General features: G+C 45.9%; 1 protein-coding gene, 2 long non-coding RNA genes and 4 pseudogenes across 3 annotated transcripts; 3 read left to right on the top strand and 4 right to left on the bottom strand.

Moving 5' to 3' along the window:
* The first annotated feature begins 23,108 nt into the window (after window positions 1-23,108).
* On the top strand, window positions 23,109-26,490 carry LOC147359911 (uncharacterized). The gene is made up of 3 exons (XR_015141338.1): window positions 23,109-24,656; window positions 25,127-25,291; window positions 26,393-26,490. It is a non-coding gene; the product is annotated as an uncharacterized LOC147359911 (long non-coding RNA).
* A 227-nt stretch (window positions 26,491-26,717) lies between these two features.
* On the top strand, window positions 26,718-42,171 carry LOC147359909 (liprin-alpha-1-like). Its single transcript, XM_086338125.1, has 6 exons — window positions 26,718-26,935; window positions 30,235-30,366; window positions 34,166-34,245; window positions 36,848-37,061; window positions 39,677-39,900; window positions 41,690-42,171. Exons 1-6 carry the CDS (start codon window positions 26,810-26,812, stop codon window positions 42,042-42,044), a joined length of 1,131 nt encoding a protein of 376 aa, XP_086194251.1. The 5' UTR covers window positions 26,718-26,809; the 3' UTR covers window positions 42,045-42,171.
* Window positions 30,627-32,365, bottom strand: LOC147359910 (uncharacterized; annotated as a pseudogene).
* Window positions 42,172-48,241: 6,070 nt separating the features above from the next.
* On the top strand, window positions 48,242-51,590 carry LOC147359908 (uncharacterized). Its single transcript, XR_015141337.1, has 2 exons — window positions 48,242-48,659; window positions 49,967-51,590. It is a non-coding gene; the product is annotated as an uncharacterized LOC147359908 (long non-coding RNA).
* Window positions 51,591-53,889: 2,299 nt separating this feature from the next.
* LOC147359907 (uncharacterized) lies at window positions 53,890-54,592 on the bottom strand (annotated as a pseudogene).
* Window positions 54,593-58,233: 3,641 nt separating this feature from the next.
* Window positions 58,234-58,352, bottom strand: LOC147359906 (5S ribosomal RNA; annotated as a pseudogene).
* A 10,384-nt stretch (window positions 58,353-68,736) lies between these two features.
* On the bottom strand, window positions 68,737-69,354 carry LOC147359905 (olfactory receptor 4P4-like; annotated as a pseudogene).
* Window positions 69,355-70,845: the final 1,491 nt, after the last annotated feature.

The following is a 70,845-nucleotide window of genomic DNA, read 5'->3' as shown; positions in this document are numbered from 1 at the left end:
AATGTGGGAGACCTGGGTTCAATCCCTGGGTTGGGAAGATCCCCTGGAGAAAGAAATGGCAACCCACTCCAGTACTATTGCCTGGAAAATCCCATGGATAGAGAGGCCTGGTAGGCTACAGTCCATGGGGTCACAAAGAGTCGGAAACGACTGAGAGACTCCACTTCACTTCTGGCCATCTTTTAACTTTCCGGTTTTAGTTTTAAAAGATCTTCTGCTTCTGCTGTCTCTAGAATTAAAAGTATATATAAGTTGTAAGATGGACTGGATTTTGACGCCTACTATTCATTTTAGTTTTGAACTTTATTTGTTTTTCCTGTATTTTTTTAAGCCCCATCACTCAGCACACTGGAAGATTAGATTATCTTTTGTAATCAGTAGATGACTAGATGGACTTTAAAAATGAGATAATGTAGCAAAGTGATACCTAGAGATTTGTAAGAATCTAGGCCCTATGAATTAAATATGCTGCTGCTAAATCGCTTCAGTCATTTCCAACACTGTGCGACCCCATAGACGGCAGCCTACCAGGCTCCTCCGCCCATGGGATTTTCCAGGCAAGAGTACTGGAGTGGGTTGCCATTGCCTTCTCCGATGAATTAAATATGGAGCAGAGATCAGCCCTGGGATTTCTTTGGAAGGAATGATGCTAAAGCTGAAATTCCAGTACTTTGGCCACCTCATGTGAAGAATTAAATCATTGGAAAAGACTCTGATGCTGTGAGGGATTGGGGGCAGGAGGAGAAGGGGATGACAGAGGATGAGATGGCTGGATGGCATCACTGACTAGATGGACGTGAGTCTGGGTGAACTCCGGGAGTTGGTGATGGACAGGGAGGCCTGGCGTGCTGCGATTCATGGGGTCGCAAAGAGTCAGACACGACTTAGCGACTGAACTGAACTGATGCTTTAGCAACCAGAAAACAGTATCCTGAGAATGAATTTATTTTTTAAACAAGATATGGAAAACAAAAGGCCAAAACCCACATGAGTTTTAGGAAAAGGAATCTAGCACTTCGAGCAGTGATATGCTCTCAGTGTGTACTTTGCTCTCTTACAAGATGATGATTTCCTGAGAGAAGAAGCTTCAGAGGTAGTGAGTGCTAATCCTTATAATGCAGTCTTGGAAAACTCTGAAAGAAGACAGAAGAATATCCTCCAGTTCCCATTGTAGCCAGTGTGTTTGAGGCAACCTTTAATTTGTGAATTGGAAACGCGAAATGCTATGTATATGTATAGTGTGTCCAGATAAGTAAATCTAAGCTGAGAAAGATGAAAGGAATCACTTTCTGTACAGAAAGTGTGAATTGGAATAGAATTGCTAGTATCTTTTGTTGCAGGGCCTTGCTGACAAGCCCCCAGGGCCCACTTTTGTCATTGTCTCTTCTGGGATTCTGCCGGCTTTCTTTCCTCTTCACAGTTGCCGTCTCTTGCTTTTTCCACCTGAGTTCTTTGGGTCTGGCTTTGTAGCCAGCCTCTGAAGACAGTCTTCCAAGATTGCATGCCCTTTATTGCTGCTCTTCAGGACAAATACCCAACTTATTTTCGGGGCTTTTACTTTTTAACATCAAAAGGGAACTGGTAAATTGGGGAATATCAGATTCCTGATGTTACACATTGATAAACAGAACTGGACATGGAACAACAGACTGGTTCCAAATAGGAAAAGGAATACGTCAAAGCTGTATATTGTCACCCTGCTTATTTAATTTGTATGCAGAGTACATCATGAGAAACGCTGGGCTGGAGGAAGCACAAGCTGAAATTAAGATTGCCAGGAGAAATATCAATAACCTCAGATATGCAGATGACACCACCTTTATGGCAGAAAGTGCAGAAGATTTAAAGAGCCTCTTGATGAACGTGCAAGAGGAGAGTGAAAAAGTTGGCTTAAAGCTCAACATGCAGAAAACGAAGATCATGGCATCTGGTCCCATCACTTCATGGGAAATAGATGGGGAAACAGTATCAGACTTTATTTTTGGGGGCTCCAGAATCACTGCAGATGGTGATTTTAGCCATGAAATGAAAAGACGCTTACTCCTTGGAAGAAAATTTATGACCAACCTAGATACTATATTAAAAACCAGAGATATTACTTTGCCAACGAAGGTCCGTCTATTCAAGGCTATGGTTTTTCCTGTGGTCATGTATGGATGTGAGAGTTGGGCTGTGAAGAAAGCTGAGCGCTGAAGAACTGATGCTTTTGAACTGTGGTGTTGGAGAAGATTCTTCGGAGTCCCTTGGACTACAAGGAGATCCAACCAGTCCATTCTAAAGGAGATCGGTCCTAGGTGTTCATTGGACGGACTGATGTTGAAGTTCAAACTCCAATACTTTGGCCACCTGATGCGAAGAGCTGACTCATTGGAAAAGACCCTGGTGCTGGCACAGTTTGAGGGCAGGAGGAGAAGGGGACGGCAAAGGATGAGATGGTTGGATGACATTATTGACTCGATCGATATGGATTTGGGTAGACTCTGGGAGTTGGTGATGGGCAGCGAGGCCTGGCGTGCTGCAGTTCATGGGATCACAAAGAGTTGGACATGACTGAGCTACTGAACTGAACTGATATGCTTCTTAATTTATAGTTTCTCCTTCCCTTTCCCATCTTCCTTTTTTCTCATAACACACTTGCCCTGCAGATTGTCTCAGACTTTATTTTGCTGTTTGCATCCCTGTGATGCTTTTGACCATGTTCTTCTGTCTGTTTTTGTTTTGAAAGAATAGTTCCAAGGCCCTGTAACATCTGCTTGTTACTCTGTATAATTTTAGCAGCCGTCGATCTTTCCCTAGGTCAAGAATTTTATTAGGGGTTTGTAAAATGGTGATATTCTGTCATTCTTCGTTTCTCAGCTAGAATACTTTATAAATAGAAACTTCCTCATTTTGATTATTGGACTGTTGAGTTACTCTTGTGTTCAGTTTATATAAAAAAGACAGTAAATATGCAACTGTTCTCCTTTGTTAGTTTTTAGGATAATAAATTGATTCGTAAGAATCTTTCAAAAGTGACTAATGAGATCTTTCTCCTTTCAAATATCATCATTCTCCTTTCAAGTATCATTATGAAGTCATGGATTTTTATCATATTTTATGTGTTTCAGTCCATTTGCAGTTATTATTTTGTTGTGGCTCAGTCTGTTCTGCTTTTGGCAGTGAGCACCTCTTCAAGATAGCTCCTAAGTGTTTTTGATACTATCCTAGTGGTTTCTGACTGCTTCCTTGCTTTCTGGTATGATCCAATCTCATTTCGTAAAATTCTGCCTCAGAAGTTGAATTATCAGTTTCTTTTGTGAGCGCTGGTTCCTTTTAGTTGGAAGGAATTTTCACGGATTTTTACAGACTGCTCTCTGGGTGCTATGCTTATTGATACTAGGTTAGTAATTGATAGGTCTCTTCAAAGATGGAGCTAGGAAATACTTTTTTAAAAAAAGAAAGTTCAGCATGAGTTTATACTGATAACTTGTAATGAAATATTATTGGAGAGTTTTTATTTAAAATTTTAGAATTTTTGTTTCCTCTCATACCGAAACCTTATGATACACAGACATCACATAATTTCAGAATAATATCAGTATCATTACTGAAAGCACTGTAAGGTTTCTTTGTATTTCTTATGTCCTTAGGATGCATTTCACCAAGGATGTGCAGTCAGATTGCTGTGTTTTAGAGTTAAGCACTCCTCTGTTTGGTTTAACTCAATACACAGTGTAGGTTTGTTTTTCATTTTGATTTTGAGGAACGACTTAAAAATATTTTTTGTTTAAATTTATTTTATAATCATGTTTAAAAACTTGATATATATGACAAGGCACATTGAGAGGAATCTAGTTTCTGGACTGTGTTTGTGCTTAGTCCCTCATTTGTGTCTGACTCTTTGAGACCCAATGGACTGTAGCCTGTTAGGCTCCTGTGTCCGTGGGGATTCTGCAGGCAAGAATACTGGAGAGGGTAGTCATGCCCTCCTTCAGGGGATCTTCCCAACCCAGGGATTGAACTCAGGTCTCCCGAATTTCAGGCAAATTATTTACCATCTGAGCCACCAGGGAAGGCCATGAATACTGGAGTGGATAGCCTATCCTTTCTCCAAGGGATCTTCCCGACCCAGGAATTGAATTGGAGTCTGCAGCTGGATTCTTTACCAGCTGAATCCTAACCTTATTCTTTCCTTCCCTTGGGGGTAGTTGTTTTTTTAAAGCTTTTTGTTTATCCTTCCATTAAAAGTTATAGTAATTGTAGAAAATGTCTATATAATATCTGTGTATAGCTATATATTCTTCCACGCTCTTTTGGTATAGTGTCATACTGTTTGTTTTCTCTACCTTGTCTTTTTTTTTTTATTTAACAATATATCCTGGCTATTTCATAGTAGCACTTACAGATAATATTCCTCAGAATTTTTTTTTAAATTGTGGCAAAATATACATGTTGCACTAGTGGTGAAGAAACTGCCTGCCAATGCAGGAGATGTGGGTTCGAGCCTAGGGTTGGGGAGATCCCCTCGAGGGAGGGCATGGCTTCCCAATCCAGTATTCTTGCCTGGAGAATCCAATGGACAGTGGAGTGTGACAGGCTACAATCCATAGTGTTGCAAAGAGTTCGACATGACTGAAGTGACTTAGCATGCATGTACACAAAATATATATAACATAAAACTTACCATTTGAATCTTGTTTGTTTTTTGGCATGCCATGCAGTTTGTGGGATCTTAATTCCTCAACCAGGGATTCAACCCAGTCCCCAGCAGTGACAGTTCAGAGTCCTAACCATGAAACCACCAAGGAATTCCCCCATTCCAGTCATTTTTAAGTGTGCAGTTCAGTGGCATTAAGTACAGTCACCTTGGTATGTCATTACCACTATCCTTTACTTTTTCAGCTTCTGAAACTGAAACACTACCTATTAAACACTAATTCCCTGTTCTCCCCTCCCCTCAACCTTTGGCAACCACCATTCTACTTTTTTTCTTTCTCTCTGAATTTGACTACTCCAGTACCTCATTTAAGTGAATTCATAAAATATTTGTCCTTTTGTGATTGGCTTATTTCACTTTGTACAATGTCTTCAAGGTTCATGCATGTCGTAACAAGTGTCAGAATTTCCTTCCTTTTTAAGACTGAATAATATTTTGTTGCATATTTATGCCCAACATTTAGTTTAATCATTCATGCATCAGACACTTGAGTTCCTTCCACTTTTTGGCTATTATGAATATAGCTGCTATGAATACAGATGTATAAATATTTGTTCCAGACATTGCTTTAATTTTTTTTTTGGTTATTCTCAGAAGTGAAATTTTAGGATAGCATGATAATTCTGTTTAATTTTTTGAGGACCCTCCGAACTGTTTTGTATAGCAGCTGCTCCATTCTACATTTTTGCTAGCGATGCACAAGGGTTCCAGTATCTCTGTATCCTCACCAACACTAGTTATTTTCTGGGTTTTTGTTTTGGAATAATAGCCATTGTACTGGGTACGAACTTGTCCTCATTTTTTAGTTCAGGTCCTACTGCAGGACACTTGCTTTTGAAAGCAGAACTTGCTATTGAGGTCCTTATTCATCTTTGTAGGGCCAGCAGGTAACATAGTACCTAACACATCAGATCAGATGAGGTCAGATCAGTCGCTCAGTCGTGTGCAACTCTTTGCGACCCCATGAATCACAGCACACCAGGCCTCCCTGTCCATCACCAACTCCCGGAGTTCACTCAGACTCATGTCCATCGAATCAGTGATGCCATCCAGCCATCTCATACTCTGTCATCCCCTTCTCCTCCTGCCCCCAATCCCTCCCAGCATCAGTCTTTTCCAATGAGTCAACTCTTCGCATGAGGTGGCCAAAGTACTGGAGTTTCAGCTTTAGCATCATTCCTTCCAAAGAAATCCCAGGGCTGATCTTTAGGCAGGCAGGGTAGGGAGTTCTGAGATATCATGGAAACAAGCCACAAATATGTTCCCTCAGATATCCACACATTCTTTCCTCTTAAATGGCAAAATGTGCATTGACTCCTATACTTGCAACAAAGTAAATGATTTTTGGAATAAAAAACAAACAAACAAACAAACAAACAAAAAACTCTTTCTGTGCTTAAAAAAAAAAAAAAAATGAAATCCCAGGGCTGATCTCCTTTAGAATGGACTGGTTGGATCTCCTTGTAGTCCAAGGGACTCTGAAGAATCTTCTCCAACACCACAGTTCAAAAGCATCAATTCTTCAGTGGTCAGCTTTCTTCACAGTCCAACTCTCACATCCATACATGACCACAGGAAAAACCATAGCCTTGACTGGATGAACCTTTGTTGGTAAAGTAATGTCTCTGCTTTTGAATATGCTAACTAGGTTGGTCGTAACTTTCCTTCCAAGGAGTAAGTGTCTTTTAATTTCATGGCTGCAGTCATCGTCTGCAGTGATTTTGGAGCCCAGAAAAATAAAGTCTGATACTGTTTCCCCATCTATTTCCCATGAAGTGTTGGGACCGGATGCCATGATCTTCGTTTTCTGAATGTTGAGCTTTAAGCCAACTTTTTCACTCTCCTCTTTCACTCTCATCAAGAGGCTTTTTAGTTCCTCTTCACTTTCTGCCATAAGGGTGGTGTCATCTGCATATCTGAGGTTATTGATATTTCTCCCCGCAATCTTGATTCCAGCTTGTGTGTCTTCCAGGCCAGCGTTTCTCATGATGTACTCTGCATAGAAGTTAAATAAACCGGATGACAATAAACACCCTTGACGAACTCCTTTCCTATTTGGAACCAGTCATAGATAACTGCTAAATAAATGTTTGAGTGAGTTAATGAACTTCATAAACTGTGAATTCCAGAAGAGGTGGTGGTAGCCGTGTAGAGGTTGTAGAGCTGTACCCAAGCACATGATCTCCTGGAATTGTAAGTAGCTGTGAGTTTGTTGGGGTTAGTAATGGTAGTCCTGACAGGAGTACCAGAGATACCACTTTTCTGTGAACACCAGTGTTTTACTTGGCCCTTTTTTTTGTTTGGAGCAGGGAAAGGTCAAAGTGACTTGAAGCTTTCGACAGTATGTGTTTACACTTGTAAGTAGTATAGTAAAGTAAAGGACTAAAACAAACCCGCTTTCTTATCTCTAGACCTCTCATTCTCTTTCTGCCTAAAGAATCATCTCATCTCCATCTTTGCCTGTCAAATTCTAATGGTTATACTTGATGGATCCCTCCAGGCTTCTCTGTCAGTGGGATTTCCCAGGCAAGAATACTGGAGTGGCTTTGCCATTTCCTCCTCCAGGGAATCTCCCTGAGCCAGGGATTGAACCAGAGTCTCCTGCTTGGCAGGTGGATTCTTTACTACTGAGCCACCAGGGAAGCCAAATCTAATACATTAATTAATAGGAAAAAAATAGGAAGAGATAATAAAATACTATATATGGTATCATCCTGTTTTTGTTGAAGAAAAGAAGTGTATTCATGTTCATGTAGTGTAAGTGATCTGGAAAGATTTTTGTCAAGACCAACAGTGATTGTTCTTGAATTAGCACAGTTTATTGTGTGTTCTGTGTTTTTCATTTAATGTTTGTGTTTTCTGGTTTTTTTTTTTTTTTTGTAAGAAACACATTGTATTTTTAAAATAGTAAAATTAGTACAGAAACTTTATTTTTAAAAATCCCAGCTGTCCTTTTTTATCTAGCTCCCAGTTGCAGTGTCTAAGACTTAGTAACTTTTATTAAATATGGTTTTATCTGAATGACTGAAACGTAAGGAAGAACTTGGTAAATGCCATAAATAGGCATATAGTGCTGAGAGGATTCAAAGAGAAAGAAAAGGATCATGTGTGGAAAGGATCAGTTGCAGATGATATTTGAATTGACCTTGAAAGACAGAGTTTTCTGTTGTTTTGTTTTTAAGAGGATACTATAATTTAATACCTCTTTGTACCCGTGATTAACATTTTGTGGATAGGCATTTGAGGAAATGAAATTTCTTTGATTGTATTTATTCTTTAAACTCATGGCTTATATTTTTAGGATACGTGCATTATCCAGCAGACTGACTTATTATCTTCTATTTGGGTTAGTATTATTATGGTGGTTTTCCCTAAGCAAACAACAGCCTGGTGAAGTGGATTGAAGAGCCTATTGTGTGATAGGGAAAGCAGCCAGGAATTAGGAAACTTCTGAATCGAAAAGTGTGGAAAATACACAAGTAGTGGAGAATTAATTGCATTTAGTGATTTCTGACTTGAAGAAAAAATAAGCTTTTAAAATTTTAATTGATTATCTTGCATTTTAGATCACTTTAAAAGAATGCCTTAAAATGCTTATTGTAAAGTATTAATTGTGATGAATTTGGTTTGTAAAGTTTTATCTTTTGAGTCAGACTATAATTCACAACCATTCATGATACTTGAAATGTTAAAAGTACTTCCTGAAGAAAAGTCAGATTTTATGGGCTGCTCCAGGAGCTCCCCTTTGACTTAAGATAAATATACCCCTGTGATAAAGTCATATTTCTGCAAACTAGCTCACTGAACTCATATTGGAAAGTATTTAATATGCTGTCATAAGACATTAACAAAATAAATTTGTAAAAGAAAAGTAAATCTATGGGACTAAAGGTATTTTACAAACATAGAATTTTGTATATATTCTATATAAAGTAATTCTTAAAGTTTTAGACCTTTTCTCTTTAGAATTTTATTCTTACAAAAACGTTTTCAAAGGTCTTATTTTACGTCACTTAAAATTATTCTAAAAAATTGTTTAAAATAATTTCTTACTCTAATTTGGATCTAAAATAGAATGAATACCATTTTTGAATTTTCAAGGCCGTTCCACATTTGGTTTCACATTTAGTAAATTTAGTCATAATATTCCCAAACCCAGTAGGATACAGTTTCTGTGGTTCTCAGACCCTTTGTAGAGTGACAGAGATTGGAATTCTGAATCTCACGAGTCAAATTTTGGCCTTTGACTCTGTTCCCCTTTCACACTCCTTGCTAAGCTTGGGCTGTTGCTATGCTTGAAGGCTTGTCAGCTAGCAGGTTCCTATGGTAACAGGAATGGAAATTTCAAAGAAGAAAGAGAATAGGAGCACAAAGGCTTGGTTGATTTGACTTTGAACAAAAAATACAAGGTTCCCTGTCTTGCACCTTTGTTGAAGAAACCAGAAATTTAATATTAGAAAGTTATTTTTGAGTTTGTAAACTTCATATACCCTGGTCTTAATTTAGTGAATAAAAGTGCTGCTGCTTAGGGGAGTACTCAGTAAGAATCTTCTAAAAACTTTATCAGCTGAAGATTCTTTTCTCCTCCTTTATAGAGCTTTGATAGTCTGTGTTCCTTATATATATTCTCAACTTGGCAGTATGCTGGCTAACATTTAATTTTTACTTTGATGAAGTTAAAAATTGTGAAGAGTTCTAATCAGGGCAGTTTGCTTATTTGAAAAATATTAATGTTTTTTGTTTTGACATAATTGTATTGAGGTATGATTTGTATACAGTTAACTGTACCCATTGAACAGTGTTCAGCTTGAGTTTTGACAGAAGTATATATCTGTGAAACCATCATCACTATCAAGATATCATACATTTCCATCACCTCAAAAGCTTCCTAGGGATCTTCCCTGTGGCTCAGACACTAAAGAATCTGCCTGCAATGCAGGAGACCCAGGTTCGATTCCTGGATTGGGAAGATCCTCTGGAGAAGGGAATGGCAATCCACTCCAGTATTGTTGCGTGGAGAATCCCATGGACAGAGGAGCCTGGTGGGCCACAGTCCATGGGGTCGCACAGAGTCCAACACTACTGAGTGACTAACACTGCTGCTGCTGCTAGGTCGCTTGAGTCATGTCCGACTCTGTGCGACCCCATCGACGGCAGCCCACCAGGCTTCCCCGTCCCTGGGATTCTCCAGGCAACTGACACTACTACGCTGCAAAAGCTTCCCTGTGCCCATTGTAGTCCACCCCTCTGAGTTGACTCCCTGCAGAAACAGCCACTGATCTGCTTTCTGTCACTGTGGATTAGTGTGTTCATTTTCTAGAGTTTTATATGAATGTACTTTTTTATGTCTGGTTTCTTTCACCCAGAATTGGGATTTAGATTTTAATGCATGTTTTATTTTGCTTCTTAAAAACACCATTCCAGTTGACAATTGACTTTTTCACTTGGTAGTTGATTGCGCACAGGGAATTGAGCAGGGTTCCTGGTGCCCATCAAATAGGCCTTCTGCAGCTTTATTAATTTGCAACTCTTTCCTAATCTGTTTTTAAGCTGTCATTTACTAGGAGCTGTATCCTATTTTATATATTCTTATTTGTATATGTTGTTGTTGTTCGGTCGCTAAGTTGTGTCCGACTCTTTGCAACCCCATGGACTGCAGCATGCCAGGCTTCCCTGTCCTTCACCATCTCCCGGAATTTGCTCAAACTCATCTCCATTGAGTCTGTGATGCCATCCAGTCATCTCATCCTCTGTCATCTCCTTGTCCTCCTGCCTTCAGTCTTTCCCAGCATCAGGGTCTTTTCTAGTGAGTCAGCTCTTCACATCAGGTGGCCAAAGTATTGGAGCTTCAGCATCAGTCCTTGCAGTGAATATTCAGGGTTGATTCCCTTTAGGATTGACTGGACTGGTTTGATCTCCTTAATACATCTATATATATTAACACCACTTTATAGAGGAAAAGCTGAAATTTAGAGAGGTTACAGAGAACAAACTGGTTAATAAGCTCAAGGGCTCTGGACAAGAATGCCAAGGTTGAACTCTTAGGACTGTCTTTGTAGCTCTGTGATCTTCGGCGAGCTACTTAGCTTTCTGTGTCTTCTTTTCTTCACATTTATTATCAAATGGTATGACTAATGATAGTACCTGCCTTATGGGATTGTTGAGAAGATTAAGTTAGGTGTGTGAAGCACTTACAGCACTGCCCAGCCTGTAGTGAGTGTCCATCAATGCTAGCTGAGCCACAGCACAAGATACTTAGAGCTAGTGAGTGACAGAAGCATACACTTAAAGCCTTATACTCAGTGCAAACAGCACAAAATGGTGATTCAAGTCAGTTTTATAATTCATGATGGGGCTCACAAATGCAGGTTTTACTAACATGGTAACATATCAATATCAGATTAGTTGGTATTGTATAGTTGAGGACTAAGCAAGTTTGAGACTTACTTAAGGCATACATATGCTTGTATGTATGATGTCTGTACATACATCAGCATGTGAATATAATGCATTTTTAAGCTTTGAATTTTTTTTTTTTTTTTGGTGGCACTGGGTCTTTGTTGCTGTGCACAGTCTTTCTCTAGTTGTGGTTTAAGAGGTTCTCCGTTGCAGGGGCTTCTCTTGTTTCAGGGCACAGGCTCGAAAGTGCATAGGCTTCAGTAGTCATGGAGCGTGGGCTTAATAGTTGCAACTTGCAGGCTCCAGAGCTCGGGCTCACTAGTTGTGGCCCACTGGCTCAGTTGCCCTGTGGCATGTGGGATCTTCCCAGACCAGGGATTGAACTGGTGTCCCTTGCATTACAAGGTGGATTCTTAACCACTGGACCACCAGGGAATCCCTAAACTTGAAAATAGTTATAGACTCACAGGGAGAAGGCAGTGGCAACCCACTCCAGTACTCTTGCCTGGAAAATCCCATGGATGGAGGAGCCTGGTAGGCTGCAGGCCATGGGCTGGCTAAGAGTCAGACACGACTGAGCGACTTCACTTTCACTTTTCCCTTTCATGCATTGGAGAAGGAAATGGCAACCCACTCCAGTGTTCTTGCCTGGAGAATCCCAGGGACAGGGGCGTCTGGTGAGCTGCCATCTCTGGGGTCGCACAGGGTCGGACATGACTGAAGCAACTTAGCAACAGCAGCAGCTCAGGAAATTAAAGGAGTGTAGAAATTCTATATACTGTAGCTAGTTTCACTGGGGGCGGGGGGCTGGGAAACTGTGCCTTGCTATCTTATGTAGCCATTAGTATCAAAACTGGGACCTTGGACTTCCCTAGTGGTCAAGTGGTTAAGAATCCTCCTGCCAGTTTGATACTGGGGGCACCAGTTTGATCCCTGATCCAGGAAGATCCCACATGCTTCGGGACAGCTGAGCCCAGGTACCACAACTACTGAAGCCTCTATTCCCTAGAGTCTGTGTTCTGCAACAAGAGAAGCCGCTGCAATGAGAAGCCCGCACACTGCAACTAGAGAGTAGCCCCCACTCACTGCAGCTAGAGAAAGCCTGCACTCAGCAGTGAAGACCCAGCACAGCCAAATAAATAAATAAGAAGTTTAAAAGGCACAGGTGATCTAAAAAAAAAAAAAAGGAAAGTTATCATAGGTATACTCTTTAGCCCGTTATCATATTTCACCCGTTTTTACATGTACTCATTTTTGTGTCTGTATATGCACATGTCCATGTATTTTTATTGTCTTTGCATTTGTATCACATGTATAAGTTCATGGAGCCATCACTTTGGTTAAGATACCGTGGAAATTCCCTGGCAATCCAGTGGTTAGGATTCTGTGCTTCCACTGCAGGGGGCACGAGTTCAGATCCCTGGTTGGGGAACTGAGATCCCACAAGACCCCCAGCGTGGCAAAAAGAAAACAAAACCCCAAAATGATACAGAACTGTTTTTATCACCACATCTTTCTTGTGCTTCCTTTCTCCCTACCACTCTTTCCTGTTCCCAGGCAACCACTAATTTGTTCTCTGTCCCTATAATTTTGTCAAGAATGTTATATAAATAGATTCATACAGTGTATAATCTTTTGAGATTGACTTTTTTCGTTTAGCATAATACCTTGAGACCCATCCAAGTTGCTTCATGAACCAGTAGTGACTGTTTTTAATTGCTGAGAAGTATTCTGTTACAGAGATGTTCTGCAGTTTGTTTAATCATCCACTGAAGGATACTGAGTTGTTTCCAGCTTTTTGCTATTGCACATAAAGCTGCTCTGAACATTCATGTACAGGTTTCTGTGCAGACGTAAATTTTCCTTTCATGTAAATAAATGCCCAGGAGTGTGATTGCTGGGTTGCAGGATAAGCATATATTTGAATTTTTAAGAAACTACTCAGCTATTTTCCATAGAGGTTCTACCATTTTACATTCTACCAGCAGTGTATGAGAGACGTATGTTCTCAGCATTCTTACCACCGTTTGGTATTTTCACTGTTTTTTATTCAGCTTTTCTCAGATGATGTGATATCTTACATGATTTCAATTTGCATTTCCCTTATGACTAATAATATTGAACATCTTCATGTGCCATTCATGTATCTTCTTTGATAAAATGTCTGTTCATGTCTATTGTTCATTTTCAGTTGAATTGCTTTTTACTTTTGAGCTTTGAGAGTTCTTTATAGATTCTAGATACAAATCCTTTGTTGGAAATATAGTTTGTAAATAGTTTATTCTAGTCTGTAGCTTGCTTTTTCAGCCTTTTAACAAAGTCTAGGAGACTAGAAGTCTTAAATTTTAACAAAGTCCAGTTTACCAAGTTTTTTTCCTTTTAGGGACTGCATTTTTGGTGTCGTTTCTAAGAATTCTTCAGTGGGTCTGCAAATTCTCTGAAGTTTTATAGCTTTATGTCTCACATTTAAATCTATGATCAATTTTGAGTTAATTTGTATCAAGTGAGTTTCATTTTTTTGCCTGTGAATATCCAATAGCTTAAGCACCATTTGTTGGGAAGGCTATCTATCCTTCCACCATTGAGCTGCTTTTGCTTCTTCCTCAAAAATCAGTTATCTGTCCTTGTATAGATTTATATTTGGGTTCTCTATTCTGTCTTGTTGATCTTTGTGCCTGTTTCACCACCAATACCACAGTGTCTTGATTTTTGGAGCACCAAAGAATTGATGCTTTTGAACTGTGCTGTTGGAGAAGACTCTTGAGAGTCCCTTGGACTGCAAGGAGATGCAACCAGTCCATTCTAAAGGAGATCAGTCCTGGGTGTTCTTTGGAAGGAATGATGCTAAAGATGTAACTCCAATACTTTGGCCACCTCATGGGAAGAGTTGACTCATTTTAAAAGACTCTGATGCTGGGAGGGATTGGGGGGCAGGAGGAGATGGGGGACCACAGAGGATGAGACGGTTGGATGGCATCAGCAACTCAATGGACATGAGTTTGAGTAAACCCTGGGAGTTGCTGATGGACAGGGATACCTGGCTTGCTGCAATCCACGGGGTCTCAAAGAGTTGGACGCGACTGAGCAACTAAACTGAACTGAATATTAAGTAATCCGGACTTCATAGAATTGGTTTGGATTAGTTCTCTGCTGTTTTCTGGAAGAGATTGTGTAGAATTGGTATCCCTTTAAAATTGTTAGATTTTACCAATGAAAGCATCAGGCCTGAACATCTTTGTTCAGGAGATTTTAAACTACAAATTCAATTTGTTGAATCGTTATAGGACTGTTCATATTATCAGTTTCATCTTGGATGAGTTTTGGCAGTCTGAGGAATTGGTCTACTTCATCTAAATTGTCTGGTTTATATGCATAGAGTTGTTTGTAATATTACTTAGGTATTTTTAACGTTTTTTATTGGAAAGTGAAAGTTAGTTTTGGTTGTGCTGGGTTTTCATTGCTGTGTGCAGTCTTTCCCTAGTTGCAGAGTGTGGGGGCTACTCTTTGTTTTAGGCTTTTCATTGTGGTGGCTTCTCTTGTTGCAGAGCCTGGGCTGCAGAGTGTGTGGGCTTCAGTAGTTGTGGCACATGGGCATGTCACTCTGAAGCATGAGGGAATTTCCTGGACCAGGGATTGAACCCATGTCCCCTGCATTGGCAGGCAGATTCTTAACCACTGGGCCACTAGGGAAGTCCTTCCTTATTATATTTTTAATGTCAGTACGGTCTCTAGTGATACCCTCTTTTTCATTCTTGATATTGGTTAAGTTGTGTTTCTCTGTCGTTTTAAATCATTTGTACTAGAACCTTATCAATTGTACTAAAGTTTTCAAAGAACCAGCTCTTGGGTTGTGTGATTTTTTTTTTAATTGATTTTATGATTTCAGTGTCATTGACTTCTCTTCTTTGTTATTTCGTTTCCTTTGCTTGCTTTTGCTTTATTTTGCTCTTTATGGTTATTATGAATAACACTGCTCTGTTATGAACATTCATATGCACATTTTTGCTTCAGTTCAGGTCAGTCACTCAGCCGTGTCCAACTCTCTGTGACCCCATGGACTGTAGCATGCCAGGCCTCCCTGTCCATCACCAACTGCCAGAGCTTGCTCAAACTTCTGTCCATTTAGTCGGTGATGCCATCCAACCATCTCATCCTCTGTCATCCCCTTCTCGTCCCGTCTTCAATCTTTCCCAGCATCAAGGTCTTTCCCAGTGAATCAGTTCTTCCCATCAGGTGGCCACAGTATTGGAGTTTCAGCTTCAGCATCAGTCCTTCCAATGAATATTCAGGACTGATTTCCTTTATGATAGAGTGGTTTGATCTCCTTGCCGTCCAAGGGACTCTCAAGAGTCTTCTTCAACACCACAGTTCAAAAGCCTCAATTCTTTGGTACTCAGCTTTCTTTATAGTTCAATTCTCACATCCATACATGACTACTGGAAAAACTACAGCTTTGATGAGACGGACCTTTGTTGGTAAGTAATGTCTCTGCTTTTTAATATGCCGTCTAAGATGATCATAACTTTTCTTCCAAGGAGCAAGTGTCTTTTAATATCATGGATGCAGTCAGCATCTGCAGTGATTTTGGAGGCCCCCAAAATAGTCTGTCACTGTTTCCATTGTTTTCCTGTCTATTTGCCATGAAGTGATGGGACTGGATGCCGTGATCTTAGTTTTCTGAATGTTGAGTTGTAAGCCAACTTTTTCACTCTCCTCTTTCACTTTTCATGCAGAGGCTCTTTGGTCCTTCTTTGCTTTCTGCCGTAAGGGTCGTGTCATCTGCACGTCTGAGGTTATTGATATTTCTGCCAGCAATCTTGATTCCGGCTTGTGTTTTGTCCAGTCTGGCATTTCACATGATGTACTCTGCATAGAAGTTAAATAAGCAGGATTATTTTTGCTTAGACATGATTTAAAATTATTTGGGGTATATTCCTAGGAGTGGAATTCTGGATCACGTGGCAGTTTTATGTTTAACTGCTTGAATAGTCACCAGACTGTTCTCCATAGTGGTTGCCTCATTTTACATTCCTATCAGCAAATTTTTTTTGTACCTAGTCCAGCAATCTTACTCTCTTATGTAGTCGATAGTTCATTTATATATAATGCAATTGGTGATGTACTTGGGTTAATATCTGCCATCTTATCATTCGATTTCAGTTTTCCCAAACTGTTTTTCTTTTTCTCTCTCCTGTCTTGACTTCTTTTGTATTATTGTATTTCTCTCTCTGATTACCTAGTTAGTTGTGCATTCTTTTATTGCTTACCCCAGAAATTATGATATGTACTCTTGACTTACAGTATTCTAATACAAATAATAACTTGGATCACTCTCCCATTAGTGTTCCTCTGACTCCTGCTTTATCATTTTATTATTACACATAATTATTTTGTATTTTATATGTCTCTTCAGGCATTATTTTTTGTTTTTACAGAGAATATTCATTTCTGTTTTCCCACATCTTCCTATTTATTTAGGGGCTTCTAAGAGGCTCAAAGCATTTTATGAAAGAGTTACACATTTCAAAGTTTGTTGATATTTCTAGAAAGCCATTCACATGTAACATATTTATTAAAAACATGGGGTTTACAGTCCCATCTGTAACACTTTGAGTCTCAGTTTCCTCATGGAAATATAGGGAATAATATGTTAAATACAGTAATATCTACCTCATAGGTGGCTGTGAAGATTAAATGAGAAAATAAAGTTAAGCCTCTTACTAGAATGCCATACACAAAGAAAAATTTCATTATTCTGTTGTGCCAAGTACATAATTCCTGAGGTTTAAAAAAGAATTGTTCTTATATTCTGTATTAGAATCATCATTTTGTCTTTTAAACACTGATTTTCAAAAGAACATGTTTCCTTTCCTAAAGTTTCCCCCTTCATTTTTTTCTCTTTCATCCATCTAATCCAATGATCTATGTCCCAAGGAATTTTGATACTAGAACCTGTGTTTCAATAATAGAAATGTGTTACCGTAATAGAAGCAGCTTAGCCAAGACTGTCAAGTTCACCTTAGAGCCATTTGTAGAATTAAAAAAAAATTATTTGTGTAGAAAACAAACAACCCATTATTTCTATTTTCAGCCACAGAAGGCAGCCCATCTGTTGTTTATCTAATCTTGATTCAGAAACATACAAAAATAGAACAATAACATCATATCTAACTTATATTAGTTTCATTTTCTGATAACACTGTTTCCCCTTCACCAGACAATAACAGAAGGACCTGACAGAGGAGCACAGAACTAGAGAAACACTGTTTATGTGTTTAAAAGACAAACTAAGAAGCATTGTTTATGAAAGGACCATAAGGAAATGGGTATGTTTTGCTCTTCCAGCATTAATGACAGCAAGTAATTCTCTATGAATATATAGTATATACTACTAATCTTTTTTTTTTTTCTGATACTAATCTTTAAAGTTGGTAAGTATCCTGCCTGTGACTTCCTAGCACCAAACTGATTTTTCCTCAACATTGTTCAGTGCCTGTCATAGAGGGAAAGAGGGAGAGTTACTGAAAAAAATATTCAAAGTCTCTTATAGGAAAATATTTTGAAATATTATATTTTAGAAGTATAGACTAGTAAATTTATTTTAAAAGTATTCATCCTATTATGTACAAGCTGTAAAATGCTATCAAGGGGCACTTTTGGATAAATACTTTAAAATATACGAGTCATTTTGGCCTGTGTGAAACAGACTAAATAGCCTAAGCCATGAGTTCCGTTTTAGTCTTAACTCAGATCAACTGGTGGTGATGGTGGTCATTCGTTAAGTCGTGTCCGACTCTTTGTGACCCATGAACTGCAGCACGCCAGGCTTCCCTGTCCTTCACTATCAAAGAGCCCTGTCTTTTTCACTATCAAAGAGCCCTGTCCTTTTGGGCTACTGTTGTAAATCCCGTAGACTAGCTGATAAACAACAGAAAGTTGTTTCTTGTAGTCCTGGAGGCTGGGGAGTCCCAAGATCATCAGCAGGTGCCACGTCTGGTGAGGCCTGTTTCCCGGTTCCTAGACTGCCTGCTGCTTCTCCCTGTCCTCGCAGCACGGGAGCCCATTCCTTCCTGGCCTGACCCCTCCCAGAAAGCCTGCCTCCTAGGATCATCACCATGTGCGGGGTGAAGTTGGAGGGCCCATAAACTGTCAGCCCATTGCAGTCCCTAAGTATACTCTGCATTATTTCAGTCTTTTGAAATAATTCGAGCTTTCCTAATAGCCCAATACATGTTCTTTTTGTTATATATTCGTTGGGCTCTTGAAAATAATATGTATCAGTGGGAATGCAGTGTTCCGTGTGTATCAGTTACATCAGGTTTGTCACAAATGTAATTCAGATTCCAGTAGCCACGTTGAGTAAAAGCAGAAGTAGGTGAAATTACCTGTAATATATTTTATTTTAACACACCCCAAATATTATCATTTCAGTGTGTAATCAGCATGATAAAACCTAATGCAATAGTTCACGTTCTTTTTTCATGCTAACACTTTAAAATCCAGCATGTGTTTCAGGCTTGCAGCGCATCTCATTGTAGAGCCAGCCACATTTCAGGTACTTCATGGTTGCAGGTGACTACGTACCAGGGAGCCCAGTTCCACGAGAGATGTGTCTTTAACGTCTCCCACTGGGATTACGAACTCGGCTGTTACTCCTTTTCTATTTCTGTCAGTTTTTATGTATTGATATTTTGAGGTTATGTTATTAGGTACATTCAAGTTTAGAATCCTCATCTTCTTGCTAGACTGAACTTGTATCAGTATGAGATGTTCTTTTTTATTGCTAGTAATGCTTCTTTCTTTAGACACTATTTGACAGTGATGTTGCCACGTCAGTTTTCTGTCCGTGTTAGCTTGGGTATCTTTTCCTTTCACCTGTCTGAAAGACCTTCCATCTTAACATGTACCTCTGAATAGTGTATAGTTTTCACTGGAATCAGTTTGAGTATTGGCTCTGTTTATAATGTTGATATTTCAGTGTGTAGACACCATGTTGCTGTGTGATTTCTGTTTGTCCCACCTAGTCTGTGTTCTTTGCTCTTGCCTTCTTTTAGAAGTATGAAGTGTTTCTCTAGTTCTGTGCTCCTCTGTCAGGTTGTTGGGTGTACATTTGCAGACACAGTGTGTGTTTTACATTCAAGTCTAACTTAGTACTCTTACTGCCTCCCTGACACGACTGTTTCCTCCTTGTCACTGTCACACTTTAAACGGTTAGATATATTTTTGGCATTAACATCATTGTTTTGTGGAGTTAGTATTTACCCTCACAGTTACCTCATTGTTGGTCTTTACTTGTTTTTTATACTTCCATCAGAGACTACTTTTCTTTTTCCCAAAGCACTGCCTTAATATTTTTTTTTTTAGTTCATGTGTGTAGGTGATGAGTTGTCTCATTTCCATTTGCCCTCAAAGTCTCTGTTTTGCTTTCACTTTCGAAGAGAGTTTTTGTTGGATGTAGAATTCCAGGTTGGTGGTTATTTGTTTTTCAGCATTTTACAGATGCCAGTCCATTATCTTCTGACTTCCTCGTTCTTGGAAAGTCAGCTCTCAGTGTTGTTGTGCCGTTAAAAGCCACACCCTTTTTCCTCTGAGTGCTTGAACATTTGCTTCTTGCCTTAGGCACCCGCAGAGCTGCTGAAACCAATGTGTGGTTTTCATTTTTGACTCAATGGTCTGATTCTTGAACCAACTCTTACCACTATCCCTGTCAGTCAGTTCAGTCGCTCCATGTCTGACCCGTTGCAACCCCATGGGCTGCAGCACGCCAGGCTTCCCTGTCCATCATCAACTCCTGGAGCTTGCTCAAGCTCATGTCCATCGAGTCGGTGATGCCATCCAACCAGCTCATCCTCTGTCGTCCCCTTCTCCTCCTGCCTTCCGTCTTCCCCATCATCAGGTTCTTTTCCAATGAGTCAGCTCTTTGCATCAGGTGGCCAAAGTATTGGAGCTTCAGCATCAGTCTTTCCAATGAATATTCAGGACTGATTTGCATTAGGATTGACTGACTGATTGGATCTCCTAGTAGTCCATGGGGCTCTCAAGAGTCTTCTCCAACTCCCCAGTTCAGAAGCATTGATTCTTTGGCATTCAGCCTTCTTCATGGGCCAACTCTCACATCCATACATGACTACTAGAAAAACCATAGCTTTGACTAAATGAACCTTTGTTGGCAGAGTAACGTCTCTGCTTTTTAATATGCTGTCTAGATTTGTCATAGGTTTCCTTCCGAGGAGCAAGCAACTTTTAATTTCACCATCTGCAGTAATTTCGGAGCCCAAGAAAATAAAGTGTGTCACTGTTTCCACTGTTTCCCCATTTATTTGCCATGAAGTGATGGGGCTGGATGCTATGATCTTCATTTTTTGAATGTTGAGTTTTATGCCAGCTTTTTCACTCTCCCCTTTCACTTTCACTAAGAGGCTCTTTAGTTTCAACCCCTGGAGGCATTTCTTATTCCCCTTTCTGTCTTTTCTCCACCATGAGGGTCCCCATTTATAGTTTTTAACAACATAGTTTAACAACAGATTCCTTCAGTACATTCTATCCCTTTTCCCTCTTATATATATATATATACATTGTAACCGATCCGTCCTTCAGTTCACTGATCGTCTCTTCAGCTACATCCAATCTGATGTTAAGGCCAGAGACTGAGTTCTTAAATTCAGTCACTGTTATTGTAAAGTTCTAGATTGGTTTTGATTCTCAGAAATTTTTCCTTTTGTCAAGTATATTTTTGAACAGGTGACATTTGCATCTGATACCTCTAGCATACCTCTGATACGCTGATATATATCTCATACCTCTGGATCTGGTTCAGTTCTTTTTCTCTTGGTCCTGTTTGTTGTTACACCCTCTTTTGCTTCTTTGGTTGCATGTTGGACATTATGTTTGGAAAACCCTAGAGGTTCTGAGTGATGCTGCCTTCTCCAGAGTTTCCTCTGACGCAGACCTCCAGTGGGGACAGAGCTGTCTGTTCACTCAGGGCCTGAGGGACTTGAGGCTTGGGGGTCCTTTTAAGCTCAGTCTCAGCAGCCTTCACCCACCTTCCCCCCCAACCCCAGGGAGGAGCTTTCCAGCGTCTCTAGTGTCTGGAAGCCTGGGGTGCCTCCCAGGGCCCCGCGTTCTCGGCAGGTCTTGAAGCCCACCGTCTCTCCTGAGCACCACGAGGTGACTGATAGTCAGCGCTCAGCCGGTTTGGGCAGAGTGTTGGGTACGTTTTCTGACATCCGGACTGACTCGTCAGGCCTGCGCTTGACTTTTTGTCTCCACAGCCCAAGGAACCCTCCAGAGCTGTGTTAGCCAGCCCCCTCTGCTTGACTTTTCCCCTTCCTTTTCTTCACAGAGTCAGCTTTGCTCAGATGCCCCGAGGGAACGAGCGGCCCTCTCAGTCTCCAGCTCCCTCACTGAGCTTCACTTTTGTTTGAAATCTTGGATTGTGGCTGCCTAAGGACCTCTTTTAAACCTTATTTAGCTTTTCTAGCTCTTGGTAGGCTGACCTACAAGATGCTTGCGTCTGTCACTGGAAGTGGAGACACCCTGGGGGCGGTCTTCTGTCATCTGAAGCCACATGTAACAGTCACAGTAATTGTCTTGATCAAGTTAATTTGATACCAGGGAAAACAAGAACCAGGGGTCCTTGCTTGGTACCCATGGCTGTGTTTCTGGTCAGAGTCCCCAGCTTGCCTGGGCTGTTTCAGTGCCACGTGAACTTGGGAAGGAGGTGGAGCAGGCGGCCCACGCGGCCTGGAGACAGAGGAGCCGGTCTCCCCTCTGCCCTTGCCCCTGGCGGCCCAGGGCAGGCCTTGCAATGCCGGGCTGCTGGTGGTGGAGGCCAAGGCTGAGGAGGGAGGGGTTACGTGACCTGTATTCTGTGACATGGTCACATGTGGGTTTTCTTTTTCAGTTTGAAAAAATGACTGCTTTTAGTCTTCCTTCCAGTTTCACTTTAAGGTGGAAAATGAAGATTTTATTCGTAAAGTTGAGCACAGTGACCTTACAGTCTTTTTGAAAACAACAGTTGATGTTTTAAGAACACATCTCAGAGAACTCCAGTAGATAAAGCTAAAAAAAGAGAACGTGTTCAGGGTGAACTGCGGGCGGGACCCCAAACTGTACCCTGTCTCTCCCAGAGTGTGTAATTGGTGAGATGGGTGGATATAGCACCCCAAGCACCCTGGGGACCGAGGTCCTCAAATGACAGCAGAGGTCTGGGCTGAGCCAGGAGCAAGTGGCCTGTGCCCTGGCGAGTGGAGAACCGCGAGGGTGGGAGTGGAGCCAGGAGAGGGGTGGGAGACTCAGGCGGGGTCTGGGAGGCGCTGGCCGTCGCGGCTCGAGGCAGGGACACCCCTGAACCTCCACCATGCAGTCCCCACGGGGCAGAGTCGTCTGGCAGCCGAGGGTCGAAGTAAAGGGGGCGAGTTCACAGCAGGTTGAATGAACCCCTGTACCCACTGTGGGTTCATTTTAAGTGCCTGGAGTGAGGTTGGTCAAGCCCTTGCTGAGCTCGAGTGAGGGAGTCTGACAGGGAGGACCGAGCTCAGGGTGAGAGTGAGGGGCAGCTAGCGTGGTGAGTCCTCCTCAGCTGAGTGGGTTCTGGGGACGCCCTTGAGTTCAGGGTTGCCCTTTCAGTAGCCTCACTGGAGGCTTGTTTGGGGGGTAGAGGGGGCAGAAGCCCACTTAGAAGACGTGCTCATTCCCAGGGGTGGTGGTTTCTGAAGGAGTTTATACTGGTTGGTTCGACTGTGACCCAGTACCTTGCAGGGTCGTGTTTGACAGGGGGCCTGAGCTGTGGGCACAACCTGCCTTCTCCTGCACTCCACACTCAATTGTTGTCTTTTTGGCAGCCCCTCCCCCCTCTCTGCACCCTTGACAGTGGACCTGAGCCCAGCCCCCCTGTTGCCACGGAGCCCCTTGTGACCGAGTGGGTTCCAGTTCTGGGCTCCTGGGAGATGTGCTGGAGGCGGAGCCTTCATGCCATTTGGTGGTCATAGTGTGAGAGCAGTGGTCGTAGTGTGAGAACAGTGTGTGTGAGAGTGGTGTGTGAGAGCAGTGTGTGTGAGAGTGGTGGTCGTAGTGTGAGATTGGTGGCGATAGCTCGGTAGCCGAGGTATCCTACCGTGAAACAGCGGTTGCCCCCGAGTGGGGGGCTGCCCCTATCTGCGAGGATGGGTCGCAGAAGGGCCCGCCTTTGGGCGTTATTCCAGCGCTGCAACCCCAAGGCAAAGGCGAAGACTAGGAAGGACTTGGCCTCGGCCCACGTCCTGGAAGCAGAGCGGCCTGAGGTGAGAGCAGCCGGGGGCTGGGCCCGTCAGATTGGCCCTCACCCGGCGAAGCACTGGGGTTGTGTTTCATTTTGTTAGCATGGTTGTGGGCCCTGCCGGCCAGGGCATTCTGGCCTTAGTGGGCAGGATCGACCCCAGCAGGTTTACCTTGTAAGAGGTTGTGCAGTTGCTGCATGGAGGATGGGCGGGGGCCCCACAAGAAGGGAAACACTGGCTGGAGAAGTCACTGGGGCACATGGACTGAGCTATAGAGTCAGTCCTTGAAGCAGAAAGGGTAAGGCCCTTAATGTCTCCCTTCTTGCAAAGAAAGGATATACGGGCTGGAGGAAACTCTGGGGCATGAGGATCGAGCTAGAGAGTCAGTCCTTGAAGCAGAACGGCTAAGCCCGTTAATGTCTCCCATGTTACAAAGCACAGACCAGTGTGTCCAGTATTTTAATGACAGGTACCTACTGCTTACGTGTATGACATACACCCTCATAGCTACACATGTCTACTGCATGCCTCTTACAAGTGCTGGGCACTGTTCTGGGTGCTGAACACTCAGTATGTAGTAGGGGATACGTAGCCCAGGATTTTTTTAATTTCTGCAAAGAAAAATAGAAGAACGAAAGACTCCGTGCGGTTCAGTTTGAGCAAGTTCACCACATGGACGGCCCCGCATGCACGCAAATTGTGGTAAAGTACATATAACATAAATTTAACATTTTAACAAGTTGATTGAATGACTGGGTGGCTTCTGTGGAGTCAGGCTAACAGATGGCTTTGAGGTGCCATCCGCCTTTTTCCCAGAGGAACACTCCAAAACCTCGTGGCGTTGTAGACCTTCCTTTTTTTCTTCACTCTCCCCAGTGGCTCCAGGTCTGTGTGTCGTTTAAGAATCTCTTTATCCACTTTGTTGTTAGGTTTATGTTTTGGAAAGTTTCTCAAATGTCCCTGGGTCTTGAGAAGGCAGGCTTGGATTCCAGGTTCTCTCCTGCCGCGTGCCTGCCAGGTCGAGGTGGAGGCTGAAGGCCGGTCTGAGTTGTGGTGGTCTGTGTGGTCTTGGGGTCAGTGGACCCCTCTTCTCTGGAGGGGCATGGAGATCCTTTGTGTGGAGCCTGGAGAGACTTGACAGGGTCAGTCTTCACAGTCTCACTCTCTTTTTATGTTTGCATTTAGTTTCTCATTTAACTGTTTTCTAGGAATTTCCAACTCCCGAAGGATACACCTACAGGGAGCAGCTTTGTAAAGCCAAAGAGGAAATCGCTCAGCTGAAAGCTGAAAGAAACAACATCAGGGTCAGTAGGGGGATTCTCACGTGTTGACATTTGCCCCGCGGGGGTCAACGCTGGCCTCCGTGTGCTGTCTTTAAACTTTGTCTGATTTTCAAGTCATTTTCCACATCTTCCCACTGAACAGACCAGGGTGGATCAGTTCTGGGTTCTCATACCTTGCTTCAAATTTCTGATGAGAGCTAATGTAATTTTAGTACATATGAGGGGGGAGTTCTCTTAACTTACATTTTTGTCCATGCTACACTTTGTGTGGGATCTTAGTTCCCTGACCAGGGGTTAAAACCCATGATCCTTGAAGAAGTGTGGAGTCTTAACTACTGGGCCCCTGGGGAAGTCCACTCTAACTTTCGACTGAACTGGCAGGATTCCGACGTGCCTTAGCATGTTTCCGGCTATAGCGTGAGGCTGAGAGGAGTTATCGGCCCGGAATTCGAGCATGAGGTTGAAGGTGTTCCTTTGGCCCTGCCCTGCAGCTGCTGCTGGAGCACCTGGAGTGCCTGGTTTCGCGACATATTCCACCCGTCGGGATGACAGCAGGCAAGCGGCAGGCGCAGTCCCCAGCCGGCATGAGGAGTGAGGTGGAGGTGCTCAGGGCGCTGAAATGGCTCTTTGAACACCACAAGGACCTGGACGAGAAGGTACCAGCCATCCGGCCGTCCTGGATTTGTACACTTGCTGCCTTGTTAGGCGGATGATGCACATATTTATGTAACTAGTTGACTTTTGAGTGTCTTGAATTCTTGTATATACATTTTTTTTCTGTAAGAATTCAGAGTTTTATATGGTTAAAAAGCGTTGCCTGCATACATGCTCAGTCATGTCTGAATCTTTGCAACCCTGTGGACTGTAGCCCACCATGCTCCTCTCTTCATGGGGCTTCCCAGTCATGAATACTGGAGTGGGTGGCCATCTTCTACTCCAGGGAATCTTCCTGACCCAGGGATCGAACCTGCCCTCTTGCATTGGCAGGCGGATTCTTTACCACTGAGCCACCTGGGAAGCCCCCAGTTAAAAAGTATTAGTTGGCATGAATGTCTCAAGATTTATTATATTCTGTATATCAATTTGCAGTTAAAAACTGGGTAACAGTTAATTTAGGAGAACATTTTGTTCTCTCAAACTTAGAATTTAAAGCTGTTAACAAGCAGATTCTCTTGACGTTAAGATCAATGAGAGACATTCAAGGTATTCTGTGACAGTATCCATGTATTAGGGTGAGTATACACTAAGAAGTGTACTAACGTGTATACACACATCAACACACAGTGACTCGGCCCCTTTTATTGGAGTTGAGAGCGTGATTACGAGTAGCACTCGAAAGGTGTAGTTTGTTAGAAGAAGAATTAGGTGCCACACATAAAGAGGTAAGTTTGATCAGTCTTTGTGTAATTTCCATGAAGGGTTTGTCATTTGAATCTTTCATTTTAAAAAAGAATGAAGGCTGTAGTGGTGGGCATCAGATGTTATTTATCTTTCTGATTGAGGACCCGCCCACCAGGGTTATTTTAATGACTAGTAAACTAGACTTGTGGCTCAGAGTTGCAGGATCTCTTAAGTACCCCTTTGTCCAGTAGAAGACAAATTCTGACTCTAATCACCTGGTGGTATTCGGGATGGATAGCATCACCATGTATTTTCTTTTTATGTTGTGTTTTCAGTTTAGAGTTGAGTTTTCCAGGTGGAGTTTTGCTGTCTTTACTTATTTCTTTACTCTGATTCAATTTTTTCGGTTTTAGCAGATGATTCTTTCAGAGGAGAATAACCAGGAAAAGATACTAACGGGCAGGGTGCTTGATGTACATCATGAGCAAGAAAACATGCCAAGCGCCAATGGAAAGGCAAGTCCTTGGTCTCGCTCTCTGTCTGGTTCTCGTCTTACCATCCAGTCTGTGCGGGGCTTTTGGGACCTCTCACCGATGCACCATGTAGGTCTGAGTGGCCACGAGGGTCCTGTGAGCTCCCAGAGCGCAGAAGGCAGTTTTGACCTCACAGATTGCCCGGAAGTACTGTGTTCCCTCCCTCCCAAAACCAGGCTGTGTAAGGCTTCCTTTCCCCCTTAGAGACCCTCCGACGGCTCTCTAAGCCACAAGGAAGACGTGGTTAAGAAGTTGGAGCTCCAGGAAATCATAGAGAGGCAGTTGCGGGAGCAGAGCCAGATGGAGGAGCGCCTGGCAGCCCTCTCTGCCCACGTGAAACATCTGGAGGAGGACCTGGACACGGCCAGGAAGGACCTCCTCAAGTCCAAGGACATGAACAGAAAACTTGAGCGGGACGTCCACGAAGTGAGTGACTGCAGCTGTGTCTGTTGTCCTGAGGTGGAATGTGGGTTTCTTGTTCTCCCGGGGATCTCAGTCTTGGGATGGCTGCGTGAGTAAGAGCAGAGCACTGGAGAGACCACAACTGGCTGCCTCCCTGCCTCTGCGTCGAGGTCTCTGGGGTAGAAGAGGCCTGGTCCAGGCGGTCCGTTGGCAGTGGACCAACATGAGGGCAGCCCTGACGCTGTGCCGCACCCTGGGTGTGGACTCCTCATTTCCACAAGTTCTAGAGGGCCCACTGTGTTCCTTTTTTAAAAATTCATTCATCCGTTCATTCATTTATTGGCGTATAGTTGCTTTACACTGCTGTGTCAATTTCTGCTGTACAGCAAAGTGAATCAGTCATCTATCTATCTATCTATCTATTTACGTATCTGTCTCTCTTTTAGATTTCCTGCCCATTTGCTTCACCACAGAGCACTGAGCAGACTTCCCTGTGCTGTACACTAGGTCCTCACTCGTTGACTTTATGTGTAGTATCAGTGCTGTATATATGTCAACCCGAGTCTCCCAGTTCATCCCCGCCCCCCGCTACTGCCTGTCGAATGTGTTCCTGATGCTGCTGAAATTTGCTTCTGATTCACTCAGGCGAGTCTGGTGACACCTGTGGAGCCTGTTCTCTCGGAGAGATGGGAGCATGCTGTGTGGGCTCTGCTGAGGCAGCTTGCCTGGCCATCTTCTCGAGTTTTCTGAGGTTCCGCTCCTTGAAGGGATTGTGACAGTGATACCGGCGGTCAGACAAGTCGAGTGGTGTTTGCTCACCCTCAGATCCTCAGGCCCGAGCTGTGTAACCATGTGGAATCGTGATGTCTCTGGCGGTCATGTCTGTGGGTGTCCTGATTTATGAGAAACTCCCTAGCGGTCACTGTGAAAACAGAGAGTGCTGGGGACTCAGGCCTCTTCCTGTGAGCCTCGCCTCTCCTCTGTGCACAGACAGACAGCACCCACCCGGCCCACCCCTCCCCCGTGAGACCGTCTCAGAGAGAACCCCTCCAACATGTGGTACAGCACGTGTACTTGTTTAGTAGCTTGGTGTGAGTAATTCTGTGTGAGAACTCAAAACAGAAATATTTGCACAGGTTTGCATAAGCTATTCACACTACTCTTTGGCAACAGGAGATTAGGTGGCAGAGTTTAATACGTATAGAATTCTAGAAAACGCATTTTCAAGACCTTTCACTTTTAAAGTTAGGACTTTGCCCACATTGGTTACTTAGTGACCAGGGAGGGACCTGAAGTGGATTTTGAAGTGGCGGACAGGAGTTGCACCAGCAGCAAGTTCTGGTCCTGGTTTGAGCGTTTCATCCATGTGGTGTAACTCTGCTTTTGAAGAACTAGGCTTGAGAAGGCTGCTCCCAGTTGTGTACAATTTGACTTCTGTTTCCACTCGTTAATATTCTACTTGAATTCTGAGGAAATTGCATGAGATTTTTCCAACTTTCACTCGAGGAAACAAGCCTCAGAGCTCCCCGTTGGATCTGTTGAAGGTCCCTCCTTGTTCTGGGTCAAGCCCGCCTGTATGGTGTAGCAGACAGAGGTCCTGACTTCATGCCAGATACCTTCCCTCCTGGAATTCTTGCAATAACAGGGTAGTTTAGTATACTTTTCGTTTGCTGTTTGGGTTTATTATGTAGAAAAGAAGCTTGGTAAACCAAGTGGCTGGACAGAACGTTAAGACAGATGGGTGCCAATCGTGGCAAACGTGACCTTTGGGATAGGCGCATTTTTGCTCACGTCCGAGAAAACTGCCATGTCTACGACTTTTATTCTGAGGACGTTAACTTTATGTTTGATTTGAAACTTAGGACGACATCAGTAATAAACTTGAAAATGAAATTGCAAATAAGGATTCTAGGCATCGACAGGTAATGGCTTTTATGAACTGTGTCTGACATTATAGTAGTGAATTACTGAGGAAGGAAGGTAAAGATCTTTTCATGTGACTCCCACATTGGAAATCAAGTCCCAGTGTAAAGTTCTTATGACCCTAAAATACTGTGTTCAAAAGTGTGGATGTACATCATGGTAAATTAGCTGTACTGGAAGGAAATACATTTTTAAAAAATTGCAGGTGACTGCAACTTGCAGGTTTGAATTATTTGGGACTTGGTTTAACCATTTTGTGGAATTCCATTCCTGACTCTTTTGTTTTACTTGAAGGTGAATCTGCTGGCTTGTTAGAGTTGTTACCGAAAGAGTAGAGAGCAGCAGGGAACTTCACGGCAGCTGGCTGCCTGTTGGGAACTGGGGTCACTGTGACAAAAGGCAGGGTTAGAGCTCCGGTCTGATTAGGGTTTGTACTTCCTGTGGTGTGGTGAGCCTTACTCGCTCCTGTTCCCGAGTGGTCTCAGATAATCAGGACTTAACCAGGAAAACCAAATCTGGCTTCTCCAAAACAAAGTGAGTCAGTCTGGTGTGTGCCAAAGTGTATCATTGTCCCACCACAAAAATAAAATACTAGAAAGCCATTGAAAAGTATGATGGGGAATGCTAATTAAAAGCATCACGATATACAAAATAATGGCTGTAAAAGACAGATCAGAAAATACTGTGTACCATATGCTATTGTTTTCTGCGGGTTTTAAAGCATAGCATATTGTTTGTGTACGTACATAGAGGAATATGCACACAGAAAAAGTAAGAAAGCTGCTTAGAAACAAATGCTAACCTCTCAGGAACCTGAGCTTATAGATAGTTTAATTTTTTTTGTTTTTTAAAAAAGAATCTGTCTAAATGTTCTACATTGAAAGTTTTTCAGAGTAATAAGATCTGTTAAAAGAATAATCGTGCATTTACAAATACTAGTTGACTGGCATTTCACCAGGCATGCTCATATCAGGTCTGTATTTCAGAGGAGATGAAAGCCATATTTTGGCTTACACGCCCATAGCCATCTGCGGTCGGTAGGGTTCCCTCTAAATGATGATTCTGGTGATATTTTAAGAAGGGTCTGTAGTGAACCCTTCTTCCCATAACTTGTCAATAAGAATGAATAAGATTCTACAGATCTTCTTTAATACAGAAGAACTTTTTTTTTTTTTTTAAGATGTCCTTGGGGAATGTTTAGGAAAAGCAAATACTCTGGCAGGAGGCGTTCTGCTCACTGAGACCAAGCCCAGGAACACTGAGAGAAAATTTACCCTGAGGGAGCTTCCGAAACAGAATGAATCCACTAGACACGTGCATTTAGGTTTTGTCTCAGCTTACTTAAAGCGACAGTGGCTACACCTCTCGGCCTGTGTTGATCCTCTGCTCTCCCTTTGTAGACAGAGGATAAGAACCGCCAGTTGCAGGAGCGCCTGGAGCTGGTAGAGAAGCTGCAGCAGAGACTGCGGAGGGCAGAGACGCTGCCCGAGGTGGAGGCGGAGCAGGCGCAGAGGGTGGCCTCGCTCTCCAAGGTGCTGCTCTGGGTCCCTGGGGGGCGGGCACAGGGAGGGCCTGTTCCCCTGCTCTCCCACCGCGCCCCTGCCCGTGCTGCTCAGTCCACACAGGAGCGCAGACGTGGGGGTCGTGCTGCCCGTCTGAGATGGGAGTGCTCCCTGAGTGTCAGGCACGCCCCACATCTGCGTCATCCCTACGTTAATTTCCCTCCAGTTTTGTCCCGAGTTGTGTGTGTGCCTAGGACGCTTCAGCTCCGAGTCACTGCTACTCAGAGTTCAGTCAGCCACTCAAAGCCTAGCAGGATAGAGACCTAGAAAAATCCCATTCTCGTTTAAGAGATGGCCAAAATAGCTCTGTAATGAACACAGTTTTAAGTTGTTATCCATACACTTGTTAAAGAAGTCCCAGCAGGGCACGTGCAGACCCGAGGCCCCACTCCCCACTCGCCGTCCCCAGGAGCCCGCGGGCCAGAGGCCATGTCCTTGGGATGTGGCGCTGCTGGGGGCACCGACCCCATTGCCAGTCAGCCAGCCACCCTGTCCTTCTGACGGGAAAGGTGTTGCCCTGCGCTGCCGGTGTGCACTGGCTGAACATAGAGAGTCGGGCCGGGTCTGTGCTGACGCGGCTGTCGGAAGCCTTGCCAGGAGCTCAGTGAGCGCCCGAGGGGCCATCAGGTCGCGGGAGGCCGCCGGTGTCCGAGCTCACAGACCCTCCCAGAGCAGGGTCACTAACAGCCGCCAGGGGGCACCCTTCTGCCTGTGATCTTCCTCTCCAGGCTTGGTTTCTCCTCTCCCCTGGCATCTCTGCTGTCCATCCCCAGTCGGCCTTGTAGTCCGACCTTTTGTCTTCCGGAAGCTCTACCACTCAGGAGGCTAAACGGTTCGAACTTCCTTCCCAGCTTAGGAAGGTAGAACGTGTGCCTCGGGTTTGCCGCTGTCTGCTGCCCACGCGGGCTCGCCACAGGCAGTCCGAGGAGGGAGTGCAGTGGCCGTGGGTGTGGGGCCTGGGGCACGGGGAGCACGTCTCCTCTCACGAGCTGGTCACCAGCATCCTCCGTGAGCCATGTGTCACACACGAAGCCGCTCAGGCTGTGTGAGCAGGCATGCGGGCGTGCCCCCGGCGAACCCAGGGCCCGTGGTTCGCACAGAGCATGGCCCGCTTGCCGCCCCTGCGATCACAGCCTGCGTGCTGTCAGGACAGGGTTGTTGTGAGCGGAGCTGACGCTGTTCTTGGCCGACAGGCAGGAGAGAGAGACACAGCAGCATCGAGGATAGGCTGCGCCAGATGGAGGCCCAACTGGAGGCAAAGAACAAGGAGCTGCAGCGGGTGCCTGTGCTGACAGGGAGGCGGCGTCTGGGCAGGAGACGTGGCTTGGGCGGGGGCCAGCACTGCCTTTCTCCACCACTCCCGTCTCTGGCATCGAGTGTGTGCCTGTGTGGCCCCATCTGCTGATCCGGGCACCCACCTCCTTGGGAGCAGGGCCAGAGGTGGTCGCCCATAGGCAGTGGGTAGGAGCCAGGGCTTCCCCACATTCAAAGAGGCTGCTTGTTGCTCTGACCAGCCAGTCCGGGGAGCTGCTTGGGATACAGGTGGACCTCCCAACTGCCCCTCACACAAACCTAGGGGTGCCAGCCTGGGGCCCATGAAACTGAAGGCATGGCACCCAGGTGTGGAGCCTGCTTGCCTCGGACGTGGCGCTGGAGTCCCACATGCCAAACCGCTGGTCCAGACACGGTGTGTGTGTAGGATGGCTGCCTCTAGACAGGAGAACCGCAGTTGCCCTGCAACAGAAGGCGCGTCAGGAAAGGGTGATGGTGGAGGCTCGCATCACCGAGTCCTGAGAGAGGTTTCCTGGAAAGGTTGGCCACACGGCAATACAGACCATCCGGGAAATGGAGTGGGGATCCCGGGTCCAGCCTAACGTGTCAGTACTGTCCCCACCATGCCTGTGTTCTTGGGCCTGGACTGCAGAGCCTCACAGGCGGACTTCCAGGGGGCAGTGGTTCTGACTCCCATCGTGAGACCTGCGGTGAGGCGCCCTCCCCGCTTAGGCAGAGAGCTCAATATCTGCCGATCAGGGGTGCACTTCTTACTTTCATAACTGCTGCTCAGAGGCTGTTGAGATCAGGATGCTGTTTATGACTAGACTAAGACAATTCAAAGTCAACTTTTGTTTTGCTTTAAAAATCTTTGAATGCCGATGCCTTATTGTGGAAGCTGTGACAGGTTTTGTTTCCTTGGGCTCAAAAATCACTGCAGACGGTGACTGCAGCCATGAGATTAAAAAATGCTTGCTCCTTGGAAAGCTATGACAAACATAGACAGCATATTGAAAAGTAAGAGACATCACTTTGCTGACAAACCATATACTCAAACCATATATGACAAACCATATACTCAAAACTATGGTTTTTCCGGTAGTACCGTATGGGTGTGAGAGTTGGACCATAAAGAAGGCTGAGCACTGAAGAATTGATGCTTTCGAATTGTGTTGCTGGAGAAGACTCTGCTTTAACAGAAAATAAACTTTTTAAATGTATTACGATGGAGAATTGCAAACATGCACAAAAGTGGATGGAGTAGTATAATAAATACCCATGACCCGTCCCGTCAATTAGTCTCAGCAATTTCTCATACAGAGCCAATCTCAAATAGATCATTCTTTTGTCTTCTCTCCATTTTTTTTTAATACATTAGGTCCTAAAACAGCTTTTTAAACCTTGAAATTTATGTTCATCTTATAAAACACAGACTTGGCAACTTTGTTATTGCATTTAAAAATTGCTTGAGGTAATTATTTCCAGTTTTTTAATATGAATTTTCATATTGGAAAAGACCCTGATGCTGGGAAAGATTGAAGTCAGGAAGAGAGTGGATGACAGAGGATGAGATGGTTGGACGGCATCACCAACTCAGTGGACATGAGTTTGAGCAGATGCTTAGCAGAAGTCGAGTTCCATTTTCCTTATGGCTAATCCACTGCTATAACACGTATAGCACTTCTGGTTTTGAACACTGAATGTGTTTGCATTATAGATGGATTTAGAGTGTGTGGCTGTTGTGTGTGGTTCAGAATTCTGAGTAGTCCTTTCAGGGATCACCCAAAAGCTCAGACAAAGCGTGAGCCATTCACGTGGACTGTGCTGTGCGTCAGAAAGATAATACGAGCCACCTACACAATCTAAAATTTCCTAAAAACCAACGGGCTACTCGACGTCCTTCTGTCACCACGAGTCTTGAAATCCTCTGTGTGATTTCCACATCGGGCTTTGCACCAGTCTGTCTCACGTGCTCAGGGGCTGCAGGAGGCGAGTGACTGCCGTGGCCGACAGCACAGAGCTTCCAGGTTGAGTTGAGTGACTCACAGACTTGGCCCGTTTGACTTGTTTTACCCCATGAGCAAGTGAAGTGGGCTGTAGAGGAATGAATGTGAGGAATGCAGGTGAGCTCCATGGAGACAGTTTAAAGCAGTGAGAGGAGGGAGGGCAATAGAGTGAGTCGTGTCCCCCTGACCCGAAACCCCCGCCTGAAGTCTAGCTTCTCTCTACAGACTTCATCGTTGTTAATGGCTTGCCATGTTTCCTCCAGAGAAACCTTTTCTACACCTGAGATGGAACTTCCTCTTCATTATGGTTTATAAGGGTTAATATTGTTCTGAGTGTTTCTATTTGCTAGGGACTCTTAGAGAACATTTTCTCAGAATTACAATGTTGGGAGTTGATACCTACTGATGTAACCTGTTCTGCACATTTTGGTGCAAGTCACTTTACATCCAGAAAGCAAGCGGTGCAGGCTGTGTCATTTGCTGTTTCGTAGGACCAGCTGATTCTAAACCTGGAAACCCTGAGAGCCGAAGTGGACCAGACGAGACTGCGAGGGGCTCGCTTCCACCACAGGTAGGCTGCTCCCCCGGGCAGCTCCCCTCAGCGCTGTCGAGTGTGACAAGGGCCTGTCTGGTGTGTGGACAGTATGACTGGGTGTTGCTCATGGTCGCACCTCAAGGAGCCTGTAGCTTCGTGGCCAGCGAGAGGGAAGAGACAAGCATCGTTCCTTAGGGTCAAACGTGGTACCACGGAGTGGTCGTCACAGGATTGACAACACTCAAAACCACAGGCAGAGGTTTGGAAGTAGGGGGCCGACCAGTTGATATTTGGGCGTATTCATCTGAGGGGACTGACAGACTGTGACACTGATGTTTCTGAAGAGTCGCAGAAGGTTAATGACCTGTAGTCTTCTGACTGCGGTGGGAGGAATCACCTGGCTTGTGAATGAGGAAAGCAGATTACTGAGCATCCTGATTTTTTCTTCCTCGTTGTTATAGGGGAGGTAATTCTTATTAAGTATTTAAATGTTTCTTTGTCTTCTTCACGGAAAATGGTCACAAGTGAGAGATAAACTTTAGCAAAGGTTATTAAGTGCTTACTGGTGACATTCATTCATCTGTAGGAAATGGACTACTGCTTGAATCCTGACTTAGGAGACAGTTTGGAGCCCATACGCATATTTCTGTGTTTGTGTGCTTAGGGGATCCTCGCAGTCCACAGCCCCCACCCAGCCTTCTTCTAGAGAAAAGGAGATGTCATTTGAGACAAAGGCAGAGCCAGAAACTGGTCCTGTGTCTGAAACCATGGCGGGTGGAGTTCCAGGAGAGCACGTGCCCTGTAGAACAGGAGGGGACGTGGCCGGACTTGGTGGCAGAGCTCCTCCAGGGTGAGGGGCTGGGGCTGTCAGAGGTGGGGAGCCCCTGCTCCCGGGGTGGACGAGGTGAGTGTGAGGAGGACTGCATAGACAGTGGAGGAAGAGGAGGTGGACACAGCCTCCTCCTCTTGGGGGTTTTTGGGTAACGAGGAGGGACCTGGTGCCAGAAACGGAGGCCTGACACAATTGGGGGCTTCAGACGGAGAAGCCTGGGGCCTGGTCACCAGTCCCGTGTGTGTCAGTGAGAGTGAGAGACAAGAAGAGGAAGCAGCCGTGGGGCAGGAGGAGCCACTGTGCTCTGAAGACAGTGGGCCACAGTGGCTGGTGCGAGGGAGGGGTGTCTCCAGGAGGCAGCTCTGGAGGGGTGTCTCCAGGAGGCAGCTCTGGAGGGGTCACAGCAGTGACTTAGCAGCACAGGTGGGGCCTCAGAGTGGGGCTTTTGGGCAATGTGGGCCAGGTGGGGGGCACTGTGCTGCCTCAGGAGGGAGGGAGTGGGGACTGAAAACTGGCTCACAGGCAGGGCAGGCACGGCGTATTTGGTGGGACCTCCCAGAGGAATTGGTCACCTTGTCTCTGAGACCTTCTCCCAGAGGAAAGAGCTTCGGGTGAGGAGGGGGAGAGAGATGGAGGCTGCACGCCCCGAGGGGACTGGGAGGTGATGGTTGGGGGTCGACCCAACCCGGATGCCTCCGTGGCCCTCAGAGGACCCTTGAGGGTCCTCAGTCCACAGCGGGACTGTGTCGTACCCCCTACTCAGTCCCAAGTGTGCTCAAGCCCCAGGCCCTTGGGTGGAAGTGGAGCAGAGAAAGGAACAGTTCTGTCAGGAGGGAGGGGAGATGGGAGGGAAGACAGGTGTGGCTCCGGGAGATTCCAGACTTCCATCTTCTGTGCAGCACAGTGTTCGCAAAACCATCGAGCAGAGCAGCGTGTGACCCCGAGCAGGCTGAGCTGGTGGTCGGCCCTGTCCACTCTGCAGACGTATGGGGTGTCCTGTCCTCGGAGGAAGGCCCTGATTCCTGGGTTTAGGGACTCCTGCACATGGAGGCACCACCCTCGTCCCAGAGACAAGACTGAGCAGAGCCCGGGCGGTCCTGCAGTGCAGGCTGCTCACAGTCAAGGCGGGGCTGCCCTGCCTCCCAGCAGGCCCCTGCTGAGTGAGCTCCTGGCACCTGCAGGCCCAGGCCTTAGTGCTCAGGGCCTGAGCATCTGTGCTGGGCCTTGTTCAGCCCAGACTCTGGTGACATGCTCACCTCTGCTTTAATGGGAGACACCAATGGTGCTCAGCTCCAAGCTGTGGGTCTGAGGCTTTTCTGCTGCGGGTTGTCTGAGGCGCCTTTAAAAACAATGAGAGCGGTGCAGACAGTGTTCCAGGCAGACCGGTCATTGTGATCCACGGACTTCCCGTGGGAGAGGGAGGTCAGAGCAGGCGTGGGCCGAAGGGGAGGTGGGGTGCCAAGGGGAAAGCAGAGCAGGTGCAGGCCCCGTCCTGGGACCTGAGAGTGGGCTCCAGGGGGACCCTGGACGCCCCAACCCCAGACAGCCTATTCTGTCCTAGTCAGCTCCAACCCTCGCGTCAGCACTGCCTTCCCCACATACGGGAGTTTTCCAGCTGCTGGGGATGAGCCCTGAGTGTCTGCAGAGCAGCGGGTGGCCTGTTGCTATTGGAGCCAGGAGGGCAGTGCCCTCCCGGGGGCCCTTTTGCTGTGAAATTGCCGATCTTCCAAATGGACAGGCTCTGGCTCGTCTGACAGAGTGAGTCTCTTTTCTTCTAACAGCACTCTTCTTCCCCGTGTGTTTCAGCCGACCCCACTTGGGCAGCGCCCCGGACCTCAGGCTCCCTGTGGCGGACCGGCCGGCAGACTCCTTGGGCAACGGGGCGGTGCTGCGGTGCCCCCAGAAAGGCCGCCTGGCAGCGCTGCACGATGAGCCATCCAAGGCAAGGACCCCACCGCCCCCTTCCCGTCCCTGGTGGGCACCTTGTGAGGCACCTGCCCCCTCACACCGTGGTCCTGAGGTGGGTTTGGAACAAAGCGCTGATAGATTGCTTTACGTCTCCCCATTTTCCTTTTTCTGGCTAAGAGTTTACTTTGAAGGCAAGCTTTTTTTCCTTAACCAATTTTGATAATTTGTGGCCTACTGTGAGGCCCAGTATGGTACTAATTAGCAGTTTTGAAATCGTCCTACGAGTAAATGGATACACATATCCATCAGCTTATAGTGAGAAGAATTCTCATTGGGAGTTTAAGTGCCTTTATCTTTTCACCTCATTCATGCCATGTATTTGTTCATACATGTCTGTGTTTTGAGCTTCCACATTCAGTGAGCAGTTAGTTTGGGCCAGACATGGTCAGAAGTAGGACTCCAGCAGTGAATTAGAAACCATGTGTGTCCTTTATCCACTGCTACGTAACGAATCATTGCAAAGCTTAGTGACTTCCCAGGGAGCAGCTCACAGTCCCCAGTGCCTGTGCATTGTAGCAGGCAGGCCTGATTCAGGGCCTCCTGAGGGCACAGACACGGGAAGGCCCCCCAAGGCTGGATGGCAGGCTTTCAAACTCACCTGGCTGCTGGGGACAGGCCGAGGTCCCTGCCGTGTGGCTTTCCCATGGCCTGGCTTTCCTCAGAACACCCTCTGAGAGCGAGAGTGGGGGGTTTAGCCCAGGGCCTTTCACACCCTGGTCTCGAGGCCGCACACCTTCACTTCTGTTTGTGAGAGTGAGCTGCCAAGTCCTGCCTCGCTCAGGGGCTGAGCAGGAGTTGCCTCTTCTGCCTCTTGAAGGGAGGAGGATGGAAGAATTTGTGGACCCCTTTTTAAACCCGCGCAGCCTGTTGAACAATAATGAGCAGGGAAAGGAGACCAGAGTGCCTGAGTTGTCCAAGGAGGAGGGGACGATCGTGTGTAAACAGGGTGGCCAGTGAGGTGACACCAGGAGGGTGACCTTGAACCAGAGACCCGGAGGCAGGAAGAGAAGTAGCCACTTGGAGATAGAAAAAGGGTCATGTCAACCAGCGGGGACAAGGGAGAGAGCGGGCCACATCAGGGAGGAGCCTGGGCTCAGGCCTGAGCAGTTCGAGGCCAGAGCCTATATCCTGAGGTGAGGAGGGCTGCCGGGGCGGGGAGCTAAGAGCCGGGCCTCAGCCCTGTTGAGGTGGATGAGCCCATTGGGTGTTCCAGGGACGTGTCAGGAGAACAGCCGAGTGTTCCGGCCTGAATCCGGGAGAGAACTCATTCAGCTCAGGGTGGACTTGGGGTTGTGGGCGTACAGATGGCATTTAAAGGCATGAGCATGGTAAAGTCACCAGGCGGGTGCCGGTGGACAGAGATGGGGTGCAAGGGTAGGGCTGTGGGGCATCCTGCATTCCAAGGTTGAGAAGGGGCACAAGGGACTGAGGAATAACCGCAAGGGAAGGCAGGGCCTGGAGCCCAGGGAGAGACATGCTGGGGGCGGGGGCGGGGGGGTGGCGTGGGGGAGGGCAAGGAAGGGAGGAGGCTTGGTAACACGGGTTCCTCGAGCCCCCGGGGATTGCCCTGCAGGGCGGGGCTCACCGCCTGCTGGCAGAGAAGTGGAGACCTGGCAGGGAGGGCGACCATAGAGGCCACTCCCAAGAAGCTTTCAGAGACCCGCAGTGGGCGCTGCAGGGAGCCCTGGAGGAGGAATCTGCTGGTTCCCCTTGTGCGATTGGAAGGCGAGAGAAGGGAGAGGACATGCCGACCGGGCTGATGGCGGTGAACCCATAGGCAGCTGGTTCACTGGAGCAGAGGAGGAATGATGGCAGGCGGTCCTGGAGCCAGCGAATGGGGTAGCCCAGCCCTGGGGCGGGGTCGTGATGAAGACAGGAGGCTAGGGCACTGGACACAGGGGCAGGGAGCCAGCAAGCCAGCACCTCGAGGCTGCCCCTCAGTTCCTTTGAGGTCCTGTCTGGGAAAGAAGGCAGGACCTGGGTGACAGTGTGGCAGGGGAGACGTTTTCCGAGAGAAGGGTGTGAGGTGTGAGAGCGGGAGGGCGGCACGGGGCCCCGCTGGCAGTATCCCATGTGTCTCTGATGACAGAGCCACCCTTGCAGTGCGAGGAGCCATCCCCCAGAACAGCCCAAGGGCCTGTGTCCCGAGAGGAGAGCCACGGAGGGGCTGGCCCTCCCGTCTCCTGGCTGCCCCTGCTTGCACCTCTCTGTGGGTGTTCAGACCAGCCTGGGAAACGGAGGTCTGGGAGCCTGGGAGGACGGCACACTCTGGTGAACTGGTACCAGTGATGACCACTGATTAGGGACCCAGGGGCTGCCGAGCTGAAAGGTTCTTTTTTCTTATTTTGCTCCAGCCTGGCTGATGGAGGCATGGATGTATTTTTGTAATTTTCAGTTTCTGTCTCTGACTCCATCAGCCCACCCTTGTGAATAACCTCATAGGATTGCCTGCCGTCCACGCTGAGACCTGAGTGTCACCAGGCCATCAAGGAACTGCATTCTCCCCCTGCCTGTTTCTTGAGTCCTGTTCGCTTAAGAGATGGCAGTGTCTCATGAGCATGGCGCATTTATCCAGAGTCAGGGCTTCCATGTAAAATTGGGTTCAGTTCCTGATAGACTTGAGCTGCCCTGAATGTTGCTGACGAGACATGGTCCTCTCGTGCCCAGGTGCAGACCCGAAAGGAGCAGGACTGCGAGCGCACGCAGCAAGCCAGCATGCTGGCCGACGTGGCCCAGGCGTTTGAGAGTGACGAGGGCGTGTCTGACGACGAGGGCGACAGGGTCACCCTCTTCAGCTCAGCCACTCAGCTGTCGCCCAGCAGGCAGGCCAATGCCAAGACTCTGACCGTGATGATGCAGGAGCAGCTGGACATCATCAATGAAGAGATCCGGTGGGTGATCCTGAACTCAGCACCAGAAACTCGGTTTCTCTGAGGAGCTGTCTTCTCCTAGGGACGTCTGAGTGTTCCATAGTAAGAAACCTGACCTCAGGTCTGCTTCAGGAATTTTCAGTTTTGAGATGGCCCTTGATTACAGAGCTCGGTCAGCTGGGGCGTTCTGTCTATGGTGTGGTTTCCGCACTCTGTGGGGGCGGCAGGAGGCGTTGTGGTGTATCCCCACTCAGCTCTGAGCACCAAGGTGGGTGAGGTGCCGAGATGGTGTCCCCTGCGGCCCGTGGACCCTCCTGTGTCCCTCAGAGCCCCCCATGTTCTGGTGAAAAGCCACCTGGTGAAAGCTGGGGTTTTGGGGTTGGCAAATTCCCACTCAGATCTGCATTTTCCTTTTTAACTTAATGCAGTGTGAAGATTAGCTTGTTGTAAGACAGTGGTCCAAGGACATGTGTTTGAGTTTTTCTCATCTCATCAGTATATTTAAGATGTTTTCTTTAGACACCGTCTTGGCAGTTATAACAATTTTCAAAACAGGATAGAATCCAAAGGCCTGCCTCGTGGTGAGCAGGGGGCCTTGGGTCTGGGTGCAGCCAGGTGGCTGGGAGCCCCGAGGCCTGCCTGGTGCCACACCCACACAGCTATGCCTGTGTCCCGAGTCCACATTCAGAGTGGCTGCAGGCCGGTGACCCTGCACAGGACAAGGCAGAGCTGCTGCTCAGACTGTTCTTGCCACGTCAGCCCAGGCCGAGGTGCCCGTTCCTGTCGGCCAAGCGGGATGCTCCGGGGGAAAGGCAGGGGGTATACAGGACAACCAGCAAACGCAGGTGGTGTCACCTGCCCATTTGACGCCAAGACAGACAGCTTTGTGGGCCGTCTTTGAGCACAGATGAGCTCAGAAAGATGGTCTTTCCGCGTCCCTGCAGGAAGTATGGAACGGTTATAGGTTAATATTTTTATTTTTACAGCAAGTTGTCAGGTAAAAGTGATTTTTCCTTATTCGACAAGTTGACTTGATGTAAATGGTCAATTCTGTCCATCAACTTGTTATCAACAGTGAAAAACTTTCCAGATGTATGAGTAGAAGTGAAGCTGGAGAGTTTACTTTCTGTAAGAATCTTGTATTTTAATCTGAAAATCATTTTATTTGCATAATCGTGTATTTAAACTGCTATATAAAAACATCCACCACACATTAGGGGAGAAGAGCAGAAACTGTGAATTCTAGGTTAATGCAGCACATTGACATGAATCCAGAAACTCACACAAAGCTGGTGGAGAACTTCATAAAGTGATGCATTTGTATATATACAACCTTAAAAAAAAAAAAAAAAGATCAACTCAGCACTTCATCTGGTCTGGAGACTTGTGTTTAGAAACTGCAGCTTGTTTGTGAATTGCTGTTTTGATTATACAGAGTTCCTGATTCCCAGTGGAAAAGACTTGAGGCACTGACGTGCATCTCTGCCCTGAGAGCAGGGGAGGTAAGGGTTGTCAACTTGAGGTATCTCTTCACAGGAAAGAGAGTGGCCACCAGGGCCCCTTCAGAATGTTAGAGTAAATAAGTGAAATCAAGCATGAATGATCAGGGCCAGTTTGTAAGACTCAATGCTAAGTTATTCTAAGTTTGAGAATATTCAAAAGAGGAAACGTAGAACCTTTTGGCTGAGATGTTCATTGAGCAACTGTTTCTGGAATTTGCTAATCATGACACAGAATGCCAGCCCAAATTTATTGTCCAGACAGGTCCCTCTGCTGACAAAGGCAGGTGATGTATTTTATTCCATTTTAGGTTGATCGAAGAAGAGAAGGAGAACACGGAGCAGCGGGCCGAGGAGACTGAGAGCAGGGAGGGCAGGGGGAGCTTAGGCAGCCTCCGTCGTTTTAAATCAGTGAGCTCCCTCAACCTGCTTCCCACCTCCTCGCATGCTGGCTCCTGCCCACCCCTGCCGAAGCCCAGAAGGAGGCGGCACAGCCCGGCGCAGGAGGGAGACGAGCTGGGCATCATGACTCTGGTATGTGTCTGCCTCCTCCCTGCCGCATCCCTCCCCCAGCACGCTGTTTTTTGTTTGTTTTTTGTTTTTTCTCTTTATACCCAGAAGAAAATCAGGTACATTTGCTACGCTCAGAGGTCTAAAAGTTTTTAAACTGCCTAGTCTTTAATCATTCCACAATGGCACAGTGACAAATTAGTCTTGATATTTGGACCACTACTTAGCACGTCATCATGAACTCAGCCAGAGCCTGCCTCTGTAACGTTGCACCTGGCCTGTGCTGGGCACAGCAGCTGCAGGGAAGTTTCTGTTCTCAGGGAGCAGACAGCTTCATGAAAGTAACCATAGGGAGCTCTCATGGCATGGGAAAGCCGTACAGCATATTCTCCATTGGGGATGTCTGGCTGCAGGGTGCAGGGCATGCGGTGGGAACAAAACCAAGAATCTACACTGGTCTGCTTGTTGATGGACCTGGCCATGCGCTCAGTCCAGCTCTGTGTATGAAACCAGGTTAAAAGCCCAGGGCCCCAGGGCCCCAGGGCCCCAGGGAAGACGTCGGGCTGCCTCACTTTTCCGAGTCTAAAACTGGGATGACGACCTAGGGCTTTTGGTGACAGAGTGTGCGGCTCTAAAGCACATGTTCCAGCTTTCTTGCGTGTTTAGCTTAGGTGTTGTGAGTGTATTGCTGTTTACCCCGTGAAATCATGTGTACAAGATTCTGCTTTGTAACTGGACTTGTATTGTCTCTTTTTTCTGTTACCACCCATTTCATGTTAGCTGCATTGTTAGTCAGCTTGTAATTAAATTAACCGTGAATCATTTTAGCGGCCTGTGAAGTGGTAACTAGTCCACTTTGTGGTCTTTTGACACTGTTTTTATAATTTGCATCATTGGCTAATTAGTTGATATTTAAAATTCTTTGATGATTTCTCTGCGGATTCATGCTTGATTTCTTTCCAAATATTTGGAAAAGAACAGTTCTGTATGTTTTCCTTGCTGTTGGAGTTCTCTGACAGTGTGTCTGCTTTCATCACTGGTTTTGATTCCCTCCCTCATCCTGTTGTCTGCTTATTCGTCATGAATCCAGATCCCCCACCAGCCCCCGAGGCTGTAGTTTACCCATCCATCTCCCCTCCCCCGTCCCCTCACTTGCTCTGGTCATAGTCGTGCTGTGGTCCACAGCGTGTGTCCCCTTAGTCGGGTTTGTGCTTTGTCTTCATGTCTCATTAAATGGTGTTTTTCCCCCATAGCAGTAAGTTGAATTGGTGTATCACTATGCAGTTACAGGAGAAGGCAATGGCAACCCCCTCCAGTACTCTTGCCTGGAAAATCCCATGGACGGAGGAACCTGGTATGCTGAAGTCCATGGTGTCCCACAGAGTCGGACACGACTGAAGCAACTTAGCAGCAGCACACAGTTATAAGCATAATATATGTAGATGGATCCTAAACTACATATCGTGTAATTCATAAATGAGATTGTGCTTACATAAAGAAATGATCCTCTTAAGTGTAGAATTAATGGACTTTTAGATATGCAGATGACATCACCCTTAAGGCAGAAAGTGAGAGGAACTAGAAAGCCTCTTGATGAAAGTGAAAGAGGAGAGTGAAAAAGTTGGCTTAAAGCTCACCATTCAGAAAACTAAGATCATGGTATCTGGTCCCATCACTTCATAGGAAATAGATGGGGAAACAGTGTCAGACTTTATTTTTTGGGGCTCCAAAATCACTGCAGATGGTGACTGCAGCCATGAAATTAAAAGACGCTTACTCCTTGGAAGAAAAGTTACGACCAACATAGATAGTGTATTCAAAAGCAGAGACATTACTTTGCCACCAAAGGTCCATCTAGTCAAGGCTATGGTTTTTCCAGTTGTCATGTATGGATATGAAAGTTGGACTGTGAAGAAAGCTGAGCATCAAAGAATTGATGCTTTTGAGCTGTGCTGTTGGAAAAGACTCTTGAGAGTGAGTCCCTTGGACTGCAAGGAGATGCAGCCAGTCCATTCTAAAGGAGAGCAGTCCTGGGTGTTCATTGGAAGGACTGATGCTAAAGCTGAAACTCCAGCACTTTGGCCACCTCAAGTGAAGAGTTGACGCATTGGAAAAGACTCTCAGGCTGGGAGGAATTGGGGGAAGGAGGAGAAGGGGACGACAGAGGATGAATGGCTGGATGGCATCACCAACTCAGTGGACATGAGTTTGGGTGAACTCCAAGAGTTGGTGATGGACAGGGGGTCCTGGCATGCTGCGATTCATGGGGTCACAAAGAGTCGGACACAACTGAGCAACTGAACTGAACTGAACTGAACTGACACAATATCCTTTCTGTGTTGGTGCTTGTATTTAAGACTGTAAATCTCATCAGCTTTTGCACAGTTAATGTCTCTATTAGACTCGTTAAAAAAGTATCTTCTATTGTTAATAAAATGTAAAAACTGCACCTGCTATTATGCTAGCTTTCATTCTTACATATTTTCACAGGGAACTTGCTTTAATGAATTTTTTGTGAGAAGTTTTAAATCAAATTCTGTGTCAGGATTTTACATTAATGTCCAATAGGTGGTTAGATTTGTTCAGTGTTAAAATAGATATTATGGTAACTTCCTCATCAGTTAAATTGCTAATTTAAAGTATAACATGTTTTTGATTAAGAGAAACTAACTTTTAGAGAGATTTGGCTGAGAATAGACACCTGTTAAGGCCCTTTGTTGTACAGAATGCTATGCTTTAATAAATCATGATGTTGTAATAGAATGGTATCTTCCTGAGTAATAATTTATAGTGTTTCTCTAGTAAATCTTGAATAGCTTATTTAACTTCTGTGGTCAAAAAAATGTTCTGTTTCCAGTCACATGTTCTCTAAATCTTCATGTCACTTACATGTTTGCCATCATTTTTGCTTTACTGTATTTGCCTCTACGGATTCTTGAAGTTTTAGCTTCAAAGTCGCAATGAATCTGGTTTCTCTTCATTTCTTTGCATGCATCTATCAGCCTAGTGATTTAAGGAAGCAGCATCGAAAGGTAAACTATTTAGTAATTTAGCAGGCCTTTGTTTCTCTGTGAAGTATTGAAGAGTCCTTATCGTTTAACGTGAATGAACACTGTGTAGTTATGTCCTGGTGAATAATTGACGTTTTAATGGAAGTGATGAAACTCACCCACCACTTAAAATGTGCTGATGGTTCTGTTGGAAATAGGTCATTCGTTGGGACAATTGTAACAATTTGCCTTTCTCCCACTTGTTTGCCTTCTGATCATCTCATGCTTGTTTATAATAGACATAGTATTATTTATTATTTCTAAAAATTTCTGTACTTATGTTTTTGGCCATGCTGCACAGCTTATGGGATCTTAGTTCCCCAAGCAGGGATCTCTCCAGTGTCCCGGCAGTGAAAGTGCCAAGTCTTAACCTTTGGACCACCATGGAATTTCCGCTTAGTGTTTTCATGTAAGAAATGACTGAATCAGAGCCATAGATGTTAGATTTGTGGGAAGCCAATTTAATGATGGTGGGTAGCAGTGTGCAGGAGACTCTGTGTGCCGGGCACGTGCTTTCCAAGTCTGTCATCTCATCCCCAGGTGAAGTCCAGGCTGCTGCTATCCCCATTCAGCAGACATAGACACTGAGGCTTAGCGAGGCCGGGCACACTGCCCAGGCTCTCACACCCAGCAGCGTGGTGCGGACTGGTCTGATCAGAGCCTGGACACTTAACCATGGTGCTGTCCAGCCACCTTTCCTCCAGAGGCTCTCGTGTCCATCACGGCATCCCTGATGGAGGGAGCATCAGGAGGGAGCTCTCTGCCTCTCCCCTCGGGTCACTTGGATGAGCCCCTGTTGTTGGAGTCCAGTGCCCCAAGGGCTGGCCTTCCTTGTCCCTCTCGTGCTCCCAGCCCGCTGACCGAGCACTCCTGGGCCTTCCCGCAGGACTGGGGTGGCTGTGCTCCAGTTCAGGCAGCTCAGTGCACGGGAGCCCTTCTGCTGAGCACAGCAGAGCAGCGCCATCCCCCTGGGGTTGGTGACCTGGGTGTGCCGCTCGCCTGCTCTGTGGCCTGCTTTGCCCTCCTGTTCAGCGAGGAAAAGGCACTGCCCTTCCTAGTCACATGTGGCACCAGTGGGGCAGCTCCCATCCTGGGGGAGGGCAGCCAGGCGCAGACCCAGAGGCCTTCCTCAGGAGGAGGCCCGGGGGAAGGGGCTGGCCTGGGCCCTGACTCTGAGGCAGGTATTTGTCTCCACTGAGTCCATAGTCAACCCAGGTGTGTCACTTCCCTGCTCTGTTCGTTGCTGTTTTCTGATTTTTATAAATGCTTATTTTTACTTGACTTTGAGATTGATCCCTGTTCAGTTCCATGTGGAAAATTTCTAGCCTTTGTAGCCTTCTGTTGTCTGAGGGTTCTTGTTAGAGCTCAGGGGAGGGAGCCCAGTTTATCCAGCTGCTCTTAAATGAGTTCAGCTGTATTTTGCACTAAGTTACCTTGTTGTCACCAAGCTCCTGTGGGGCTGCACGGGATCAGTATTCCTTACAGAATCCCACCAAAAAGGCACAGGTTAGTTGGGCAAAACAACGCACTCATTGTTTATAACAATACATGCCATGCATGTTTCCTAAAACCTCCCCTGGTTTAACCACACACCGAAATGTATCAGTGAGACCTGTTTGGACCCTGCAGGGTTAATCTGTTCCCACACTGTCTTTCCTTTCCTCACACCCAGGACCAGCGGAAACGCTGGGAGGCCAAGAGATCATCATCATCTTCTTCTTCTTCTTCTTTTTAATTAGTTTATTTTTTAATTGAAAGGTAATTGCTTTACAGAATTTTCTTTTCTGTCAAACCTCAACAGGAATCAGCCATAGGTACCCATATATCTCCTCCCTTTTGAACCTCCCACCGCTCTAGGGTGATACAAGATCATCTCTTAGTGAAGACCTGGGGGCGCCTTATGGAATCCACTGTGAGCGAATGACACTCGAACTGCGTGTAAGTACTTCAGTGGGTAGTCCCCAGTCTGTATGTTACCGAGAAATACGATCCAGGCACATGGTGTTCGCGTGGAGGGGTTAGGTACCTTTTCTGTGTTTCTCTTGTTGTCATGGGTTCCAGTAACCTGCATCATCACTAGAAATGATCTTGGATGGTAGCACAAGCTGTGTCTTTTTCTCCTTCAAACAGAAAGGTCTGGACGGCTTTGCTGAGAGGTTTTATACTCTAGCTGTGGTGCTTCTGAGCAGCATCTGGCGATGAGCACAGTCCTTTCATCAGGGCAGTTCATGCTGTGCAGGATTCAGGGTGCCAGCATCGCTCTGCTGTCCTGCCCCGCAGGGCCATCTGGTCGCTGGATTCCAGGGAGGGCCGAGGCCGGCTGCAGGGAGGCTCACGTCCGGGGTCTCTGCACTCAGTCAGATGCTCTCGCTGCCCCATAGCCCCGCTTTTTTTGAACAAGACAGTCCTTTAAGATGGCATTAAGCTATAACAAGGGTTTTTTTGTACTTGGGGGAAAGCATAGCTAATAGATCTTCAAATAAGTTTCTGGTTATAATGTAGGGCCTGTGTGATTGCCTTTTTCAGAACAGTCTATTGTTAGCCAATTTGACACTTACCTCACTCCCTCAGCTGCCAGCTATACGGGAAGAGGTAGGAGATGACAAGACCGCCATCAAATGTGAAACCTCGACCCTTGCCCGGCCGCAGTCCCTTCGGCTGGGCCGCCTGCGCACGGGGGCGCTGCGCACAGCCACCCATGAGGACCTCAGGGACGCCCACAAGTAAGCGACCTGTGTGTGCGTCGTCAGTTTCAGGAGCCCTGCACCTCTTGTCTTGAAAGAGTTGCAAGGATGATTTTAAAGGAATACCACTGAGTTCGGTGCCTGTGTTTAGTGGTGAACTTCAGGTGCTGGGGAGCTCAGTGACCACAGTGATTTTAGAAAACGTCCATCTCTACAGATTGACTCCTGTGGGAGCTTTCTTCCTGCTCTTGGTAGAGGGCATGTTCCTAACGGTGACGGCCCCGTGCCTCTCGGGTTCGCTCTTGAGGGTCCCTCCCTTTTCTGCAGGGGTCTCCTCTCAGGAGACCCTGTCCCCTCCTGTGACTGACACTGTCCTCATTCAGACCACCACTTGCTGAGCTCCCGTCCTGAGCCAGGCAGCACTCGATGGGGGGCACGTGTGGTCACCTGACCAGCAGCCCTGCACGGTGACTGTCGCTCTCCTGCCACGGCCGGGGACGGTTACCCTGTGGGAGGCGGGGGGAACTACCCAGAGCAGGGGAGCTCGTCTTCTCCTGGAGCATAATCACCTGCCGAGCAGCAACCCTAAGGGAGGGTCAGAGCTCCCTCTGCACCAGCTGGCCTGGAGTCAAGCCCTCCTCGCGGGAGAGCTCGAGGCAGAGAATCTCAGCTTCCCGGTGCAGTTGTCTGATGCTGGGAGCCTGCATTGCTCGTGTGGAGTGTGGTCGGTGAAGGAGACTCCAACTGTCAGCTGCGAGGTTGAGGCGCGGGTGTTGCTGGGTGCCCATTTCTATCAGTAGCTCTTGTGGAGGGGTGTGTGTTTGCACAAGGGTGCCAGTTAAAGGTCGTTTTCTCTCCCCGAAGCTCCACAGGCTCTCAGGACAGCCCCGGGAATAACCCCAGCAGCAGCACCAGCAGCCAGGGCTTGCTGCACAAAGCCCCAAAGAAGAAGGGCATCAAGTCCTCCATCAGCCGCTTGTTTCGCAAGAAGGAAAAGGGCCGGCCTGAACACCCCAGCAAGGAGGCGTTAGGACCAGGTGGGTGCTTCACCGTTCAGAGGGAGGAGGGCCTGCAGGCATCTCCCTTCTGTGTCTCCCCTGTCGTCCCCACGAGGCTCCTGTCAATCATCCTGGGGGTCCTCCTGGGAGCAGGAGTGGAGGAGGCGTCTGTCTTCTCAATGGGTCTGAGATGATCGGCTGAGTTAATGAGTGGATGGTTGGATGGATGGGTGAATTAAGAGTGGATGGATGGATTGATTAGTGAGTGGTGGATGGATGAACAGATGGCTGGCTGGATGGGTGGATGAACGGAGCATGGAATGAATAAAGCAGATGATTGTACTCCAGTGCTAGAAACATATTCTACGAAATTGAGTAGGAGCTGGGCGATGATTGTTTCATCCTAACAGTGACATGTGTTTGGAAACGGCCTAAGTGCTCCTCAGTGAGGGGTGAGGTACAATCTGTGGACACCCCACAAGGAACAGCCCGCCCTCCTTCCTGCCACCTCCCCCATCCCCAGGAGTTCATCAGGGGTTCTGCCCATGCCCCCCACCCCACCCCACAGCCACACAGGTCCTCCTGGGGTCCCCTCATCACACAGGGTTATCATCAGGCCCCCATATCACTCAGCTTCCTCTCCTTGAGGACAGCGTATGTTCCTGCCTCTTCAGCCACAAATGTGTTGAGTCTCGTTTGTGCTGGGTGTGGGATTTACAGGGGTAAGTAAAGCAGATGTGGTCTGGAGCACAGTTCAGTGACAAGAGAGAAAAAGGAGCAGATTATTAAATGCTATCCCTATTAGTAGTAAATACAATGCTGAGATGGATGGTGCATTGATTATGTACCAGATGCTGTGTGTGCCCCTTACCAAGCAGGTGCTGCCCCCTCCCGATTTACAGAGGAGGACACAGTGACAGTCACGTGGTTAGGGAGCGGTTAGGGCAGGTTCACACCCACCCAGTGGGACCAGACACTTTGCCGAGCCCTAGCCACCTCTCTCGTGGATGAAACAGGAATGAGATGGCTCTATGGCATGATGATTCAATGCACATGAGTTGGAGCAAACTCCAGGAGATAGTGAAGGACAGGAAAGCCTGGAGTGCTGCAATCCAAGGAGTGACAAGAGTCGGACACAACTGAGCGACTGAACTTAAACCTGAGTGTGTGCTAACCTGTTTCAGTCGTGTCTGACTCTGCGACCCCAGGAACTGTAGCCCACTAGCTCCTCTGTCCATGGGATTCTCCAGGCAAGAAGACTGGAGTGGGTTGACATGCTCTCTTCCAGGGCATCTTCTCAACCCAGGGATCGAACCCACATCTCTCATTATCTATTGCATTGGCAGGCAGGATCTTTACCCCTAGCGCCACCTGGAAAGCCCCAGTGAATGCTGACAACTAGAAATGCAGAAAATAAGGGCTGCTCCTAAGTTAAACTGGAAGAGCAGCAAGCACAGGTTGTAAAGAGGAAAACACACGATGAGTGACAACAGCACCAACAGAAACAAGGGATGCGTTCACCCACAGAAAGAAAATACCTGTGCCGTTCGGAAGAGGAGCCCATCACCCTTGGAGGGACAGCTGGAACCAGAATGAAAACCGAGGCCATGGGCAGCAGTGCCCACCACACGGCCTGGGTGGCGTGGTGTCACTCACCAGGCTTCCTGTATCCCCAGAGCAGCTGGCAGTAACATCTCTGAGTGCCAGGCCGGGCAGCGTCCCCGAGTGAGCTAAGGCATCACTGCTCTCCTTCCAGTGCTGGTCCGGGGCCCTCTGTAGGCGGCCACCCTCATCCCCTGCCCTGCCACTTGCTGGGGCCCGGCTGTCCCCCTGGGATCCTTTCAGCCCTTGAGCTTGGGTGTTCCCAGCCCTCTGCCACACCGGACTGGGACGCAACTCAGGACTTGGGCTTGAGATATCAAGGAGACCGTGAATCTGGAAGGACACCACCCTGGGGCCTGTGAGAGAGCAGAAGAGCAAAGCCCCTACGGGGAGGAAGCAGAGCTGGGAGAACGTGCCCACAGCCTCCACTGCCTCCTGCACAAGTGCCTTTTCTTTGTCTCTCCTTGGCCTGAAACAAAGCCCAGCTGCTGCTGCTCCGCAGGTGATTCCTAAAGATGCACCTCCTGCCAGAGCTATTGTCCTGCTGCTCTGGGGCTGCCTGAGTGTGCTCAGGAGTATCAGACAAGTAGGGCTGCCACACCTCATACTGGAACTGGGGGGCCTGATACTGGGGAAGGGTTGGAGGTGGGGGGAGGGTTTGAGGGTAGGGGAGGGCCTGATGCTGGCCTAGGGCCGTGACGCTGGACTGGGGTCTGATGCTGGACTAGGGTCTGATGCTGGGGGAGGACTTGATGCTGGACTAGGGTGCATCATTTGGATCCCCTTCAAGGTTGCCCTCGGACACCCCACCCTGTGACCGATGGTGAGCCTCGACACCTGCACTTTGTTCCCACCCTCGGCCTGCTGCCCACACCTCAGCAGCAGAGGGGCCCTGTCCCCGCAGATGCTGAAGTGATGGAGCCTCTTGTCTCCGGAGCCAAGGGCATGAACACACCGTCGGTCGTCCTCTAGGGACACCTATGCTTCCGCCTTCTGGCCTTTCCATTGCATCCGTCCGTTTCTCTTAACAGAATGTCCGTGTGATGACACGGGCTCCCATTACCAGCTCTGGTCTGTTCTCAGTGAGAGTACAGCTTACCCTCGGCACTCTTTATTGGCCCTGGGAAATTTTGCTTCAGTACTTTATTGAAAGAAAGCAATAAATAATACTGTGATAAAAATAGTTCAAAAGTAGACTGTACATACTTTGTCACATATTCGGGAAGTTCACAAAAGATTAATAGGAAAATAGAATGATAACAATGAATTGTACAAGTAAATTAAAGGTGGAACCCACATGTAAAGAAACATGCTGTCTCTGTCTACCAAGATACCAGCTGCATAATAAATATCACACTGTGACCTGAACGCATCTCTTGCTGGCTTTTTTAATGTGCTGCTGAAAAAGTAAAAATTACATTTGCTACTTATACAATCCAGAATGGCTATGTCATCACAGTCTAAAAATGTACGCCTAGGTCCATTTTTTAAACATGTTTACAATCATGTAAAAAGATGATTTACATAAAAATAAGGCCTTTGTCAGAGCTACACTACCCTGTCTGTCTGGGAAGTGGCACCTTCACTGTCCAGCTCGATGGCTCTGCAGCGGGTGCAGGGCATCGCGATTGGTCCTCAAAGAGTCTCACTGGAGAGGAGGGATCCAGGTCCACAGAGACTGGGTTACAGGAGAGATTTTCAGTCTTCTTCTAGGCATCCTTTCAGCCCAAATTTCATTAGAAGCTCACATTTAACACCCAGTACTTTTAAATCACTTCACGCTGTGGACAAAAAGCATTTCTTGCTAGAAAAAGTACAGTTTAGGCCAGTCGTTAACATCCAACAACAATTGGTTGAAATTAAGTTTGCTTATTTCAGAGTGATTGTTGGAGAGCTTGGTTATATTCTGGAAGGATAATAAAGCACAACGTGTCATGATGATTTTATAATCGCAGGAAAACCCCTTCTCTCATGGTTTAACATTGAAAAATTAAACAAGAATAATTACAATAAATGCATCATTTACAAAAGCCCTGTGTTTGTTCATAGGATTTATACAGACAAGCACTACAGTACATTCATTTGAAAGACTGAAATCAGGTATCAGAACATGAATTGATCTGAAAGGATATTCATAGCCTGAATATGCAAGAAAAAGGAAGTAATTATATAAGTGAAGTCATAAGTTTACATAAATATCAGAAACATTAAATTCTAAAATATTTTCTCTATGGTATTCATGAATTTTTCACTAATTAAAAACCCTGTAATATCTTCGGGTCCATGTAACAAGTATTAACAGAGTAAAGATTACATCGAGTTCAAAATGTAGTCTTTGTTGTATACTGGCTGCTGTATAAACATCTGGAGAATTCGTGCAGGTAAACTGGAAACACACACACAGAAAAGTCAGTCCTGGGTTGGCAGCTGGTGCCCCAGCCCCTGCCCCTCCTGACACCCCCACCCCCCACCCCATTTGGGGCTTCAGCTGCTTTGAGAATTCAGAGAAACATGGAGGGCCAAGCAGATCAAGGAGAGAACTCTGTGGCTGACTTTATTCTGACATATAGCTAAAAGCTGCTGGTAAAAAAAACTCAAAAGCCCAATCCAGCTTTCTAGCTGAGATGTGAACAGGACAGAGCAGACAGCCTCCTGCCCTCAGAGTTGCTCGAGCAGGGCTGAGCCCCAGGGCCGGACCCACCAGAGGACCACCCAGAGCAGCACCTGCAAGGGAGCGTAGCCCCTTAGCGGTGGCCGAGCCCCAGATGACGGTGCACCTCCGTGTGAAACGCTGGCCTCCGCACGGAGAGGCCCAGGGCAGGGCAGCCTCGTGAACCCTGACGCTCTGGGCCCTGTTCCCTCCGAGAACGTGCACGCAGGGCGTGGCCGGCAGCACTGGCGCTGTGGGAGGGATACCCATGCGTCCCTATGCGAGGGGCCTTGGCCATGCTCTGACCACTCCGGCGGCAGTGGGGCACCAAGGTCACGTTCTCTGCTGTGAGGGTTCTCCCAGGCTAACCTCCGGAGACCCACTGACCCTCCACTCCCTGGGGCGTGGGCTCCGTGCCCCCGCAGGACCAGGCCGGGCTGTACTCACCCCGAAGCGCATCAGGAGCAAGTCCTGACTGTAGCAGAATCTAGCCCCTGTGTTCCCACCACGCTGCCTGGTCCCATGAGCGCGGGAGGAAGGGTGCAAACACAGAGTGCGGTTAGTCGTGCAACGTCACATGGGGCACGAGGACACACAACGCACACCCGCAGCAGTGCCCACTCCTACTGAGGGTCTGGGGAAACTTCTAGAGGGTGGATGAGCCAGAGAGAGCGAGCCTGGGGGCTGCCACGTGGGGGTCCCTGCCACCCGGGGTGGGGGGAGGGCGGTCAATGGCACATTTGATGACGTAAACGCGGTCATGGGGACAGATACTCCACGTCGGCAGCTGCCAGTCTCTCCTTAGACCTACGGATTCACAGAGCTCCACATTCACAGATTCCACACAGTCTATTGTTATTCAATTTTACACTTACTTCATTCCCTCAGCTGCCAGCTTTACGAGAAAGAGGTAGGAGATGACAAGACCACCATCAAATGTGAGCCCTCGAGATCAGACGAGATCAGGCGCGTTCAGGGTGGTATGGCCGTAGAAGGAGGCAGCTGCCGCGGGGCGCCCTAAGAGCCCTGCGCTGTGCCTCCCTTTCTCTCTGACCTGCGGGTCAGGCCAGCCCGCTGCACCTCACCACGGGGGCGCACGCTGTACTTGAGCCGAACGACCCACGACCAGACTCGGGCCGGCCAATGCCGCCATGCCCCCGAACACTGCCACCCCGCGGCCAGCAAACGCCTGGCCAGGTTCGGCAGCCCGGAGGGCTTCTGGGACCCCCAGCGGCATGCCGGGCGTGCATGCATGCGGGGCCTGGGGGGTGGGCTGAGGGGCGCGGAGGTGTCGGCGCCCTCCACCCCGGGCCTCTCCAGGCCCGGCCGCGCTCGGCGAGCCGGGCCTCCCCCGATCCCCTTCGCTGCCCAGGGCCACGTGGCCCTGAGGTGTCTGGCTTTCGGCCCCGCCGCCACCCGACCCCCGCGGCCCTCGGGCCTCTGAGCCTCCTGTGGGCCTAGGCGCAGCCCAGCCAGGGCCCTGAGCGCCCATCCTGCCCGACACCTGCCCGGTGCCCAAACCCACCGGGAGCCACGGAGGCGCGGTCCACCCGAGCGCCTCAGCCCCGCCCCTTCGCCCTACCGAGGCCCCCACCTTTCCCCCACGCCGCCGGACAAGCACACAACCTTCCTGCGAGAGCAGACGAGTGACAGGCAGGCACATGGACAGACACACAGACAGTCGACAGCCCGCCGTCGCAACCTCGTCAGCCAGAGCCATAGCACCTGTGAGAGGCCGGGGCCAGAGGAACGGACGGGCCGCCGGGTGTCAGGAGAGACAGAGGCAGAAAGAGATGGAAGTTCAGAGATAGACTCCAGGACTGTGAGAGGGAGATACAGATAGACAGACAGACAGATGCGTGCGCGCGTGCACACACACACACACACACACACACGGAGGCAGAGACAGAGGGAGACACAGAGTGAGCGACAGAGAGACAGCAAACAGGAGACAGACAGGGGAGAGAGGATGGCATCGGATCTGAGACAGACACACTGGCACAGCCCGTGACGCACCTCAGAGGAAGGCCACACGGAAGAAGCAGCTTCCCCAAGGGAGGGGGCGTCAGCCTTGGGCCGAGCCTGGCTGGACGTGGTACCCTGGGGCTGGCGGTCACCCGTGGGGACCCCCAGACTTCCTCAAAGCCGAGGTCTCAAAGGTCCCCTTCGGCCTGGCTCCGAGGTCTCAAAGGTCCCCTTCGGCCTGGCTACCTAAGGCGAGACCCATCCCCCACCCCCAGGCCAGAGGGTGAGTGTGTGAGAGTGTGTGTGAGTGTGTCGGTGGGTGAGGGTGGGGTCGGATCGACTTGGGGCCGGGTGGATACCCAGAGTGGAGGGGGGAGGGTGTGGAGGCCGGGGGTTGAGAAGCTTGCGTGTCCTCTTGCTGTCTCTCTCTCCCTCTTTCTCCGTCTCCCTTACCTGTGGTTTCTAGCTCTTGACCTGTCTCGGCGGCAGGGTGTGTGTGTGTGTGTGTGTGTGTGTGTGTGTGTGTGTGTGTACCTCCAAACCCAAAGCAACTTTCTATGGAGACATAGTGAAGGGTAAATGCATTCTTACTCATCTGATATATCCTAAAACACTGGACATGTCTGGACTCAAACTTTCAGGGCCACCTTCCTGCCACCTCTGGCAAGCATTGATGGTGCAACTGTAATCCTCTAAAGGACCAAAAGTCCTGTACAAGTCCAGACATCTGCTCTGTATAGTCTCTTCCTACAGTACAGAAAAGTATAGAACAGAATGACACATTCTTTGTTAATTGTACAGATGAATCAGCTGCTATCTGCTGCCTAGTCAACATGGTCAACATGAGGAAGTCAAGCAAGAGTTCCAAATCTCTTGAATGTGGTCCTTGGAAATACTTCTGTTCTTAGTTGCTCAGTTGTGCCCAACTTTTATGCTACCCATGGACTGTGGCTGGTCAGGCTCCTCTGTCCGTGGCATTTCCCAGTCAAGAATACTGGAGTGGTTTGCCATTTCTTTCTGCAGGGGATCTTCCCGACCCAGGGATCAAACCTGAGTCTCCTGCAGGTGGATGCCTTCCCATCTGAGCCACAATACAACGAATTGCCTAGTCAAAATACAAAGAAAAGAGCTAGTGTTCTACTAAGTGGAAAGATGATTTAAGAAACGGAAGCTTTCCTTTGTTGGTATATTTGAAACTTTATTTAGTTTTATTTTATTTTTACGATTAAGGCTACTTGAACAAGGCAATGGAGAAACCCCAGAGTTGAAAAGCAATTGACTTTTTAAAAGAAACATGTGGCAGGTGAAACTTTCTTCATTTTTTAGAGTTGGTTCAATGCAAAATCTTTATTCAACAAATATGACTCTTGTGAACTTTATTTCAAATCTCCACGATGAATCACTAAGGCATCAAGGAAGAAAGGAGTAGAGGTGGAGAAAAAAAGAGCAACCTTTCCCCTTGGCTCCATCTCAACCAAATGCTTAGTTCCTTCATCTCATGGACTACGATCTGGGATAATCTTGTTTGTCTGATTTTTGTTTGGGGACCGTTTCTAGTCACAGGGCTAGAAACAGTGGAGGGGGAAAGCCCTTCTTTCCATTCCACATCAGACCCAGTGGGCAGTCCAGGCCCTGCCCACTGCATTGAGTCTGTAGCAACAGAATCACCAGTGATGCTGGTTAACAATGCATATTGCTGGAATCCACTCCATTCGCTACTGACTCTTTGAGGGGGTGGTCTGGAACCTATACCTGGAAACTTTCTTGATGATTTCAAATCACACCAAAGTCTGAAGACTATGGAAGATCTTCACATTTCTGGAAGAGCCGCACACCTCCAGAAGGAACCACAAGACTTGCCTGAAATGGTAAAGTTTTAAGTATTGGACTGAAAGTTGGAAGGTCTCCACCTTTGCTATGTAAGTAAAATGATCTTTCTTTGAAATGAAAATGGATAATACTAAAAGTTCACATTGTTCTAGAGCATTAAAAAAAAAACCCTGAATTATAGAAATCTGATGTATGAGTTCCTGGAAAGCAAGAACCTACATTTATTGATATGTCTTCATGCCTTAGATGGTGCCTTGAATATAGTGTGCACATCAACAGAAGAAAGAAAAGAACTGAATCGACAAAGATACAAAGAGATCCAAAGTGCTGAGCCAAGTGAAAAGTTGAGGCTTCGCAGAACTTTTCTGTCTTTCACACACTGAATAAATATTGAGCACCTACTATGAGCTAGTAGGCATGCAATATGTTTCTGGAAATAGAATGCTGAGAGAAGAAGAAACACAGTTCCTTCTTTCACTGAGACTAATCTAATAATAAATAACAGGCAGATACTTTGAGAACTTCTATAGGGGCCTCTTCCCTCACCAAAAACTGGGTGTCAGAGAAGGCTTTTCAGACTAATAATTGAGTTGAGATCCATAGGTTGAACCAACGTAAACCAGGGTTGAGATGCAGGAAGAATTTCAGGCAGGTAAAATAGCATCTTGGAAGGCTACGTGACAAGGGAACCTTAGTACATTCAAGAAATGAAAAATGCCCTATGGGATGGAACCAAAAGAGTATAGAGGGCATTCCAGTGAAAAGAAATCAGAGAAAAAAGTGGGGACCAAGCAATGATGGGATTTGGTCATATCTTCACTATGATGGGAAAATACAAGAGCAGTTGGAGCAGGGAGGTGATAGAATTGCATCTGCATTTTAAAAAGGTCATCTTGCTCCACATCACTCATGATTGGACAGACTCAACTCCAAACTACAACGAGGTTCCACTTCACATTAGTCAGAATGGTCCTCATGGAAAAGTCTGTAGATAACAAATGCTGGAGAGGATGTGGAGAAAAGGGAACTCGCCTCCACCGTTAGTAGGAATGTGAGTTGGTAGAGCCACTACGGAAAAGAGTATGGGGGTTCCTGAAGGAACTAAAACTAGAAGTACCATATGATTCAGCAGTCCCACTCCCAGGCATATATCCACCAAAAGTATAACTGAACAAGATACATGCACCGTCTGTGCACATGTATGTGTGTGTGCGCGTGGGTGCGCGCGAGCTCGGGCGTTCGTCTTCGAGGATGGGGGTGGGGTGGGGGTGGGGGTGGGGCTGGGGGTAGGGCTGGGGCTGAGGCTGGGGCTGGGGCTGGGGCTGGAGCTGGTGCAGCCCCCCGGGATTGCCTGAGGCACGCCAAGGGAGCCCCAGACGGAGACCCGCGGGACGGTCGTCTGGTTTCCTGGAAGCCAAATGCGGAGGGGCTCGCGGGCTGCGCGAAGGCAACCCAGGTCTGCAGCGGGAGTCGGTGCCCTGGCCACCCACCCCCAGGAGGGGCCAGGGCTGCGGGAGCCCAAGAGTTGGGACGTGGGGCGAGGGCTAAAGGAGAGGGAAGGCAAGGAGCCTACAGCACCCGGTATGCCCAGGCGGTCTCCCACCCAAGTACTAACCAGGCCCGACCCTGCTTAGCTTCCGAGATCAGACGAGATAGGGCGCGTTCAGGGTGCTATGGCCTTAGACGGAGGCTGCTGCCGCCCGGCGCCCTAAGAGCCCTGCGCTGCACCTCCCTTTCGCTCTGACCTGCCGGTCAGCCATTCCGTCGACAAGTAATTTTACTCCCTCCACTTTCTCTCCCTGCTTTCTGAGAGTCTCTCTCCTTCCATACTTGATGGTGTAATGAATGGATGCCTTAGATCATTTTCCCTCAACATTTTTTTCTCTTTATTTTTACATTGATTTCTATGAATTCATCTTCAAGTTTATGGATTATTTCTGCTAGCATCTCAAATGTGCTGTTGAACCTATCAATTTTTCATTTCAATTATTTTAGTTTTCAAATCCAGAATTTATGTTAGTTTCCTTTAAAAAAATTAATTTGTAGCTCTTCATTGAGTCTCTCTGTTTGTTGACTTCGTATCATACTGTCATCTAATTCTTCAAACATGGTTCCATTATTTCATTTTGTAGTTATCATTATTTTGATATTTTATCTTTTGACCTTCATACTGAATTTATAAGTGATATACTTATATGAGTTATCAGTGGTATGGTATACAAATGCTTTACTCACCACCATTACAACATTAGAGTTTTCTGAGTTTAACTGTATACTTACCTGCCCCAGCAGGTTGATAAAGAGTCCAAGCCTAAAGCCCCTTTAAGGAGGAGGCAAGCTTGCTTTCTTTTTCACATTCTTTTGCCTAAGACAAGTAGGCATTGTAGGGAGCAGTATCTCAGGTTCAAGGACATTCCTCTTTTTGAGCTTTGGATGTATGTTATAGGAAAGGGTCTGGGCAAAATGCTCACATCCTTGAGATGTTTTTTGTCTATTCTCAGAGGCTAGTTGAGAAGTATGTATGGCCCCACTTAAATTAGTGAGCCCCTTCTGATGTCTGTGTCAGAAGCTTTTTCTGTCACCTTCACTTTAAATAAAATATACACAAAGCTCTGAGTGACTGAGACTGTCTTTGGCCCCAGAGTAATATCTTCTTCTTCAGACACCATGAATCCAGTGGCATCTGTCACCGTTGACTGCTAGGTTATCATCTTGGGGGCTTGTCCAAGATCTTCAAGACAAGGTAAGAACACTCAGAGTTGAGATTCTTTTGCTCTTTTACTGTGGTCTCTACTTTACTACGGAGAAGGCAATGGCACCCCACTCCAGTACTCTTGCCTGGAAAATCCCATGGGCGGAGGAGCCTGGTAGGCTGCAGTCCATGGGGTCGCTAAGAGTTGGACACGACTGAGTGACTTCACTTTCCCTTTTCACATTCCTGCATTGGAGAAGGAAAGGGCAATCCACTACAGTACTCTTGCTTGGAGAATCCCAGGGGTGGGGGAGCCTGGTGGGCTGCCAACTCTGGGGTCTCACAGAGTCGGACATGACTGAAGCAACTTAGCAGCAGCAGCAGCAGCTACTTTACTAAATCAGAAGCATGTGGACTGAACTTCTTTTCCCCAGTCAGCTTTTCCTGGTCCCTCTGACCATTTCATATCTGCTTGGGGAATTAAAGTTATTAACCTTGTGTGCCGGATTGTAGACTTTCAAGGGACTTGCAATCCATGCTGTTATTGTGCTTTTCTAGCAAGGCCCCCACTCCAAGTTTTACAGGACACTGCAGACAGGAGCACTTTAGGGAGCTAGCTGGAGCTCTAGTTCCAGGGACATCTCTCAGACTGGAAATCACCATCCTGACCCCACAGACACACAGGCAAGTTCTTGTCATGGCTATGCCTCTGGACTATATGGATTGAGGCATTGCTGGTGAGCATGAGATTCCTGAGGACACAGATTGGGACACCCCAGATTTGGGCAGATTGAAAGTGCATTGGGAAGAAGCCAATGCTTAGTAACGCTAGCTCTTAGCAGAGCAGATGAAGCCCTCCAGTGGCTCTTGTCTCAACTCCTTAGGTATTCTTTTTGTACAGTCTGATGGACAGGAATAAAAAGGATGATGTTGGCACTCCATGAATATGAAGGATTATTTTTTCCTCGCAGGCGGGCCCTCCATCGCCTCCTTTGTTATTAAATAGACTCGTGTGGCCACTCTCAGGAGGATGTCTCGGGTTTTCTGTTCATCCCTTATGACTTGCCACTTATACTGTTATGAGGAATGTGCGCAGGTACACAGAAGTTGGGTGCTTCCCCTAGTGGTCTTGGCTCGGCAAGCATCTGGAAAACTACTCTGTTCCACCCCAGGTGGTGCCAGAATAAAAGGGAAATCAAACCAAGGTTTTAATGGTGAGGACCTGGACATCAATCTGGGATGCCATCAGGTCTAACCCTGGTGCATCTCCACCATGCCTGGGTGGTAGAACGAGGGGGGTTGGGAGTAGGACACCTTCACCTGTAAGAGACAGGTTAGCTCTGGCCAGGGAAGGAAGCTTAGGTGGAAAATCAGTCTCCAACCGCGTCTAGAGCAGGGGCAGACACCTCTGGTAGAAAAAAGCCATGGCACTGGGCACTGCTTTTTTCTCTCTTACAGATGGGCCTAACAGTCCAGAACCACCCCCCTTGAATAATATCTTGAAAACCTGGGATAATTTTGATCCTCAAGGCCTAAAAATCCCTTATATATGGGGTTTCTTTGCTTTAAGAGAAGACCTCACCTGCCCAGAGAGAGAATCCCTACTGGGACATCTTATCGATCAGTCTACCCCTGTCATCAGAGCCCATCTGAGCACTCTTTGGTTTAAAGCTTAGCTATGAAGCTATGACTACATGAAGGAGAAATGACATTTTGAACCCTGAATGGCCATGTGTATTCTTTAGACTCCGGAGAAAACTAGGTAAAATGGAATCTTTTTGAAATTGCAAAACTGGTTCTTTTTGCACATGTAATTACTAAACGTTTGACTTGTGAAAATACTCTTTTGGGGAGCTCTGATCCTGCCTGAGAAACAGAAACATGCCTGGGGAAAAACCTGAGTTAACTCTTATCATGTCCTTGAGATACACAGCCCACTCTATCTGGGACTCCAGCCATGAGCTGGAACTCAAGCCAAGAAAATAAAAGGGACAAAGAGACATTTTAAATTTCGGGTGGAAAACTGTGAGGTTTCTGTCTGTCCAGATTTGTGTGTGTCTCGGTGTATGTCTGCATCCTTGGAAAAAATTGCTAAAGGCTAAGTGGTTAATGAGCTCTAATTAATTGGCCTAAAGAGAAGTCAGTGCTTACAAATCAAACAATTCTAAATTCAAGAAAATTAAAGTAAATGAATTTGAGGCTTGTGTGATCTGGGAAATAATCATTACTGAATTGATACATGATATTGATGTTTGTTTATTGATCTAATTAACAGAGGCATTGTGAAGATACTTTTATAAATGATATAACTTTGGGTGATTTATCCTTACCAATCTACAGAATGATGAGGTAAAGTACAAGTCATGGTTTCTGAAGAAAAGTAAGATGTGTGTTTTTAATAAAAAGTAATAAGGAATGGAATTCCATTCTATTAAGGGAAAGCAAAGTAAGTCTAAACGTACAGGTGGCTGTCCTCTAAATGGACAAATGAAGTGATGAATACAGAAAGTGTAACCAGGTGTGTTGCAAGTGAAAGAAGAGTTTTGTGCATGCTACAAGTTTGTTAAGACATTAAACTGCCTTTGAAGTCTTATTGTTACTATGACTAAGTGAATAACTATTGTTTCACAGTGAATATAAGCTGTTACCAAACTGGAATTTGGTTTTCTCTCACTGATTAAAAGAACAAAGTTTTCTTGGAATGTGGCTTTTGAGAACAGACTACAGCACATATGAACAAAGCTCATTCTGCTTCTACAAAAGTTAACACCTCTTCAGGGAATTTAAAATGGATTAAAAATGGCCATAAACCAAAGAGTTGGGGCTATGAGAGGTCAAAGATGGCCACTTGGCTTTTCCTGGCTCCCTGACAAACCTTATTTTTATTTGATAATGCCTTTCCTGGCTTCAGGATTAATATCTCAGAAAAGAAAAAAATGGTTAAAAGGAGCTTTCCACAATCTCCAGTGATCAGGGCACCCACTTTGCTGGACAGGTCATACAGACGTTCACAAAAACTTCATGAGTCTCTTCGAGACTATTGCTTTCACTGATGTCCTTGGTCATTGGGCAAGGACAGCAGAACAAAGGGATCAATTGCATGGGATGGAGTAGACTGTTAAATATGACCACAATTTTCACGACTTTTTGTCTGACATATTGTTGACTTTTACTCTGTGTTTTCAGATATAAAGAAGCACTTCTCCTCGGGTTACTGATCGTTTAAAAAATCTAGTGATTTACTCCTATGGGTAAAATTATACCTTTTTTCTCTCTGCCTCATCCCTCCAGAAACTGGAGACACTTGGGTTCTGAACAGCCTTATCAGGTAAATAAAAAGACTGTCTCCCGACATATACAGAAATCTCAACATATACTGGGGAGCTCTAAAAGAAAAATCCACCTAACTGATGTCAGGCCTATGGCATCTATTATGTTTCACTGAATATTAAGTTCTAGTTTTTTAAATTAAGGTCTGTATTTACTAAGACTCACTCCTTAGATAGTTCCTTGTGGTTATGTTACATTGCTAAGAGGTTGAATTAAGTTGTTAAAAAGGACATTCTGAGTTTGTTTCTAAAGCTTATCTCAATAACCAGTCTTTGAATAAAGATCAGATGCTCAGGATCTACAACCAGGATATCAACAGCAAGCTATAGTCATTTAGCAAACTAAGTCAGATGACATGGAGATATCACTGGGCTACACCTAATAGAAGTTCTTGACTTAACTTCTTACTTATGATTCTACTATTACTGCTATTGTTTTCAATATTGCCTGTTTCAAGAAGTGTTGTTCCTTACATTATCAAGTGTGTGACTGAGCCACTAAATGAGTCACTGTATGACTTAGCTGTAAAAAGAAGAGAAGTGAAAAGCAAAGGAGATAAGGAAACATATAAGCATCTGAATGCAGAGGTCCAAAGAACAGCAAGGAGAGATAAGCAAGCCTTCCTCAGCGATCAATGCAAAGAAATAGAGGAAAACAACAGAATGGGAAAGACTAGAGATCTCTTCAAGAAAATTAGAGATACCAAGGGGACATTTCATGCAAAGATGGGCTCGATAAAGGACAGAAATGGTATGGACCTAACAGAAGCAGCAGATATTAAGAAGAGGTGGCAAGAATACACAGAAGAACTGTACAGAAAAGATCTTCACGACCCAGATAATCACGACGGTGTGATCACTGACCTAGAGCCAGACATCCTGGAATGTGAGGTCAAGTGGGCCTTAGAAAGCATCACTATGAACAAAGCTAGTGGAGGTGATGGAATTCCAGAGGAGCTATTTCAAATCCTGAAAGATGATGCTGTGAAAGTGCTGCACTGAATATGCCAGCAAATTTAGAAAACTCAGCAGTGGCCACAGGACTGGAAAAGCTCAGTTTTCATTCCAATCCCAAAGAAAGCAATGCCAAAGAATGCTCAAACTACAGCACATTTGCACTCATCTCACATGCTAGTAAAGTAATGCTCAAAATTCTCCAAGCCAGGCTTCAGCAATACATGAACCGTGAACTTCCAGATGTTCAAGCTGGTTTTAGAAAAGGCAGAGGAACCAGAGATCAAATTGCCAACATCTGCTGGATCATCGAAAAAGCAAGAGAGTTCCAGAAAAAACATCTATTTCTGCTTTATTGACTATGCCAAAGCCTTTGACTGCATGGATCACAATAAACTGTATAAAATTCTGAAAGAGATGGGAATACCAGAACACCTGACCTGCCTCTTGAGAAATCTGTATGCAGGTCAGGAAGCAACAGTTAGAACTGCACATAGAAAAACAGACTGGTTCCAAATAGGAAAAGGAGTATGTCAAGGCTGTATATTGTCACCCTGCTTATTTAATTTCTATGCAGAGTACATCATGAGAAATGCTGGACTGGAAGAAACACAAGCTGGAATCAAGATTGCCAGGAGAAATATCAATAACCTCAGATATGCAGATGACACCACCCTTATGGCAGAAAGTGAAGAGGAACTCAAAAGCCTCTTGATGAAAGTGAAAGTGGAGAGTGAAAAAGTTGGCTTAAAGCTCGACACGCAGAAAACGAAGATCACGGCATCTGGTCCCATCACTTCATGGGAAATAGATGGGGAAATAGTGGAAACAGTATCAGACTTTATTTTGGGGGGCTCCAAAATCACTGCAGATGGTGATTGCAGCCATGAAATTAAAAGACGCTTACTCCTTGGAAGAAAAGTTATGAACAACCTAGATAGCATATTCAAAAGCAGAGACATTACTTTGCCAACAAAGGTCCGTCTAGTTAAGGCTATGATTTTTCCTGTAGTCATGTATGGATGTGAGAGTTGGACCGTGAAGAAGGCTGAGCGCCGAAGAATTGATGCCTTTGAACTGTGGTGTTGGAGAAGATTCTTGAGAGTCCCTTGGACTGCAAGGAGATCCAACCAGTCCATTCTGAAGGAGATCAGCCCTGGGATTTCTTTGGAAGGAATGATGCTGAAGCTGAAACTCCAGTACTTTGGCCACCTCATGCAAAGAGTTGACTCTTTGGAAAAGACTCTGATGCTGGGAGGGATTGGGGGCAAGAGGAGAAGGGGATGACAGAGGATGAGATGGCTGAATGGCATCACTGACTCGACGCACGTGAGTCTGAGTGAAGTCCAGGAGTTGGTGATGGAGAGGGAGGCCTGGCGTGCCGCGATTCATGGGGTCACGAAGAGTCAGACACGACTGAGCGACTGAACTGAACTGAACTGACATAACATAAGAAATCCCCATGTGATAGGAATTAAAATCAATATATGAGTTTTCTCATACAGTGTGATTTACTAGCCAAAAGCAACCACCACCCCACAACCTGAACTGCTCATGAATCCAGACTGAATGAGGCAGGCAGAATAATGTCTTATTTTAAGCCTCATTCCGAGAGAGAGAGATTTGTATGAATGATGTCTCTGTGAAATGAAGCAATATATTCTGGCCTCTTTATTTCCTAGTACTTGTATTTATTAACAAGAGAGATAAGAATGGCATATATTGTAAGCATCTTTTTTAAAAATTCCTCACCCAAAATATCTGGTATTAAACTCTGTAGTTCATGGCTGAAGGTCATGGATTATGGTTTATGCTTAATTTACACATGAAGGCAGAGCTGAGGTCTCTATGGAAGGCTATTAAACACTATAAGCAAACACAGAGATGGGGATACTGAAAAATATCAGTTATTACTAGATATTCGCAACTATCTGGGAAGATGAATGGATGATCTTTATGAAAATGTAACTCCAAACAACTGATCCACTTGAGGAGATAATTCAATTGGGAAAATAAGTAAGATTTGGTTAATTTACATTATTTACAACATATTTATTCAGTTACTTTGATAACTTCTGCCTCCTTAAGATTATTATGTACAATTCTGAAACACCATTCTTTTTTTACATTTAAATATTAAGCAAAATATGCAAAATAATATTTGCAAAGTATCTTGCAAGTACAAAAATAAGACACATACATATTCAGTTCAGTTCAGTCCCTCAGTCGTGTCTGACTCTTTGAGACCCCATGTACTGCAGCACACCAGGCCTCCCTGTCCATCACCAACTCCCACAGTCCACCCAAACCCATGTCCATTGAGTCAGTGATGCCATCCAGCCATCTCATCCTCTGTTGTCCCCTTCTCCTCCTCCCCTCAACCTTTCCAAGCATCAGGGTCTTTTCAAATGCGTCAGCTCTTCTCATCAGGTGGCCAAAGTGTTGGAGTTTTAGCTTCAACATCAGTCCTTCCAATGAACAACCAGGACTGATCTCCTTTAGGATGGACTGGTTGGATCTCCTTGTAGTCCAAGGGACATTCAAGAATCTTCTCCAACACCACAGTTCAAATGCATCAATTCCTCGGCCCTCAGCTTTCTTTAGAGTCCAACTCTCACATCCATACATGACTGCTGGAAAAACTATAGCTTTGACTAGACAGATCTTTGTTGCTAGTAAAGTAATGCTCAAAATTCTCCAAGCCAGGCTTCAGCAATACATGCACCATGAACTTCCAGATGTTCAAGCTGGTTTTAGAAAAGGCAGAGGAACCAGAGATCAAATTGCCAACATCTGCTGGATCATCGAAAAAGCAAGAGAGTTCCAGAAAAACTTCTATTTCTGCTTCATTGACTATGCCATAGCCTTTGACTGCATGGATCACAATAAACTGTGGAAAATTCTGAAGGAGACACACACATAATATAGCCAAATATTAATATGGCCTATCTTTGTGTGGAGAACAGTTAACAACATTTTTATGACATATTAATAATATGATTCTTTAAAATTCATAATCTGTCCTATTAATTCTAAAAAATATTACATTATTAGAGAGAGAAACATTAGAAAATATCCTATTACCTAAAATAAATCTATAATATTAAGTATAGTTTAACTCATTATATAGAATACAAATCTATACTATTAATAGTTACATTTTATATCCAAAACTATGCACATTTTCATAAGAAAATGCAGCAATCTTAAAAATGTATTTCAAACAAAATGTATACTTTGCACTAGAAAATCATGAAAATCCTATAGGTATGGATGTATACACATTAGACTTCCCTGGTAGCTCAACTGGTAAAGAATCCACCTGCAATGCAGGAGACCCCTGGTTGATTCCTGGGTCAGGAAAATCCCCTGGAGAAGAGATAGGCTACCCACTCCAGTATACTTGGGCTTCCCTGATGGCTCAGTTGGTAAAGAGTCTGCCTGCAATGTGGGAGACCTGGGTTCAGTCCCTGGCTTGGGAAGATTCCCCTGGAGGAGAACATGGCAACCCACTCTGATATTTGTGCCTGGAGAATCCCCATGGACAGAGAAGCCTGGTGGGCTACAGTCCATGTGGCCACAGAGTCAGAAACACCTAAGCACAGCAGCAGAATATATATATATTCCCATCACTGAGTCTGATCTATATTTTGTCAAATATTATTTTAGGATTATTCTACACTTGGATTTAGATAGTAAGTGAAAGTCTTTTACTTTGAGATAAATCATCTATTTTGAGGAACTAAAGGATTTATATTTTCTTCTTTTTTGTAGCAAAGTCAGTTGTAGTTTATTTATTCCTTGATCATGTATACTTAATGTCAAACCCAGTTAAAATAGCAAGAGTTTGTATATATATAAACACATATATTTTCCCCAATACTTACAATGTTACTTCACAAACAGATCACACAGTGACTTGCTTTTCAGACTGTAAGACTTGCCATGTAGACTATAAGGCTGGACTTTACACTATGTTGTATTTAGATCTATATATTCTTTTCACTTAAGTAAAATAATAGCAGTTCACAAATACACCAAAAAAAATCTCTAGGTACTTGATTAAAAGAAATCTAGAGTTGTAGGATACGAGGCTAGGTATATAGTTCTGAAAGGAGTTTGCAGTATGTGATTGTTCTTATTTTCCTATAACTGCCTTTTTGTTTTTGTTTAGTCGCTGAATCATGTCCAGCTATTTTGCATCCCCATGGGCTGTAGTCCACCATATTCCTCTCTCCATGGGATTTCCCAGGCAAAAACACTGGAGTGGGTAGCCATTTCCTTCTCCAGAGGATCTTCCTGGCCCAAGGATTGAACCTGTGTCTCCTGAATTAGCAGGTGAATTCTTTAGCTGTCTTTTACCTTTTAACATATTATTACCTTTTATACCTTGAGGCCAAGTATTTTGAGAGCTAGGTCTCCCCCAGGTTTAGCCTTCAATACAGGCAGGATCACTCTCCCTCCAGATTTTTCAGTGTGTTTTTACTCTGTAAAAAGTTGTCTTTTCTTTTTTTTTTAAACAAAGGGGATTATTAGTGAAAAGTGAAATCAAGGAAAACGCATTGAGAGGAAAATAAAGAAGGAACCACTGAAGGCAAGCTGTTGTTGGAGGCTTGGCTTTTACACATTCTGACTGGTTTTCCCATTAGCAGGAGAGAATCAGCAACAGAGGGAGTGATGAGAAGACAGTCACTGGCGTCAGAGACAAATGACCTTCAAATTGTTAACCTCCCTTCCCAGAACCTTTTTATTGCACCAAACTCTTCTTATAGAATTTTTCATCTCCATGTTTCTAAGTGTGTAGATAAGCGGGTTGAGCATGGGGACAATAATTGTGTAGAAGAGCGTAAACACTTTATCTTCTGGTAATGTTGTGGCAGGTCTAATGTAAACAAAGGTGACAGGTGTGAAAAAGAGGATCACGGACTGTGATGTGGGAACTACAGGTGGAAAGTGCTTTATGGTGGCTTTCTGCAGAATATGTGCACACATTACACAGAATCAAAGTGTAGGAGGCCATCAAAACCACAAAAAGCACCAGTCCCATCAAGCCAGAATTGGCAATGACAAAAAAGCCAATTTTGTGTGTATCAGTGCAGGCTAGTTTCAACAAAAGATATGCATCACGGAAATAGTGATCTATTTCACTGGGGCCACAGAAAGGTCAAACAATCGCAAGAAGAAAGAGACCAAGAGAATGAAGAAGTCCCCCTGCACACGACGCTATGAGAATTGAGTGACGTTTTTGCCTGTTCATGGTGATGGCATTGTGGAGAGGTTTGCTGACGGCCACATAGCAGTCACAGGTCATCCCTGTGAGGGTGAAGACCTCAATCCCCCCTCAAAGAAGTGGGTGGTGAAAAGCTGTGTCATGCAGTTTTTATAGGAAATGGCCTTTTTCTCCATCAGTAAGTCAGTCATGAGTTTGGGTGTCACAGTGGAGGTGTAGAAGAGGTCTGAGAGTGCAAGGCAGTTAAGGAAGAAGTACATGGGCTGGGTGATTAGCTGACTGCATGTAATAGAAATCACAATGATCAAATTCCCCAACCAAATAACCAGGTAACAGAATAAGAAAAATAAAAAGCAGAGGATCTGGACTTTCTTGTCCATAGAAAGTTCTAAGAGGATAAATTCAGTAACATTATTTCTATCTTCCATGATCTGATGTTCAAGAATGTAATCTGAAATGACAAAACCAATGAAACAAATCATTGATGAGAAAATGGAAACCTAATATCTACTTTAAATGGCACCAATGCCTTTTAAAGACAAGTTATTTTGAGACCCACTGAAATCATTTTCATTTAATACGAGTCTTTGGAATATCTAGTGCCAATATTCTTCTAAGAGCTAAGAATACAGTGATAAATTAGACAAAGTTCAAGTTTTTATATAATTTAAATTATTTTGTGAGGACGCAAGGAATTATATTTGTCAAGAATTTAAAAAAGAGAGATAATCTTAATAGTGTTAAGTAGGGTGCAATATAATGTGCCAATTTAGGATGTAAAATAGGGGTAACTATAGAATTTGCTTGATTAAGTGGTTTCTAATGAAATCACAAAATTGGTGTAGGGTGTGTGGGTGGGTTTTGCAGTGCTGGCACAGAGTCAATGTTAAATAAATATCAATTAAATAAAAATCTGGAAAGTGAACAATGTGCTATAATTTTGAAGGAATAATACAATAAATAATCATCCTTTAGTCAGGTAATTCACGATAAAACTGAAGAACAAATCATTTTTATGAGTGGACTCATAATCCTTTTTGACTTTTAAGTTAGTTAAGTTGCTCAGTAGTGTCTGACTCTTTGCGACCCCATGGACTGTAGCCCACCAGGCTCCTCCGTCCATGGGATTCTTCAGGCAAGATTACTGGAGTGGGTTGCCATTTCCTTCTCCAGGGGATCTTCCTGACTCAGGGATCAAACCCAGGTCTTCTGCATTGCAGGCAGATGCTTTAACCTCTGAGCCACCAGGGAAGCCCTTTTGACTTTTAAGAGGAAAAAATTCCTTCATGTGAAATACTCCATGAAACTTTCATATTTCTTAAACTTTATTTGTAGCATCTCTAGGTTAATATATTTACAACTCTGCTTTTCCTATTTGTCTATATTTCTCTTGCAAGATTATTTCCTCTTTCAAAATAAATTAACATTCAGAAGTTATTTGAGTTACATCTTATCAGACTGTAATTATAGTTGCCTAGTTTGGAAATAATATACTGAGAAATGGGCTCCTCTAATTCCAAAATAGTTCCCCCAAACACAGTACAATAAACAAGATGTAGCACTTCTTCCCTTAACTTCTTAGAGAATTCACCCACACAATCTGCATGACTATATAGAGGAATCTCTTCGGTTCTCTAAAATAGAAGCAGTTATACCTGTATTCATGTAATCATCTGGTAAATACACTATGTAAATAGGCAAAATAGCTAGTTTTTTCCTCCCACTTTGTTGCTTAATTGCTCATTCCCTAGGATCCCAGGCTCCCATTCATAAAATAAAAGTGATTAGATAATCTCTGAAGATCTCCCCAGATTCCAATAATGTGTGACTTCTGATTCTCCATTAATTTGGGGAAGACATCTGTTTACCTCTCTCCTGCCTTCCCTTCTCTGCTTGATACATTGAAACTATGAAAAGTAACAAATACAGTGGCAATTTCATTACAATTCCTGTGCAGTTTACTTCTCTGTAAA

The sequence above is a fragment of the Bos grunniens genome, chromosome 14, assembly GCF_055505025.1.
Source record: "Bos grunniens cultivar Pamir isolate PY7600 chromosome 14, Bosgru_T2T1.0, whole genome shotgun sequence".
Classification (NCBI taxonomy): Eukaryota; Metazoa; Chordata; class Mammalia; order Artiodactyla; family Bovidae; genus Bos; species Bos grunniens.
The sequence above is the reverse complement of the archived record's forward strand: the minus strand, read 5'-3'. Positions and strand labels throughout refer to the sequence as shown.

Coding starts and splice junctions, on each gene's coding strand:
- LOC147359909 (XM_086338125.1), top strand. CDS start 26,810: ATGGAGGAGCGCCTGGCAGCCCTCTCTGCCCACGTGAAACATCTGGAG. Junction 26,936..30,234: donor TTGAGCGGGACGTCCACGAA/GTGAGTGACTGC, acceptor CTCCCTTTGTAG/ACAGAGGATAAGAACCGCCA. Junction 30,367..34,165: donor GGGTGGCCTCGCTCTCCAAG/GTGCTGCTCTGG, acceptor GCTGTTTCGTAG/GACCAGCTGATTCTAAACCT.